Here is a 72,089-nt window from a genome sequence, read left to right as displayed (position 1 = left end):
TGGCTAGACAATGTAGAAATAGAGCAAATCAAAACTACAAATTAGTTCTCGGTCAATGCACAAATTGCAAGAAATATGGTCATAACTCAGAAGATTGCAGAATGAATGTTAAATATCATACATGTGGAAATTTTGGACATTTGGCTAATCAATGAAGGTCAAGGAATGACACCAGATATGTTAAAGCAATTCAAAAGAACAATGTTACATGTTATACATGCAACAAAATAAATCATATTTCTAAGTAGTGCAGAAACAAGACTACATGGGTTAGCAATGATAAAGCAAATGAGAAAGGAAAGTAGAAGGTAGATGAAATACAAAAAGATCACACACCAAGAGATAGGTTAGAAAATTTGAAGAACCAAGTGGAGATGCAACTACACTAGTAACTAGACCATTAACTCCACTGGTAGAACAGAGCATTCCTGCACCAACAGGAAATTCAACTGGTAACTGAGACATACGCCTTAGGGGTTGGTAAATTCATTGCAAATCTTTCATATTCCCTGGAAGAGATCTGGAGAGTGGTATTGATCATTGATGAAGGTTTATCCGGCATAAAACTTTGAAACTAACATCTAGTAGGGCGCACCGCTAAGCATTTATGACAGTGATGAATTAGGGTTTACTCATTGATAAAAAGGGAAAATGGAATCATTTTCACTCACCCAGCACTCAAGAAAACTAGAGAGAAGCAAAGGAAAATCATAGGTGATCAAGAGCGAGCAACAGCATTCCAAATAATTTCCAATAGTTATCTGAGAAGTAATCAAAATCTTTCAACTAGCGATCATTATCCAGGTATTTCTTTGAAATGGCATCCAGATCATCATCTTCTCCTACTTTCATCATGAATCCCACTATTGTTGAGGTTAAGGATAGGCTTAGACCTGGTTTCAAGGAAGTTCCCCAAATTTTTATGAAGGAAGACTCTACTGGCGCATTTTCAAGGGTTCCTGATGGCGTGGTTTATGTGGAAGATGTGAAGGCTTATATTCACTACACCTTGGAGGATTTAGGCACGAAGGAAATCAAGGGATTGTATCAATCTGAGATACTAGGCAACTCCTGAACAATCAAGGTGGAATATCAAATCATTGAAGACCTAGGGTTAACCAGAATCCTGTATATACCAAAATTCAAGGATGAAGTGATCAGCTATGTTCTGAGCAATGTCCATAATAAATTCATCTTGCTGGATCGGCCCCACATGATCACCAAACAAGCAATTCAGGTGGTCACCGACTTACCCAAAGTTGGACAAGAACCAGGAAAGAAGATCTCCAACACTGCGGTTGAGAAGCTCACCGGGGCAACCCACGATGGAAGATCAATGAGGGTCAACAACATCAAAGATACAAATGTGAAATTTTCTAGCATGATCATCGGCTACAAGGTAACTCAATCAAGTCAATTGAACTCTATTGCCAGTTCCTATATCCATGTTGCATATCAAATGATAAAGAATAATGAAAATTATGACTTGTGTGAATGGTTAAGGAGTGAATTAATGTTAAATCTTGGCAACATCAAAGGTGTTAAGAAAGAAACATTTCAATTTGGCAATATTATTGTCTTCTTAATGTTGTACTTCATGAATGAGATACTGGGTTTGGGAAAGAAACGTTGGGCTCATGACATACTGGTAGGTATGCAGATCAAAGATGCAATCACCGGTCTTGGAAGTAACAAGGATGAGAAGCTTTGGGGCTACTTTAAAACTTTTCAAGAGAACATGAGATTGAGGGAGAGAATCTCCAAACACATTGTGGAGAAATACTCCACTGATATTTGCTTCATGGTAAAAATAGATGAGACACTGATGGAAGAAGTGGAACCTACAACAATATGGGTCACTGAATTGGGGTATGAAGTAGATGACAACATCTTGAAGCTATAAGCTAAAATGTTGATTGATGCTCCTTTGGATGATAAGGCTGAACACCTTGGCACTGTAGAGGAGAAGTCTCTTGAGGTTAAAATTGGTTTCAACAAGAAAGGAGGGAAAAGAAGATAGATAAAATGTTTGTATTTGTTCAAAATTTAATTCACAAGATAGATATAGAACTAGGTTATGGATCTAAACCGGTAGATCAACCGGTAGTGGCTAGTGCTCCTAAGGTAAAGAGACCTAAGACTTTCATTTCTTCTATCACTTCTGACTCTGGTCTAGAGGATAATCAACCTCTTGCATTCAGAAGGGTACAGAGGAAGAAATATGACAAGCCTCTGGTATAAGAGAAGAAGGTGGAACCAAGGAGGAATCTAGTAAGAAAGGTAACAACTGCATCCACACCTCTGGCAAAGAAGAGGCAGCCTGCTCCATCCACTCTTGCAACCCCCAGCAAGAAGAAAAAGAGTGTGATAGATGAAGCAATTGAATCTAGTAATGTTACCATCATCCCCCCAATGACTTGTACAGAATTGATAGATGAGGCAACTAAAGATGGAATTTTGAAGAATGTGTCAAATTTTTATGAAAAATTAGAGGATAATGAGCAAAATGAAATGGAAGAATTAATTTTGTTACATATAGACATATGTAAGAAGGCTTTGGTAGAGATTTTGAAGGAAATTCCTTTATCATTGTATAATAATTTAGATGCAAGGAGACTAGATGCAATCAGGAGGGACAAAGAGATTAAAAAAGTTGAACTTTTGAGTATGTGTGGTTCTATAAATAATGAAGAAATAAAAAGATGTATAGAAGTTGCAAATAGAACAATCTTTAGCAGCGAACCCCGACAAATAAGCTTAATGATGGGTAGAGTCAATGAGATAATAAATGAGACTAGAGATGGTTGGGCTAAATTATTCCAAAAGAATCTTGATTTTCTCACTTCTCAAGAAGAATTTTCTAAGGCAACAACTCCCACCATTCTAGACAGATCCAAAGGGAAAAGAATTTTGGGAAGTTCAGATCAAATTTTGAGTGAACCGACAATTAAACCTAAAACTGATGAGAGTGTATAGACTAAATCGGCAGAGACTACATTTGTACAATTTGAGCAAGGTAAAATAGATAATGAACAGGATACTGATAAGATTGTGGATAATACTCCACCGACAGTAACAGATACTACACCAAGTGGCAAAGCCATCAGTGCAAAAGAGGATGAGAAAAGGGATACACCGAGAGTGGATCAGGAAAATGAGACTGATAAGACACATAGTACCATACCGGCATTTGATTCCCCAGCAAAACTTTTGGCAATCGATACTTCTCAAGTTGAGAAGAAATCAATTACAGAGATGAGTCCCACAAAGCTAATGATGATGGCTACTCAAAAGCTAATGAAGGAACGATCTGCAGACAAAGGAATAATAGATCAATCAATAATAGTTTTGCATAGATTGATTCCTGATTGTATGATTAAAAATGAAGCAAGCCCTTCTGGAAAGCTTAAGGCATTGACAGAGAACATATCTAAAAACTTTCAATCATTACAGCAGATTTATGACAAGAAAGCACTTGAAAGATTTTCTCTGGCCAAGAAAGTCGCTTTTGACCAAATTATTGAGACTAAGAAGAGGAAGGTTGAAGAGAAACATATACTTATTGAAAACTCTTTGAAACAGTGTACTAACATCTACAAGGTCTATTGTAATATAGAAATTCTTACAGAAAATGTAGATAAGAGGATAAAGGAGTTACATGAACATATTGCTAATATTGCTAATTCTTTTGATGGACTAACTTCACTTACAATATCCATTGATGGACAAATTTTGACTTTGGAGAACCAATTTTTTTATTTTGAAAAGGAAAGAGACAAGATTATTCGGAGAGCAAGGAGTCTCAGAGGTTTGGTGAGTCCAAGATTGGATTCACTTGGTGTACATAAGAGGGGATGTATGGATATGCTTGTGAATCCCACATCGATAGAAGTCACTGAGAAAGAAACAATTACACATTTAATGATTGGACTTGTACCAATATCTGAAACATTCAAAACTGGCTGGGATACCTATGTACAGTTGCTAGAGAAAGCTTACCCGAAAATCTTGAAATTGGTCAAGCTCCAGTAAAGTAATCTGTAATTATTCTTTCAATTCTTTCACCGGTCTTTAGCATTGATGCAGCCAAAGGGGGAGTATATGTATGTAAAAAATATATAATCCTAGGGGGGGGTATCAGACAAAGTATATTGCAGATAGAGTCAATCAGCTTAGGGGGGGCATGTTTCAGTTGAACCGGCAGGGAATCCATTTTTCACATGAGTGTTGCCATCAATGCCAAAGGGGGAGATTGTTGGCAATTGACACTCATTGGATTCATATGTTGTCGTTGATGGAAACGAGATTCTATAGAAGGCTTATACTAACAGATATCAACATTTGAAGGATTACACTAGCAGATATCAGCATTGGAGTAATCAAGGTCATCACCGACACTGGCACCGACATCCAACACTTCAGTGAAGCCGACATCAGTCTGGGACCTGAAAGGTTTTATTTGTAAAATCATTTTGTAATTATTGTATAGGACCAACATTGAATATCTTTTGTATTGTAAGCCGACATAAGGCATATTGTTTGTAAAGGGTATATAAGTCAGTCTGTTAGGTCATTTTGATATATGACAAGGTAGAAGAACTGTGTAATGCAAAGGATATGTATGTAGGTCATTTGTATGTGAATGTTATATCATGCAATGATCAGTAGATGGTTTGTAAAGCATTCTTAGAGGAAAGGAGATACCGGTAGAAGGGTTCAGGGTTTATGAACCGATACAGAGTAGAGCTATAACCAGAACTCTTTTTGGCATTGCAGATGCATTTTGTGAGTTCACCATTACTATTTTATCTCAGTAGAAGCTTGTAGTCAGCGAGACTCTTTTGTGTTGAGCAGTGTGCTCTAGGCAGTGTGCCTTCCTGCATGTGCAGGCCTCCATGCTATGTAATATCTTTCATATGACTAGTGAATTGATATTGTGGGTCACATATCCCACCGTGGTTTTTCCTCTTTGAGGTTTTCCACGTATAAAATTATGTGTGTTATGGTGTTCATTCATGTGGCTAGTTTATTTACTTCATGTTATATGTTTCTTCATTTACCAGTTTATATGTATATGTTATAATAAGGTAAAATCTTATATTATCGGCAGAACACTGATTCACCCCCCCCCCCCCTCTCAGTGTTCTTGGATTCCAACAAGAATAACTACTGAACAAAAAAGAAATGGCAGGAAGGGCCTCATGACCCTAGCCTATAAACCCGCACCATGCCCATCGTTGCCATTCTTCATTCTTATTCAAGAGTCAAAATATTTTAGTGTTTTCTTGGAGATGAGTTTTGTCCCACTCATGAGAGGACATTATTTGCTAATTAAATAAATTAAAGATTATTTAATTATGAGAACTTAGTAAAAAATGATTTAATTAAATATTAAAGATTATTTAGTTAAAGTAAATAATCCAAATCAATTAAATAATTAAATTATTTAATTAATTTTAGAAGGGAAATTATTAAAGATTAATTAATTATGGAATTAGAGGATAATAAAACTATGAATTTTGAAATAGAATAATAATGTTAATTTAGAAGGATAAAGTCAAATTAATTAAATAATTGAAATTATTTAATTAATAAAGAGGAGTAGTTAGTAAAGTTAGTGTACACAAGCATGAGACAATATTACAATTCCAGAGCAATGCAACGTAGAATCCAAAACATTGAACAACATAGGCAACTGTAAAACCAACCAAAATACCGGACCTCATAACTCGATCAAATCATCACATGGACCTGTTCAAATGGGAATGAACCATCTACAGACAACATACCAAAAACCCTTTAATCCGTAACGGCTCATCTACAACACATTGGCCAAACCAACTCATGCAACACTGGAACACACAGAGGAATATGTTGACAACCACTGACATTCTTTTTATAAGCAAATATAAAATCATAACTATTTTTTTCTAAAATACTTCCAAACCATATAATATTTATGTAAAATAATATAAGTAAACTTACATTTTATATAAATAAATATTAAGGGATAATAATTTTTAATTTAAAATTATTATAAATTCATGACATTTGACAAAATAAATAAACATATAGTCTAAACAAAAATTTAAGTATTGCAAGTTTGGATAGAGACAAAAAACCTTGGGTATCAATCCTAAGTATTGCAACTCTAATCCTAAGTGGATTTGAACTCTAATGCATGGATTTGAATTGGCTAGAAAAATAATAAATTGTTCACCTTGGTCTTTGATATTTGATTAGCTTGTATAGACACCTAATATTCTCCTAGTATACCCTTGTCCAAATTGACCTAATATTTACATCATCTAGTCCAATACCTTTCACCTAATGTCTTCAACCTAATTAAATATCATGTAATTACACCATCTAGTCAATTCTCCTTCACCTAATGTCTTGCACCTAATTAAATAGCACTTTTTTCATCTCATATGATTAAGTAAATATATTATTTAATTACACCTATTTTCCACCTTACATGGCTAAAATAATTAAATTATTTTTTAATTGTGACTATAATCTATCCACCAATTAAATAATCATATTATTTAATTACACCATCTATGTTGGATATTGTTGAGAAGTTTGTTGGAATGATGTGTTAAGTATTCTCGTTGATGTCAACATATTCCTCTGTGTGTTCCAGTGTTGCATGAGTTGGTTTGGCCAATGTGTTGCAGATGAGCCATTATGGATTAAAGGGTTTTTGATATGTTGTTTATAGATGGTTCATTCCCATTTGAACAGGTCCACATGATGATTTGATCGAGTTATGAGGTCTGGTATTTTGGTTGGTTTTACAGTTGCCTATGTTGTTCAATGTTTTGGATTCTACGTTGCATTGCTCCAGAATTGTAATATCTTGGTTTGTGGATTTGGCAGAGTATTCGAGACATTCATATGTGTCCTCAATTCAAATGGTTCATGATTTGGATTTTTGTAAGTAAATCTTTTAGTTTGATAGGCAGTGTAGTTGATGTCATCTTCCAACTCAACGACAAGTGTTTTAACATCACTCAGAGTTGCAACTCTTTGTCTATGAATCAAGAAACCTATCTCTGAGGGCATAGAATTTATAAAAAAATATTTCTAATTATCATCTGAGGGTTTCTAATTTGCGATAATTTTATGAATAATTTTATCGAATTTAGCCACGAAATCCCTCATAGATTTTAGAATTTCTTTCTTTAACTGGGCTAATTGAGCCAAAAGAGAGTGCTCATCCTCTGCCACCTTGAACCTAGCTTCAAACCTTGTTTTCAAATCCTGCCAATTTGTTATCACACTGTTTGGCAAGTGATAAAACCAATCTGCAGTTGATCCAGTTAATGTTTGTACAAACAATCTTACTGCAACATCTTCATGTTGAATAGCTATTATACCACAAGCCACATTAAATGCATTCAAGTGTTCATCAACTGTGATCTTCCCATCACCACCAAATTTTGGCAAGTGATCTCTCACTCCTTTGGGTAAAGCATTCATATTTAAACCCAAATTCAATGAACCTACTATGGCCCCCCAAGGATTATTTGTTGTCATTGGAAGAATGATATGAGGGTTGTTGGGTTGATTACACTAGGTAAGGAAAAACCATGCAAGGTTAGGGCTTGACAAACTGAGGATACACGGAGTGAAGGAGATGGAGAAGGAGGTCTACTTCTTGCTCGTCTCTTTGGTGAAAAGGATGGCTGAAAATTTAAGTTTTGCAATTCTTGAAAAACAGAGTCAACTCCTTCACACCTTTGAGACCTAGTATATCTTCTTAGCTCCAGCCTGTCTACAATACAAAATTTTAATGGAACCAAAAATATTCTTAAAGATTGGCAATACAATTCTTTGTATCCTGTAACTAGGAATTAATCTTATTATTTGACTCCCCAACAGAGTCGCCAAAAATCTATTGGTTAACAGATTTGCCTTCTCTTTATTTTTGTTTATCTTTTAAAAAAAAAAAATTATGACTCGTGTATACCCTTCATGAAAAATCAAATGTACCAACAGTTGGGTGAACCAAGTTTTGGTTTACCCTCTGCATAAGAGTGTAGCTCCTCGTAAGATATTCAATAATTTTTTATGCAGATCATTCAAGAAACAATCACACTTTTCACCAAAAAGCGAGAAAGGCTTTTACATTCATTTGTCAACACAAAAGAATGTAGAAAAATATTTATAAATAAGTGTGAAGCTCACAGACTTCACCTCTGCAAGCATTCATTCAATATAGAATTTACTTCACCCAAAATACTCAAATTTATAAAAATGTTGATCGATATTCACTCATGCCTCACAGGACAAGGGGGATCAGAACCATCTAAACAACAATGAAGTACTTATTTAGACAAAGAGAATCAATGAATCTACAGACTAAGAAAAAGCCGATAATGAAGAAAGCATATTCAATGCATAAGTATGTGTCCCAATAGAGATTGATAATCCTTTAAAAACACAGATTTGAAGATCAAACCCAAAATATTATTTCATTCAAACACCAGAAAATATCTATACTGAAAATCCAAAGAAAAACTTAGTTTGTTCCTTTTTCTACAATCAAATTTGTTTGGACCCTTTAAAAGACTTTCCGAACCATATATATAGCCAATAGGCTATGATAGTTTGTTACAAATAAAACCAGAGTTAAAATGATTAACTCTATCCCAAAGTTAAAAGAGGTTTTGTTTCTTAAAACTAAAAAGCAACAACTAAACTAGAAACAGGGCATGAGTCGCGAGCAATGAAGGAACGATCAAGCTCCAATAGATGGGGTGGCTTCAACCTGTCTGTCTTGTGATGTGGGAGTACTTTAAATGCTCCACCATTCTAGGTGAGTCGATGAGAAGTTTAAAATGAGTTGATAGTGGGGAAGGCCTATATGCAAGATTTGTTGCTTCCATACTTCTTTCTTCTTGCCTACTTGTAGGACCTTACCCTTATGCATCTCCAAATGATCAAAGCAAACAACCAACATAGATTCGATTCTTGCAACCTTTGAGAAGTCCTCAATTGTCAAGGACTTTCCTTCCTAAATCTATTAGATTTGATCTTTGAAAACTTGGATCATTTGTGATGAATCCTCAAGTGTTTTCTTATCTTCCCTTAAAAGCTGAAGATCTATGCATTTCAGGTCTTTTTGCATAGTGTCGGTCAATTCCTTCAATTCTTTTAGAAGTTTGAGAAATTCCTTATGTCCTTGTTGATTGATTGAGTTTCTCCACTTAATGTTTTCTTTGCAAACAAAGAGTATGTTATCATCAAGGCCATGCACTATCATCTCAGTGAGGAAATTTATCACACCGTATCTTTGTGTATCTCTCATCTGCCTCAACACGGCTAGCCATTTACTTTTCTCTTTCTCCCAGGCAGACATCTCTGTTTCTAACTCTTTCCCAATAGATTTTGCATTCTCAAACACTTTGACCAAATCAAAAATATAACTTGTTCCCTGTTGTGCAATTGATTCAAGCCATTCGCTAAAGACATCTGTAATCATTCGGCTCCTTTGAACCTGATCAAGTAACTTCTAATTCAAAGGCGATTTTGGATCCAATGATAAATAAACTTGGGAAAGAGGTTGGGGATTTGGATTATGGACAACGTTGATATATTGAGCCATTTGTATTATAATCTGCTTCATCTCATTTTTATCTTTCTCATCCTTCCAAGTCCTTATGAGAATCCTTTTAGTTGAAGATTCCAAGTGTTTAACACCAGCAGCCCGAGAAGTTGTCCCTAGATCAATTTTTTCAATAATAATCTTTCTTAGTCATGTTCTCAATCTCCTTATCTGTCGGGGGTCTAGCTACTTCTACAACCTAGTGTCCTATTTGCTCATCCACATCAATCATGGTTTATATTTTGAGTCTTTTGGAATTTGAAGTCCTTCCCAGGTATTTACTAACCATGTCCCCCATTGGGATGGAAATAGGAATTACATTCTTTTTTTTTGTAAGTGTAGCACTCAGCCATTTATGAGTAGTGCATGTTTCCTTTGAAAATGGTGATTGTTGATTAACAGTGACAAGAACCATGGTATTCTCAGAATCCTCGGGTTGTAGGATCTCTTTTCCTCCTTCAGTGACATTTGTGAGGGGTTGATCTTGCATCTGGGTATCCATTGCTTCTTGAGTCTCCTCTTTAGAATCTAAGTCCACTACCAGCAAACTTTCCAAGGTTTTCTAGTTACTTTTCCTACTATGTTATCTACTAACATGGGTAGAAGTTGAACCCATAAAAGAATCTCCCAGGCTTGCATTTTTGGCTTTCTTCATTCTCTATTTCCTTTCACCTGCAATATCAACAACAACATTAGAAGAAGGAAAAAAATGTTTGGGAAGCTGCACGAACCCGACCAACTTTCTTATCCTTAGGTGCAGGAGTAGGCTTTTGTTTGAAACAATGATCCTTCAACTATTTCTTTGTTCTTCTGATTAAATTAAAGGTTCTAGACTGAATGTTATCATCCCCTTTCCTACTCCAATCAATTTATGGGATAGGATATCCCTGTATCTTCTCATCAAACTCAAGGTCAACCACTTCTTCATCTCCATATTCTTGTACCCTGGAAACATTCATTGATAAGCCCATTGTGATGATTTGTTGAATAGTGAACCTAGACCATAGCCTTCTTCGAACTTTGAACTCATCTGCACAATTCTCCCAATAATCCTCCAGTTGAGGTTCATGTCGGAAATATCTATCAACTTCTAAATTCTCTCTAGCAAATCCCCGACTATCAAATTTGTATCTAGCAACATACAGTTGCAACTTGAACCTTTTTAACTCAAGTTCAAGGTTCAATGCATCTGAAATAGATGCACAACTATAGTGACCAAGCTCCATGAGAAATACCACCCCGAACTTCCCTCCACTCTTTTTGTCAATGTATGCTAGTTGACGATAAACTTCAATTAAAATATAACTATCCAACACAAACCGGGGTAACCTGAAAGGTTCACCTTGAAAACCACCAACTAAAATATAATTGAATAGAGGGAATTGAATAAAATAACTACCATAAATGTTGATGAATTCCATGGCCTCCGTTGTCAACCTCTTATTTGTGTTTCCCTGCAACTCACAAACCAATCTCCCTGCAAAAACGCCATTCCATCTCATAAAATTCTCTACATACCTTTGTTCCTGCAGGTGAGGATAATACTCATACACCTTTATACCATCAACCTAGGGTTCATTACTCAATCTATTCCAATCTCGGGTACATGCAAGCATATAAAACAAATATGATGACATGAAGAAACCACTCATTCTAGCAAACATGTTTAGACTTTCGTGCAATCTTTCTGCAATCACCTTCCCCCAATCTAGGTAGGCACTTCCATTCAGCATGACTTGGATATAGAAGTACATCCAGTCTTCCCAGTAGAAGGCATGGGCATTCCCTTTTAGCCTATTCAATAGAATGACAATGTCCCACACCTCTCCTATGAAGTGTTCTCTAGTAAGCGACCTTGGTAACCTGGACCTGCCTTTTTGAACCTTTAGTAACCAATTCCTGGCAATCACACTTTTATAAGTGTTCTTCTTCTCAAAGAAGAATGAGTAGGATGTGTCAATAGTACAGTCCTCATATGGCTCTTTATGGGGTATACCCATGGCTGCCATCATGATCTCTCTGTCAATTTTCAATAGCACTTCACCATTGACATTCCTGATACATCTATGCTCTACATCATACCTATTCATACATTCCAGCACTAGCTCCGGGCATGGCACAACAATGGGAAATGCGGCAGCCTCAATCAAACCACTCTTCACTATCCTTTCCATCATTGAATTTTGAACTGGGTTTTTGGCTCTCTCAAGAAAACCAAAGAGATCCACTAGAGCTAATGAGGTATCTCCTATCTCTAGGAGTGAACTAACCAAGCAAGAAGTGCGGCCTAGTTTTGGCAGTGTGGGCCTCATTATGGCTACTCTCATTTTAAACAAACAATTACAGGAATGCAATGAATTTTGTACACAACAAAGGAGAATGAACGACAACTAGTTTTCAGAATAATAAAATACAACATAAGAGAGAATGACTGAAACTAACCTGGTCTCAATAGCAAATTCTTGGAAAGCTTCTGCGTGTAGACATGATACCTTCAAATTTTCCCGCTTGCATTACTACTAAGGAAAATTCTAGAAACAATTGCTCATTTCTGCAACAAAGATAGACAAAATCATACTCAAGACTTAGCTGGCTGTACTAATTAAGTAAGTTCATGTGAGCTATTTCCTAATTTGATGTATAGCCGACATGTATTTAATTTCGGATCACTTTATCACATGACTCATGAATTATCATGATTATTTGTCATAATTTTAGAAACTAACATTTTTGAATTCCCCAGAATATTCTCTTTTCCCACCGCCACATTTACTTTATGATTCATGTATCAATTTTGCATAGAAATTTTTGGTCTTTAAGAATTCAAACTTTGAACCTTGAACCAAGAACCAAGAGATTCAAAGGTTCAAGTTCAAAGGTGAGAAACAACATAGAACAACACAAAACACCAACTACATGACAAGACAGATAACAATTAATGAGCAAAGATGAAACTGATGCAAGACTAACTTTGAACCTTGAACCTTGAACCAAAAAAGGTTCAACAGTTCAAGTTCAACACAAATTACAACAAAGTGCTCACCTTATCATAAAACAAAGTTGCAAAGAAAAAAAAATTTCTTTAAAGTGCAATTTGAACTTTGAACTTTGAACTTTTAAAAGGTTCAAAGACTCGGGTTCAAAGAAAGAAAATATTAATAAATACTAAGAGGGGGGGTGAATTAGTATACCTAAAAACTTAACCAAACTCTTAAACAATTTTCCAGCAGACCGGTGTAGTAGCTTAAACAATAAACATGTTAAAACATAAATAAGCCAAATACCAAATAAAGCATTCACCCATAAAAGAACAATCACCATAACACAAGATATTTTGATGTGGAAACCCAAATGGGAAAAACCATGGTGAGTAAAACTCACAAGTCAACTATCTGCAGAATAGTAACCAGACCGTTTAAGGTCTTACAATGTTCTTCACCAAAACAAATCCTGTTAGGAATCCAGATCTCTATTAGGAGATAAGTCTTGTTAAAGACTACCCTCTTAAGGGATTTCAACTCCACAACTGTTAACCACCTTGTTAGAGGATTTACAATAGGCTTGGCTAGGCCTACCTGGTTAAGGGTTTTAGACTTGTCGAAGATATTAGTAATCAACAAGTGAATGATCTAGATAGTAGCATAGAATGCTTGATTAGATCCCTGATAACTCCTTGTTAATGCATTCAAGCATTACTTCAGTCTTCTATTCTTTGCACTCTCAATCTCAGTCACGAGATACCTTTCCTCTCAAATAACTCACACATATAAACTTTTGTTCTTCTTCTAAAACCCTAGACATGATGTCCTTAAATAGGAACTTGATTTCATGTCGGTCCAATAGGATTAGATTACAATTTCCTAGGTACACTGCATCTAGACACATTTGGTAACACAGCACAGAAACACCACTAAAGTGTTGGTGGATGATAACTCATCACACATTACATGTATACCAATTAATAGGTGAAGACTGGAAAACTTGATCATAGTCGATTTGATCAAAAGATTAACTACCGCTCGAGGTCTTCGTTCCACTTGAGGTCTTCATACCACTTGACTAATAAGCTTCTTCTTTAAAACACCAATAGTATTCAATCAAATAAAGACTATTCATACAATACCGGTTGAGAATAATACATTCATCAAATAAGTGTGTGCCCATCAATGACAATCACAACTAAACATCATCAAAATACCAAAAAACTCCCCCTTTGGCATTGATGGCAACACATAGGAAAATTTTTGACATCTAAGTGTTTTAACACACAAAAAAAATGTCATAAGAAGAATTAATCCCCCTAAGCATATACACTACTCCCTTTACAAGTATGTGCACAAATACTCGTCAAAATTTGAAGATAGATACACTACTCCCCCTTTGCCAACAATGACAAAGCAAATACAAAATATTACCAGTTTGCATAACATAAAAACAGAGTATGTGTTTATGACAACAAAGAATAAAATTTCTCAAAAAGAGATTTAAAGTTTTGCAGAAATTCCTTCATATCTGAGGACCATGACTCAAGAAGTGAGGCAGCAATTTTACTCTCGGTCTTCATTTGGAAGGCAAGTTCTTCCATTGCATCTATGATGCTTAGCTCTTATGTCACAGTGATAACTTCTAGGTTCAGAAAGCATTTCTGGGGTACCTACAATTTAGGCAATAGGAGCAATTGAAGCTCCTACAAATCTCGAGTCCGATTATAGATTTCTGAGTCAAGCTTGGCAATTTGATGTTGATAATGATGAACAGAGTGTCCATAGATTGTGAATAGATCATAGGGTAGTTTGAAGTCGCTGATGTATTTCTGCAACTCGATTTGTAATAATGTCTTCTGCTTCAAAGCATCTTCATAGAATAGGTGAGGTTGACAGATTTTACTCAAGAGTAGGTGACCTTCACCCATAGCTAACCTTATATCATCTTTCTGTTTAACCATTTTTTCCCGGTCGTCATTCATGTGTTGTATTAAGGTAACTACGAGTGTCTTTTCATGGCTTTTCTTTGCAGTGGCCTGGGAAAAATCTTCCAAACATTGTACCTGGTCATCGACTACTATGCAGAGTAGTTTGAGCTTAGCCAGCGAGGATTCGGTACTGGGTGTTGGCATTATGTGAACCGGTATAAGGACATAATGATATTGTAAGTTGTCATTGATGTCAATATGTGATATGTGAGAAGAGAGAATTGGCATATGTGTGAACTGGTATATATATATATGCCAAAGTGAAGCAGTATATTTGTTCAAGATGAACCGACATGTAGTTATGGGAACCGGCACATGGAAGCATTGTATGGCTACCAGTTGGTAGGTAGTTTCCACTTCAGGATTTTTGGTTGGAGTACCTCAAGCCTATGTGACTCAATCAGTGATCTTTGTGTGATGAGTTAGCAGTATAATGAAGAATAGATCATGTTGCCATGTAAGCTCTGTGCACGTGAAGAATCTTGCATGAAGAAGACTATTCCTATCTACCTCGAGAATGTGCGAAGTATGTCAATCGATGATAACGCGTGATGGGTTATCAGGCGCCATGAAATCGGTGGATAATGGACAATGGAGAATGCCTTGAGATTGATTCAAGATTGTTGCATTTAATGTAGTATGATTCAACGGTCAGGATTGAACTACTTGAATTTCTTAACCCCTTAACAGGGTAGCCTTAATTGGCTTGATACGAATCCCTTAATAGGGTAGCTTTAACCGGCTTGACTCAAATCCCTTAATAGGGTAACTCGAAGTTAATGAGTTCTGGGAAGCTATAGAGCTCTGGAGATCCTTTAGCTATTGAGTTCTTGAAATCCTCTAACAAGGTAACCCCAATGAGGTTTAACCCTTAACCAGGTATTGTAGCCATCCCTTAACCGGGTGATCCCTAATAGGATCGGTTCCTAGCAGAACCTATTGTAATGTCTTTAACTAGACAAGGCTCCTAACAGAGAGGACTCCCAAAGAGTTCAAAAGCAGATTGTGGGTATTCATCCCCACCGTGGTTTTTCCCAGTTGGGTTTCCATGTGAAAAATATGTGTGTCATGTGTGATGCTTTCATCTTGTGATGCTTTGTTATTACCTGTTGAGCATATGATGGTTCTGTGTTTTATGTCTGTCTATAAAACATATTGAACTAACTGTTGTGAAGATCAGATGATAGTTTACCTGTTCATGCATGAGGGTGTAATGGTACTATAGTATTGAGCTAAGAGAAAAGCTTAGTAAGTGACCAGTTTATGATTGTTTTAGTTATTCTGGGTCTTACCGGTTGTACTTTGTTTCAACTAGTATCACTGCTTACCAGTCATTTGGAGTATTTGTTGTCAAACCAATTTTGGACTGTATTTTTGTTTGTACTGATTCAACCCCCCTCTCAGTACCGGTTTTGTACTATTGGTTCATCATTGAGTTATCAATTGGTATCAGAGCACTCTAGGTCCTTTGTGTTGTCATCTTAACCGCTTGAGGTAAAGATCCCAGTCAAATGATGAAGAGGGAAGGTCCAAAGTTTAATAGGGAAAATTTGGGTATATGGAAAGATAGGATGAAGATATTCATCAGAAGCATGGGTGCTCAACACCGGAGTTATGTTGAGAATGTCTATGTTGTCCCTACCAGTACTCTCACCGATGACCAAAAGAGAGAGATATAAGAAAATGGGCAAGTCATGGAAGCCCTCATTAGTAGTCTATCCGACATTGAGTTTATTGATGTTCAGGACAAGGTAAATCCCAAAGAGGTATGGGATGCTCTTGAAAATATCTATGGTGGTGATGAACATGTGAAACAGGCTAAGGAAAAAAGCCTGAGAGGGAAGTTTGAAGATATGCGAATGGTTGAAGGTGAGACCATTTAGCAGTATGGAATAAGAATCAAAATAGTTGTCAGAGAAATCAAGAGTGCAGGTGGTAAAATAGAAGATTCCACTGTGGTAAGAAAAGTCCTAAGATCCCTATTGTCGGTCTATGCAATAAGGGTTGCTTCTATTTAGGAGCTAAGATCAATAGACAAGTCTAAAGTATCCTTGGACTCCATCATAGCCAAGTTAACAGCCTATGAGCTAAATAGTTTTGATGGCAGTGTTCAAAAGACTGAGTCAGCATTTAAAGCCTCTACTATACCATCCAGAAAAGGAAAAGAGGCTAGCACTAGTGGGGAACCTAGTCAGAGCAGAGAAATGAATGATGAGGAGATTTTGATGGCATTTGAAGCTCTCCTTGCCAGGAAACTTCCTAAAGGAACTGGTAAATACAAAGGTAAGCTACCTTTGAAATGCTTTTCTTGTAACCGGATAGGACATATTGCTATAAACTGTCCTAATGGCGATAACAAGGACAAACCAGAAAGGTTCAGGAAATTCAAAGGAGGAAACCGGAGAAACTATTTTGTGGCAGTTAATGAAGGTGTCACAGATGAGGAATCAGAAGATGAAGAGAATGAAGACATTGTGTTTGTTGCTGTAAAGGAAGATGTGGCAAACAAGAAGGCTCTTGTCTCCTGGTTTGATAATTCCAATGAGTGGATCATTGATAGTGGTTGTTCTCACCATATGACAGGTGACTAAAGCAAGTTTCTATCCTTGGAGGAGTATGATAGTGGTGTGGTTCACTTTGGAAATGATGCACCATGCATGGTCAAAGGCAGAGGGTCCATCTCTCTGAATGGAAAGAGCAGTGCTGACAATGTGTACTGGGTTGATGGTCTCAGACACAACCTTCTAAGTATTGCCCAGCTAAATGACAGTGGCCTCACTCTGGAATTCAAGAATGGAGTTTGCAGAATCAAAGGAAAAGATGGTAAATTGGTGGCCACCGACATGCAGACCAAAGGTAACCTATTTCATCTGAATGCAAATATAAGTACATGTCTTATGGCTAAGCTTGATGATAGCTAGATATGGCATAGGAGACTCTGCCATGTAAACTTTGATAACATTGTGAAGGCTAGTAAGATCAAAGCAGTTAAAGGGTTGTCAGTGCTAAGCAAACCAGATAATACCTTGTGCAGAGAGTGTCAAATGGGGAAAATTTCTTCCTCAACCTTTAAAGGTAAATCTTTCACTGCTGACAACTTGCTTGATCTTGTGCATACTAATTTGTGTGGACCTATGAAAACCAGAAGTGTGCAGGGTGATAGGTACTTCATGATTCTCATTGATGACTACTCAAGAATGATGTGGGTCACATTCTTGAAAGACAAGTCTGAAGCCTTTGTGAAATTCAAGGCTTTTAGAGCATTAGTGGAGAAGGAAAGTGGTAAAAGAATCAAGTGTCTCAGAACCGATCAAGGAGGGGAATTCACTTCCAGTGAATTCAACAAGTACTATGAAGAATTTGGCATGAAAAGGCAATTGTCTGCCCCCTGGACTCCATAGTAGAATGGCCTAGCAGAGAGGAATAACCGGACTGTGGTTGAAGTAGCTAGAACCATGTTGATTCAAGGAAAGGTTGCTCACAACTTTTGGAGAGAAGTGGTGAGCAATGCAGTCTACACTATGAACCGGGTACTCATCAAGAAAGGTAAGGACAAAACTCCTTATGAGTATTGGACCGGTAAGACACCTATGGGTAGCTACTTTAGGGTATTTGGTAGCAAATGTTACATCAAGAGGAGTGAACATTGGGGAAAATTTGAAGCTAAATGTGATGAGGGAATATTCCTAAGATATTCCACCAAGAGTAAAGCTTTAAAGTTTTACAACAATAGGACTCAGAGAATTATGGAAAGTATCAATGTAAGAGTTGATGAATCCTCTGAGAAAACTGAGGAAACCGGTAGTGAGAAAACTGTGAATGAACCGGTTGCAACCTTCTGGGAACTAGTTGTCAGTCAACCAAGTACCAGTAATAGTGTTCCTGAACCGGTGAATGTTGATACTGATGAAGATGAGGATGAGGAGGAAAAGCAAGAAGAACCAGTCAAGACCATTCCTCGGTATGTCAAGCTAAATCATGATCCTAAGCAGATCATAGGAGATAAGGATGTAGGAATCCTTACAAGAAGAAAGATCAGAGAAAACTCATGTATGATCTTTGAATTTAAGCCTAAATCATTCAAAGAGGCTCATAAAGATGAAGACTGGATCAAGGCAATGGAAGAGGAACTTGACCAGATAGAGAAAAATGGTACATGGTCCTTGGTACCCAGACCGGAGCATAAAAATGTCATTGGCACCAAATGGGTGTTCATAAACAAGCTAAATGAGGATGGCACAGTGATTAGGAATAAAGCCAAATTGGTGTGCAAAGGATATGCTCAGGAAGAAAGAGAAGACTATGGAGAAACCTTTGCTCCTATAGCCAGATTGGAAGGAGTTTGTATGCTTCTTGCATATGCAGCTTTTTAAAGGTTCAAAGTATATCAAATGGATGTAAAATCTGCATTCCTAAATGGTGTACTTGAAGAGGAGGTATATATAGAACAACCAGATGGGTTTTCCCTATCTGAAGATAGTGATATGGTGTGCAGGCTACATAAAGCCTTATATGGTCTAAAGCAAGCACCTAGGGCATGGTATGAGCGCCTACATTCCCATCTTGTGAAGATTGGATTTGAGAGAACAAGTGAAGATAGCAATATCTACTTGAAGTCTGAAGGAGATTAGATCTTGATTTGTGAAGTTTTTGTTGATGACATTATCTTTGGTGGAGATGACAAGACGAGTCATGAGTTTGTTGATGAGATGAAGAAAGAGTTTGAGATGTCACTCATAGGGGAGATTAAGTTCTTCATTGGACTGCAGATCCAGCAGATGAAAGATGGAATCTTTATCACTCAGTCCAAATATGTCAAAGAGGTGTTGAAGACTTTTGGCATGGAAGATAGCAAACCGGTTGGTACACTGATGGTGACCGGTTGCAAATTGACAAAAGAGGATGATTCCACACTGGTTGATGAGAAGGAATATCGATCAATGATTGGTAAGTTACATTATGTAGTGCATAGCAGACCGGATATTGCACATGTAGTTGGCATTACTGCAAGGTTCCAGAAAAGTCCAAGAGAATCCCACTTGATTGCAGTCAAGCGGATTCTTAGGTATCTGAAGGGAATAGTTGACTATGGATTGTGGTACCCATACAGCAATGATTTCAATCTGAAAGTGTTCACAAATGTTGATTGGGTAGGTAATGTGGATGACCGGAAAAGCACAGCCGGTGGCACTTTCTTTCTCGATGGTAGACTGGTCTCATGGATGAGTAAGAAGAAGAGTTGTATCTCTCAGTCTACAGCGGAAGCAAAGTATGTTGCAGCTTTCATGAACTGCACTCAGACAATTTGGATGAAGCATGTACTGGAAGGCTTCAAAATCCCTGTATCTGAACCGGTAAGTATATTCTGTTGTAACACAAGTGCTATCAATATTTCAAAGAATCTGGTTTTACATTCTAGAACCAAGCATTTTGAGCTTAAGTATCATTTCTTGAGGGAAAAGGTTTAGAATAAAGAGATTGCACTGGAACATGTTTCCAGTAAGGAGCATTTAGTAGATATATTCACCAAGCCTCTTCCAAAGACTACATTTGTGTATTTAAGAGGTGAATTGGGGGTACTGCCCCTTCAGGAGGTGAACTAAAAGTATTTGTTCCACATCAGTCAGGTATTGTATAGTCAATTTTTTGTTGATTGATGTGTTGAAGGATGCTACTCCTTGGGGGAAGCAGCATAATGGAATAGGGATGCTTGTGCCTCCACTTTGGCATTGTTGTCAAAGGGGGAGAAGGAGTGAAGCAAAAAAGATATCTGTAGCAAATGGGGGAGAAGATGTGAAGCGGAGAGATATCTTTGTATATTGCCACCAATGCCAAAGGGGGAGATTGTTGGCATTATGTGAACCGGTATAAGGACATAATCATATTGTAAGTTGTCATTGATGTCAATATGTGATATGTGAGAAGAGAGAATCGGCATATGTGTGAACTGGTATATATATATGCCAAAGTGAAGCGGTATATTTGTTCAAGATGAACTGGCATGTCAAGATGAACCGACATGTAGTTATGGGAACTGGCACATGGAAGCATTGTATGGCTACTAGTTGGTAGGTAGTTTCCACTTCAGGATTTCCGGTTGGAGTACCTCAAGCCTGTGTGACTCAATCGGTGATCTTTGTGTGATGAGTTAGCAGTATAACGAAGAACAGATCGTGTTGCCACGTAAGCTCTGTGCGCGTGAAGAATCTTGCATGAAATAGACTATTCCTATCTACCTCGGGAATGTGCGAAGTTTGTCAATCAGTGATAACGTGTGATGGGTTATCAACCGCCATGAAATCAGTGGATAATGGATGGTGGAGAATGCCTTGAGATCGATTAAAGATTGTTGCATTTAATGTAGTATGATTCAACTGTCAGGATTGAACCGCTTGAATTGCTTAACCTAACAGGTTTAGGGTTTAGGGTTTTTGCTACCAACCTATCTATTTCCTATAAGGTCGATGTTGTGTTTCTTTCTAAGGTTGTTGGCAAAAGTTGTGAGTGTGTATCCAAGGGAAGTGATACGCAATTCTTTCCAGACCAAAGGAGAGAAGAGATACCTGCAAAGTGAATGTGCAGAAGGTGAAGAGGAGCCAAAACGGATCTGCATTAGCATTGAGTGTTGTTACCAAATCATTGTAATTCCTATTGATCTTTAACCACTTCAACAGTTGTGAAAATCCCTTAACAGGGTAGCCTTAATTGGCTTGATACAAATCCCTTAACAGGGTAGCTTTAACTAGCTTGACTCAAATCGCATAACAGGGTAACTCGAAGTTAATGAGTTCTGGGAAGCTATAGAGCTCTATAGATCCTTTAGCTATTGAGTTCTTGAAATCCTCTAACAAGGTAACCCCAACTGGGTTTAACCCTTAACCGAGTATTGTAGCCATCCCTTAACCGGGTGATCCCTAACAGGATCGGTTCCTAGCAGAACCTATTGTAATGTCTTTAACTAGACAAGGCTCCTAACAAAGCGGACTCCCAAAGAGTTCAAAAGAAGATTGTGGGTATTCATCCCCACCGTGGTTTTTCCCAGTTGGGTTTTCACGTGAAAAATATGTGTGTCATGTGTGATGCTTTCATCTTGTGATGCTTTGCTATTACCTATTGAGCATATGATGGTTCTATGTTTTATGCCTATCTATAAAACATATTGAACTAACTATTGTTAAGATCAGATGATAGTTTACCTGTTCATGCATGAGGGTGTAATGGTACTATAGTATTGAGCTAAGAGAAAAGCTTAGTAAGTGACCGGTTTATGATTGTTTTAGTTATTTTGGGTCTTACCGGTTGTACTATGTTTCAACTAGTATCACTGCTTACCAGTCATTTGGAGTATTTGTTGTCAAACCGGTTTTGGACTGTATTTTTGTTTGTACTGATTCACCCCCCCTCTCAGTACCAGTTTGGTACTATTGGTTCATCATTGAGTTATCACTGGGGAGATTAGTACCAGGGATTAGATTGGAGAGGGTGTCAACGACAAACTAAATGACATCATGTTCTTTCTTTTTCCTTAGTTCTTCCAATATTTCCTGCGCTAAGTGAATGCTTCGTAGTAGCTCAATTTCATCAGCTGATTGGGTCAGACAGGCAAGAGGAAAATCAGTGGAACTGGTGGAATCAACCTGCTTGGCTTGATCTCTAGTTGCCTTAGGAATCTATTCTCCTTCTTTGGCTTTGACCTCTGCTTGTCTTCACTTCTCCTCTTCATCTCTTTCGTGGGCTAGCTTGACAGCCTTCTCCTCTTGTTTCTTTCTCTCTTCTTCTCTTTATTTCTCCTCTTCCTTCTTCTACTCTATTTCTTTCCTCTTTTCTTCTTCTTCCTTTTTCTTTTTCTTGTCTTCTTCCTTTCTCTTCTTCTCCTCTTCCTCCTTTTTCTTCTTTTCCTCTTCTTCCATTTTCTTCTTTTCCTATCGTGCTTTCTCCGCTTGTTCTTTCTCTTGTTTTTCTTTTTTTGCTTTCTCCTTTTCAAGTTTCTCATTTTCCGCTTTCTCTTCCTTTTCTTTCTCTAATCTTTCTTTTTCATCTTGCTCCTTATCTAGAGTGATATCTTCTATTTCTAGCGCATCAACATCAATGGGGTCATTTTGTTTTGCTATTCTTTCACCCATACTGTCAAAGACTACATCAAGTTTGGTTGTGGATAGATCAGGCTCTTGTTCAGCCAGCCGATTAGCTTCTTGTACTCTTTACATGTCAACAACACTTTTCACCTTCAAATGGGTGTCTTTTCCACTTCAGAAAATTTGCCTTCGAGTAGCAGAAGTCTTCTTTTTTGCATGAAGAAAATGCCTTTGTTCTTATCAATGAGTTCAAACAATTCTAAATTAGAGACATTTGGAAAATATTGAGCAAAAATTTTCTCCCTGATGTCTTGCTCCTTGTCAATAGCAATGCACCATTTGTTGTCCAAAGAATCATACACAGATTTAGATGTAATAGATTTAATCTCAGAAGGTGATCGATCATTTATGCATAAATATTTAATGAGTTCTTGTTCAACCTCCTCCTTTTCATTATCATTGAAATCATCAAAATAATCCTTTAAATCGTTAAGGAATTTTCTTCTAATATTCTTTATGGTCCTTTGACAATGTGTCATAGGCTTGTAAGAAGAAATATCTAAGTTTACCGGAGCAGAGATTGTAGGTACATTACCGATTGACTTCACTTTCTTGGTAGATTGCCTTGTCTTCTTTACTTCTATCTCTAATTCAGAGTCTTCTGGATCTGGTGAGTGATTCCTGGTTTTCCATGTTCATTTGAACACCTTTGCAGAATAGCCTCTGGTTTCTTTTTAGCAGGTGACCTTTTGGTCACTTTGGGTTTAGCAGCAGATGTAACCGGTGCTGATGCCGATGGTGTTGCTTTACCTTTTATCTCCTTCGATTCCTCACTAGATTTTATTCTCTCTAAATAAGTACCAGTCCTCTTCTTTTTGGGTTCCAGTGGTGAGGCTAGTAGGGTTGAGGCGTATCCTATCAATATATCATTTACCACCTCATAGGCCATAGGCCCAACTACATCTTTTCTTGGTTCAACTACTTCCATTATGCATTCATCTATTTTGATGGTGAAACAGATGTCATCTTCATATTCTTTAACTAAATCACCAGATATTCTCATTCTCTAGATCATTTTTAGTTTGAATTCACCAAAATACTTGTTCAAAGTCTCTAGATATGCAGTTCCTACTGCTTGCAGACTCTCCTTTATTTGTCTGGTAACCGGTAGATCAGTTGACCATTCAACATCACCGACTCCAGGAAAGTATCTTTGAAAGTAGAAAAATAAACCAATTAGTAATTGACCAAACTTGAACCTTCGAGATTTATCTGATTTGATCAACTTTGGGTTCTCTAAGAGTTGATTCTTCATACAGGTACATAGATCACATTCTGCATTCTGTTTTATCATTCTGTAAGCGGCATGCACTACAGTTGAAGGAATGGAATTCATTCTGCTAGCATAAAATATTCTGTACCCAAATACCATACATGCATATTTCACCAAATCATCTCTAATGGTATTGATAGTCATTGCTCGTTGATCACTTACTGAACTAGTGAGCTCCGTTACTTTCATTTTAGGGATTTTTCGAAGAACGGGCACTTCTCCACTATTGCAGAATCTGGTCACGACATGAATTGCCTCCGGTGTAATGTCATGTGTTCGTTCAAGGTACATTTGGTCACCATGAACCCTACTGAGGATGATCTTGATGTGTTCCTCGATAAATTCTTCGAGAAATTAAACTACATTGTGCAATTTCTTCTTCTCTATTATGCTATATTCGGGTTTAATCTTTTTATCACCTCCACAGGACAGACTCAACTGGGAGTGAATTACTAGGGACCCTAGGTCTTCCAATTTACAATCAATATATCCTGTAACATCACCTTGGACAATGACTCGGGCAGGAACTTGGGATAGGGCATTATATCTCATCTTAAGAAGCTCAGGTGTGTCCTCAGGTTCAGTAGAACTAGAGGGGACATTAGATGCAGATGCCATTTCAAACTGATTCCAAATGATAAGAATGTTTCAAAGAGAAATACCTTTATTCTCTGAGCTTTAGGGTTTGCTGATGACAAGCAAAACACACTTCTCCGGACGCTTGATTACCACTTTGACTTTCACACTGATAGTATGAAACGGTTGCAAGATTTGTGCAAGATTTCTTTCTGAATTCTTTCGAATGCGAGATGAATTGCTCTGGTTGCACTACTCAGCTTAAGTGAAGTTTTTCGGTAGCTAGGTAAGTAGAAATGATGACAAAAGTCACTTTTAAACTCGCTCCCACCTACCATAATAAATGCATCACTATTAGGGTTCAAACCCTAATTTTACTTTTTACCACTTCAATTCTTCTGTCAATTGATAGGTAACAGCTATCGATTAAAGTGCCTTACCGATATGCTCCAGGGGTTTCTAAATATTTATATCGATATGTTCCCCCTAAGATTTTTGAAGCTCAGTTTACTAATTCAGGGATTTCCACACTTGGTGCGGAAACTAGTTCATCATGTGGCTTCACTTCAGATTTCTTTTTCCAAGTTTTGTCCATATCTGCTTGAACGGTTTCAATATCAATCTTCCCTTCAGTGTTGATTGGTATGTTTCCCAATGGATTCTTTCTCAGTCTACATGCTCTCGTGGTGTGTCCCAGTTTGTTGTAGCGATAGCATACCATTCCAGGTGTTCTCCATGGTCCAGTGTTCACATTTTCATTCTTCCTTCTACATGTTGCAGCAGTGTGACCGCTACCACGATAGATTAGACAAGTTGCTCTCCAACTGGTTGCCGCTTCACAACAATTTGACTGGTGGTCGTGGGTTCTATACTAGTTTGGGTTCCGGTTTATAAGAGGTTTAGGGGCGGCTCCATTGGATCTTGGTGGATTATTTCTAGAGTTGTTGATAACTGGCCTGCACTCAAAAGCTCTATGCCCAAACTTGTTGCATGTATAACAATGACCATTAAATCTACCAGGTCTAGCCACATTATTTTGAAAATAAGGAAAATTATTGTAAGGCTTCCTCCTACATACATTGGCAGTATGTCCTTCCTTAAGACAGTTAAAGCAAACAGGTTTAAACTTTTGCTTACCTTTACTTCCGCTATCGTCCTTAGGTGTTGATTGTTTCTTCAGTGCATCATTCTTGGTTCCAGAGGTCTCACCTTCCCCGTATCCAGAGAAACCAAGTCCAGTGGTATTCTTTGATGGTTTTACTAATTCCAATTTTTGTTCTAACTTGACAGCACTCCGGTTGAACTTAGCAAGTATTTCTTCGGTCTCAGCAAGTTCCTTGGAAAGGGCATCATTGTTCTTCACCAAGGTTTCATTTTAAGAGAAAGTTGCATTCAGTTTAGCTTGCATTTCTTCTTTCTCTTTTTTACCCTCCTATAGATAAGCGGTAATGGTACCAACTTCTTGCTTTAATTTAAAGATTTCATGCTCCTTGTCTTTTACCAAATCTTCAACTTTTCTCCTATTTTCCAGTTCCTGACTCATCCTGATAGTCAGTCCTTCTAACTCCCTCCTTAGGCTAGTTTTGGATTCATTTAGTTTCTCCACTTCTCCAACTAGGGCATCCATGTCTGCTTCATCAGAGGAGCTATTTTCGGTAAGTTCCATCAACTGCTCAGCAAGCTCTCTTCTCTTGACTAAAGAGGCTTTAAACTTGATCTTGAGTTCATCATAGGCTTTCTCAGATTCAGCCAAATGGTGAGTGAGTTCCCTCATATTGTATTCTCCCATATCTCCTTTCAGCTGGTTAGACTTATGGAAAGGTTAGATTTGATACCAATTGATGAATACTAAGAGGGGGGGTGAATTAGTATGCCTAAAAACTTAACCAAACTCTTAAACAATTTTCCAGCAGACTGGTGTAGTAGCTTAGACAATAAACTGGTTAAAACATAAATAAGAAAAATAGCAAATAAAGCATTCACCCATAAAAGCACAATCACCATAACACAAGATATTTTGATGTGGAAACCCAAATGGGAAAAACCACGGTGAGTAGAACTCACAAGTCAACTATCTGCAGAATAGTAACCAGACCGGTTAAGGTCTTACAATGTTCTTCACCATAATAGATCCTGTTAGGAATCTAGATCTCTGTTAGGAGATAAGTCCTATTAAAGACTACCCTGTTAAAGGATTTCAAATCCACAACTATGAACCACCTTGTTAGAGGATTTACAATAGGCTTGGCTAGGCCTACTCGGTTAACGGTTTCAGACTTGTCGAAGATATTAGTAATCAACAAGTGAATGATCTAGATAGTAGCACAATATGCTTGATTAGATCCCTAATAACTCCCTGTTAATGCATTCAAGCATTACTTCAGTCTTCTATGCTTTGCACTCTCAATCTCAGTCACGAGATACCTTTCCTCTCAGAATACTCACACATATCAACTTTTGTTCTTCTTCTAAAACCCTAGACATGATATCCTTAAATAGGAACTTGATTTCATGTCGGCCCAATAGGATCAGATTACAATTTCCTAGGTACAGTGCATCTAGACACATTTGGTAACACGACACATAAACACTGCTAAAGTGTCGTTGGTGATAACTCATCACACATTACATGTATACTGGTTAATTACATATACCAATCACCGGTTAATAGGTGAAGACTGGAAAACTTGATCATATTCGATCTAATCAAAAGATTAACTGACGCTCAGGGTCTCCATTCCACTTGAGGTCTTTATACCACTTGACCGATAAGCTTCTTCTTTAAAACACCGATAGTCTTCAATCAAATAAAGACTATTCATACAACTACCGGTTGAGAATAACACATTCATCAAATAAGTGTGTGTCCATCAATGACAAACATAACTAAACATCATCAAAATACCAACAAATATATGACTGAAAGGGAAAAGAAACACCAAAAGGCAATCTCCGCATTTGAAATTTTAATGAAAATTGGGGCGAACTAACACCTAGACCTAAGGATAAAAAAGTAATTGGAACTAAATGGGTATTTCATAATAAGTTGGATGAAAAAGGTGAAGTTGTTAGGAATTAAGAAAGACTTGTTTGTAAGGGTTATTCTCAAATGGAAGGAATTGATTTAGAGGAGACTTTTGCTCCGGTAGCTATAATCGAAGCTGTTAGATTATTTCTTGCTTATGTTTCTTACAAAGATTTCAAAGCTTATCAGATGGATGTTAAGTCGGCCTTTCTTAATGGTGAGTTGGATGAGGAAGTCTACATTGAGCAACCGGATGGTTTTCAGTTGACATATCAAAAAGATATGGTTTGCAGATTGAAAAAAGCATTGTATGGATTGAAGCAAGCCCGAAGAGCTTGGTATGCCAGATTGGATAGGTATTTGATGAAGCTTGAATTTAATAAAGGTATTGCTGATAATAATCTATACTTCAAGATTGATAATGATAACATCTTGATTGTTGAATTTTTTGTTGATGATATTATTTTTGGTGGAAATGATGGTTTATACAGGAAGTTTGCTGATGATATGCAGAATGAGTTTGCAATGTCTATGATTGGTGAGATGAAATTCTTTTTGGGACTGTAAATTACTTAGTTGGATAAAGGTGTTTTTATATCATAGTCTAAGTATGTGAAGGAATTGTTGAAGAAGTTTGGTTTAGATGATGCAAAGCCAATTGGTACACCTATGGTGACCGAATGTAAGTTGACTAAGGATGGTGATTCTCCAAAATCAAATCAAATTAGATATAGATCTATGATTCTTGGTTTGATGTATTTGACTCAAAATAGACCAGATATTATGAATGTTGTGTGTTTTGTTGCTAGATTTCAAGTTGGTCCTAAGGAATCTCATGTTGTTGTGAAAAGAATTTTCAAATATTTGAAAGGGATAGTTGGTTTTGGTTTTGGTTTGTGGTATCCTAAAGATGATGACTTTACTTTGAGTGCTTTTACTGATGCTAATTGGGCAGGTGATGTGGATGACAGAAAGAGTACTAGTGGTGGTGCATTTTTCTTGGGTAAGAGATTGGTTTCATGGATGAGTAAGAAACAAAATGCAACTTCTTTATCTACTGCAAAAGTTGAATACATTGTTGCACTACTAGCAATTGTACTCGGGTGGTATGGATGAAACACATGTTGAAGGATATCAGAGTTGGTTTTGATGAGCCTACTACTATATATTATAATAATTCAAGTGCTATCAACATTTCTAAGAATCTGGTGTTGCTTTCAAAAACCAAGCATATATCAATCAAGTTTCATTTCTTGAGAGAGAAGGTGAATGAGAAGGAAGTCAAATTAGAGTATGTATCTACAAAGGAACAAATTGAAGATATCTTCACGAAGCCTTTGCCCAAGGATACGTTTGAGTATCTTAGAGAGAAGCTAGGGGTGATTGCCCCTCCTGATGAGAACTAAGATGCATGGAGTTTCATCACTCTGGTGGATTTCACAGAGATATCTTGTGATCCAGAATGATGAGTGAGGCTGCTACTCAGGGGGAGTAGTCAGTGTTGTGGTTCAGTTGTTCAGATTTGGTTGTTTGTCAAAGGGAGAGAGATTATATGGTTAAGGGGAGAAGAGCATATATATGTGTCTTTTGCATTGATGTCAAAGGGGAAGAAGAGCATGTGAAAAACTTCTATATCTTGTGCATGATCTCAGGGGGAGATTGTTGAGAGTTATGGGAGATTGTTGGATGCTAATTTATTTCTTTGCATTGATTGTTTTTCACATTCATATGTTGCCATCAATGCCAAAGGGGGAGATTGTTGGATATTGCTAAGAAGTTTGCTAGAATGATGTGTTAAATGTTGTCATTGATGTCAACATATTCCTCTATGTCCCAGTGTTGTATGAGTTGGTTTGGCCAGTGTGTTGCAAATGAGTTGTTGCAGATTAAAGGGTTTTTGACATGTTGTCTGTAGATGGTTCATTCCCATTTGCAGAGGTCTGCATGATGAATTGATCAAGTTATGAGATCTGGTATTGTGGTTGGTTTTATAGTTGCCTGTGTTGTTCAGTGTTTTGGATTCTGCTCCGCATTGCTCCAGAAGTGTAATATCTTAGTTTGCGTATTTGGCAGAGTATTTGGGACTTTCAAATGCATCCTCAATTCAGATGGTTCATGATTTGGAGGTCTGCAAGTAAATTTTTTAGTTTGACAATTAGTATAGTTGATGTTCTTGAGGTTCGATATAATGATGTTGAAGATTTTAGTATGTGGTGATGTTGCGGTTATTGTTGTGGTAATTTACGTTGTTTGTGGATGTTTCGAGATCGTCTTATATCTGTGTTGATGGTCTGGACTGATCATTGTGCGTGTCATTAATCATTTCCTGATCCAGTGGTGCTCTTCGTGTTATGCGACATTCGTGATGGTTGTAGTGAGCTCTAGGAAGTGTACCAAATGCATGTGCATTCCCCATTGTAATATTTCATTTACTCCTAACAGGGTATTATCTCATTGTGGGTAGGTTCCCACCATGGTTTTTCCCTTAATCGGGTTTTCCACATCAAAAATCTTGGTGTTATGTGTGTTATTGATGTGGTATTGATTTGTGCTTTCATTGTTAATTATTAGATTTGAATTTGAGTTTGATTTAAGATTTATGAGCAAACTATTTCACTCACCCCCCCCGTCCCCCCCTCCCCCCTCTCAGTTTGTTGCATCGTTGCCAACAATCTAATCAAATCTCATTTACCTAATGCCTTGTACCTAATTACACCTATATTATTTAATTATTCTTTTTTTCATCTCATATAATTAAATAAATTTATTATTTAATTACACTCGTTTTTCACCTCACATGACCAAAATAATTAAATTACTATTTAGTTATGGTTAAATTCAGTCCACTAATTAAATAATCTTATTATTTAATTACATCATCTAGTCAAATCTCCTTCACCTAATGTCTTGCATCCAATTAATCTCTTTTCCATCTTGTATAATTAAATAAATTTATTATTTAATTGTACCTATTTTCCACCTCAAATGGTTAAAATAATTAAATTATTATTTAATCATGGCTATATTCTATCCACCAACTTTCAAGAATAAATGGGGTCCTACGTACACTTGTCCCCCACCTCCCTCATCGTTGCAGCAAGTTATTGTTTTTTATAAGTGCATCTTAGCCCTTCACATTCAAACAACCTCCATCACAACCATCCCTTCTTTCATCTATCTTATTGAAGCCATTTCATTCTTCCTCCACCATTGATCTTCCTATTGGCATTGGATTGCCATTGATGTCAACATATTGTCTTGCTAACAGACAAAGTTGAGTGTCTTAGAGATGAAATGTAACTTGACATAGATGATGTAGTCTAAGTTGACAGAGTTGATGCCTATTCAAGACCAGCGTATGTGTTTATGTCAAACAGTCTGAGAGAAGATTGAACACATCATGGAGTTTGCATTTGGACAGAGAAGTCAAAGAAGCTCTTGGACTACAACGTAGATCTGTGCACATTATAGAGAATTTTTCTTGAGATGCCAAGAAGACAAAGGACAGAGAATCAATCAATGCAATCGGGCAGAAAAGATAGACTTGGTGCAAAATAGACAAACTTGTGCGTTAAATGGTTTTAACCATTTATCCTACAATAGTAGTATGGTGGTCGTTTTTAGTCTTTTTATGGACCTACGTGTGTTGTTCAAGTAAGCAATAGCTCACATGCTTTTTGCTTCTCAACTTAGAGCACAACTCAAGCAGGATACGTCAATGAGACGCTATGCCATCAAAGAGAGTTGATTTGGGTCTTACCAATTTGGCAATGTCTCTTCAATAAAGTGTTGTGGCAGCTCGTTGAGGTGACATGTGAATGTATCTTCGATCAAGAGTATGGATCTTGTAGAGGTGACATGCGAATGTCTCTTCGATCAAGAGTATGGAGTGGGTGTCGAGGTGACATGAGTAGGTCTCACCGATTGGTCAATGAAGCAGTGAAGTGCTTCCTCATCAAGGAGACGTAGGGATATCAAAGTGAGTCTAGAGAAGTCTATTTGGTTCTAGAAGTGAAGACCTCATTGAAGTGACATTATATATCGACGAGACATATCCTTTATCTCATTGATCATCTGAGGGAATATGCATGCAGGAGACTTGTGGATTACTTTCGACATGACTTGGTGAAGGTTTCACCAACCAAACAAGCCAGTGAAAAACCATGGTAGTGTGCATCCTCATCAAGGAGACATGTGGGTGTCAATAAGACTCAAACTGACTCTCACCGAAGTTGTATGTCATTTCAATAGTCCTAAAGGATTGTTGACTTGGCTGACCTACATACGTGCTAAACATGAAGGCTTCTTGTTGAAGGAAGTTTCTCTTCTATCAGTTTGAGCATTTGGTGAGGAGGCTCTCTACTGTACAAAGAGACTTTTTAATATATCTATATCGCTTGGCCTTCCCCACGAGATGCAGAATTGAATTAATGTCTACATGACACAATTGTAGGTGAAGCTACCAGAAATAGTAGTTGGATGTCTAATCTAATCTAAACACAAAGATGGAAATGGTGCATTTAATGTTAGTAGCCAACAGTTTGCAAGGCATGTGGAAGACCAATTCTTTGTGTGGCTTGAAAAGAAAAACAACTGGCAATGGCAAGAGATTTTTGAGTAAGTGTGGAGATCATCTAAATGATAAATGTACTATGGTGAAGTGGAGTGTGTGGGTGCATAAGAGAACGGTGAGTGTGTACAGGATAGAGTGTATGAACACAGAAGAAAATACACATAGAATAATTAGGTGTGAGGACCGTTGAAGACAAAGACATAGATAACAGGATAGAGTATAATTGTAGATAGTGAGTGAATGAAGATGCAGAGGACATAAAAGAATATAAGATGAAAAGAAGGCATAGACCTTTTAAAGACAAAAGGGAAAGAACTGCAGATAGAGAGCACAACTAAAGGCAAGACAGAGAGTTTGTTGTGAGTAGCAGAGGCAGAGATCAAAGGTCTAGAGCTCAGCAAAGGGTTACAAAATCTCATTTGTAACAAGGTACTTTAATTGTAACTGAAATGCCTATTCATTGTATATCATCTGAGTGGGTGCTCATATTAGAGGTAGGTGCTCCTTTGGGTTGGTTCCCATAAAACAAGGGGTTAGTACTCCTTTGGGTTGGTACTCATAAAGTTGTAGTCAAGACATATTTCATTGTTAGGCTGGGTTAGAGCAGTATACTCTAGTAGCTTTTCTCACTGAGGTTTTACCCACATTGGGTTTTCCTCGTACATTTGGTGTCATGTGTGTGCTTGTCTTGTGCATGTGTGTTTAACATTTCTTTGCGTTGATATTTTTTATTTCAGTAAATTGTGTCTGGTTATTTAGAAAGTTAAATTTTTATATCCACTAATTCTCCACACACCCCGCGTCCCCCGCCCCTTCCCCCCTCCTCTTAGTGGACTATCTGTGTTCCTTCACTTCCCATCACATCTCCACCATTCATTGCCTCTCCCAAAAATCTATAAATTGAAGTGTTGTTCGATCCATTTCATCCATTCATCGTTGTTAGCTATATGTTATCAAAATACATACCTTTTGTGCATGATCATCCACATTTCAAACTATTATTGGAGCAAATCAAATCTACAATAGAGTTCATTGGTAATGTTGTTTTGATTACTTGTGCTATTGCTTTATGTTGAATTCCTTTGTATGTTCTATGTGAGGTTTATTTTGGCTTAATTAGAAATTTTTATTTGCATGTATTTCCAATTTACATTTTTAAACTAAGAGCTTATAACTTGACTATAATGTTTATGAACATCTTACAAAGATCTATTAGATTGTTCGGGGGTAGGTATGCAGTGTTGACCTTCAAAAGTTGTAAATTCACAAAGACACAAATAAGACTTTAGAATTTCATTTTATTTTACGTTGAGAATTGGAATTTCATTAAAAGAGCATAGGAATTTATTAGAGGAGGGGTTCATAGAGAGTCTTTTTAATGAATTCTTTCATCTCTTCGGCGGCGTTAAGAAAGCCGTCTATATTCCTGTAAAACAATTGCATTACTCTGGCCGTGTTGAAAAGAAGCGTTCTGTAACTCTTGGGAATGTCGGCACGCATTAAAAAGTGATAGTTCAATTTAGTAAGGGCGTCCTCATTCACTCCGTGCAGATAATTTAGGGCTTCTTCTTCCGTGCATCCTGGATGATCATTTATGTAACATTGCAAGCATGAAGCCAATTCCCCGCGATCTCTTTCCTCCTGATCCAATAAATACAAATACACGACTTCTCTCTTCAGTACCTTCATACCTAATACTCAAAACGCAAACCTGCAACAACAAAAAAAAAGGGGGGGTAAACATGGAGTGGAAGGCCCACCTGGAAAGTTCTGACGTCGTTAATGAGACGCCCTGTGAGACTGACCAGATTGAGAAACTCTGCCCGGAAGTCGAATTTCTCGAGAAGGTGATCAGGAAGAACGTCTCCCGTAGAAAATATTGGTGTCAGGGTCGTTACTCCCAGTGCTATCGACTCCACCGCGTTCTCCCAGTATTCATCTAATGATGGCGAATAACGCCTTTCCATCCACTCTGTTTCTCTTGTGTATCTCAAGAACAGATCCAACCACTGACCCACATTTCAATGTTACTTCACATCATCTCACCCGATTTCAAACACAACCAGTGAATTAACACCAAAAGACAAATGCAAACAAGTTACCTTTTGGCGCAGGTAAGGAAGCACATCACGTCCTTGGACCTCCCGCGTTCGTTCAGATATATCGATCAAAGTGTTGTAGAGGCCCATGAAAACTATTCTCATGTCCTCTGGTAGATGCTCGATTTGCAGTGGATCCCATCTGCAGCCAGCCCAAAAGATAATATTGTTAATATGAATTCATTAATCGGATAAAGTGAGATGGGGATTAAACGCAGCGACCTTTCAAAAGCTTCGTTGAAGAGCTTGGCCTGTTCCAGAGTTGCATAGGTGTCATATAAGTCGTCTGTGATAACAGCCATGATTCCGGCTTTTGCATAAGCGAGTCTACAATCGATGTATTGTGGTTCAAGCATCACTGCTGCAGCAGTCCAGTATATTGCCACTTCTCTGTGACGAGTAAATTCCAGCTGCGGGAAATTGCAAGCCTTGTACCATCTTTCACAACACAATAAATCTCATCTCAATATCTTTCATCTAAGGTCTTCGCAAAAACACAAATTAAATTAAATTTTTTTGCTCTGTCTTCATAACAGGGACTGCTTTTTCTCAAAATAAATGCAGACCCTTTTTAACTGCTCCATAGTTTACCTCTTAATATGTTGTATTTCGGATCTGTGGATAGCCTGAACGCGGTTGAAGTCGAGTTTCGCTAATTCTAGATACTTGCTGTTGCTCGCATTTGGCATTCTGCATGAGTACACTCAGCTTGGATTAGCGATCTCAAATACAAAGAAATGTGATCAGACTATACAAATATAAAACCTTTATAGTCAGAAACTGTATCTTACTGATATAATGTCTTCCCCAGCCAAGAGTCATCGGGATTAAACACTTCTATGTGATTTCTAGTCATCAGCCTAGGCATATTTCTATTCCATCGAGCAAACAAAGCATATTCAACCTGGATAAAGGAGGAAGCAAAATCGCCAGTCATTACAATTCTTATCAAGTTCAGCAGTAATATTTCAGGAAAGGAAGCGATTCGCAGTACCTCTTGGCGAAGGTTGTCCTTGATAGCCGTCGCCTGAGAAAAGTTGTTGCTTTGCAGGGATTTGGCCAAGTAATCTTTGGCAAATGCACCTATTTCTCTCATTACATTTTCTCCCGGAAAGTTAACCTGTGAGCATCTATACAGGCTCAGCATTTCGATTACTCCTGCTCCGTTTTCATTATCAGACAGCTTACAGAGTTCTTCAGCTTCGCCTTTAATGTTTTGTAGAACGTCTGCCATTTAAAGTTAATAGAGATTAAGACCGACCTAGTACTGGAAGTTAAAAACTCGATTAAATTTGCATCGAGTACCCATCTAAATCATTTGCATACAAACACATGTATACCTGAAGATACGGTGTAGCCGAACATCCTGAGAAGCCTGAAGCCCGTGGCTGTGACATCAATATCTGGAACCAGGCTTTCCCTTCCAAATCCAATGCCTCTTTCGCCCCAGTACCTAGTATACAAATGAGAAGATGTAAAAACAATATAAAAAATGTTGGATTTTTAGAAGAAAAATCACAAACAGAGAAGATGCTATTACTCACTGGAACACATAATCCAAGGCTTGTTTGATCTCTGTTTGGAAATGGCGTTCAAGCCCCAGACGTTCAACACTATCTACGGCTCTCAAACGCTCTGCTATATCCATTGGATACATGCAGGGGACTGCCATTCCAACAACTTAGTTTTAGAAGTCGATACTCTTTTCAATAATACTTTAATAGTTAAGGCGCGAGTACTAAAGACAACAATTACCATGGTCTTCAAACTTTGTCACAAGGCCCGCCAGGAATTGTAGGCATTTCTTATCTCTGGTGTGCATAAATGCACAAGCTGTAGATGCTGGCGAGCCTGAGAAAGACCCATCCTTGGATTGCAATTTCAGGATGTCTTTCCAATCGACTACTTCTTGTATGCCTTCCAGACACTGCAACATTGCTGTGGGATGGGTGTGGAGCTCTTCAACAGATGCTCTAATTCACGCAATCTTAAACAATCAGTTACATCTTTTAGTTTATAAGTGTGCATTAAAACAAGACATATCACAGATAGTTGGAGCAAAGAATGGGGTAGAATTTTACTTTTTCAATTTGGAGTCCCTCTTTTCGTTTATTTGCTCGATGATAGACAACTCGTAAGGAAGATCCAAACCCAAATGTTTGGCTTCTTTCAGCAGTGCAGGAAAAACCATCTCGAATCCATGATGGCCGAATGCTACTGCTTCTTTAATCATTTCTTCTGTATTTCTCCTTAAGAAAACAAGACCTGCCATGGCCCAGAAATTAAGCTCTTCATCTATTTAAGGGTAAAACTCTTTTTATTTTTGAATGGTAATTTAATGTGCTGGATAGGCGTTGCCCAAATGGAAAGGAGAGAAAAGAAAAATTGAAATTACCTCTGTGCACTTGATTGTTTCCAACGCCCCAGGAGGTGAGAGTAACAAGGCAGGCAAGAGTATTGAGGAATCTATCACATGCTAAAAAGCGACGATCCTCTCCCCAGGAACCGTCGGGTAACTGATTGTGAAGAATCCAGTCCAGCAATTGGGGAAATTGGGGTTCGGCGGAGCCATCAATGATAGGCAATCTCGCTACCCACGCAGTATCGTATGCAGACGGATTAATTTCCCCATCTTCCACTGAATTAAACACCTCTTTTATCTCCGCAACCAATCCCTCTATTCGCTTATCCATCTCATCCAAGGCCAAGGGTGCCTGAAACAATTAACAGTCAATTAGATTTTGTGATCTCCCAATTTTGTTACATCTAACTAAAGGTCGCCAAATGTACTGTCAAATGTCGATCCGTCTAAATTGGGAAGGGGAACCTACATAAATTTATATTTCATACCTCCTCCAGTGTTACGTTAGAATGAACATAATCTGGTTTCCTGGCATTAGGATAGATTTTAGGCTCCAGATGCGCTGTCGCTGCAGCTGCAATAATGATGGCCCTGAATTATTATTTATCGCCCGAATAGTTTATAAGTTTGAACTCAAAAAAACAAACAGAGGATGGGTGTTTTCTGGTCGGCGTTACCGTGTAGAATTTTCGCATTCTCACCAACAACAACAGCAGACGGCATGTTGTGGCAATCTGCAGACAATTGAAAAAACCAATGCTTACTAATCAAGTTTTCATTACAAGTAGTTTGAGTTAGAAGAAGAGAGGCGAACAGTTAAAAAATACCTAAGCGCGAGTAATTTGTAAAAGGCAGAAGGGCAGTGTTGGAAAGGCGTTGTGTGGAGTTGGAAATGAAATTGAGGCGCGGACAGATTCTGTGAGTGTGGGCCATCGCCATTTTACAAATTACAAGACTTGGGAGTCGACTGGATGAGGATGAGGATGAGGATGAAGAGGCCTTAATATTATCAAGGAATACATGCCCCGCCAAAATCCCAATTAGATTCCCAACGACAAATATGCCCTGGTCAACATTTTCGCTTGAAGTCGGTCAGTGGCCATTCTTTTTTTCAGCTTATGTACTTGTATTTAATTGTATTCATATATTGCCATCAAACATCGTCCATATATCACTCTCTATAAGGAGGGTGGTCCGAACACTTAAATTTTTATCTTCACATAAAAGTTAAAACTAAGACAATCCTAAAGTACACTACAATTTACCCATTGAAGATGTTTTATTGGAAGATGAATGTTTTGTGTAATTATTCAGCATTAAAGACAATGCTTGTGTGAAGCCTTGGGTGGGACACCATGTTCTTAAACTATTGATTGTAATGGGATATGTGATAACCAATTATGCCTTACATAATTCTTAATCATTTTATTTTTGAATTCTTAAGTACTTGGATCTTGTTAATATTAGCTTATTAATACTAGCAGTTGCATGTTTTTTTGTGTGTGCAATAGGCTAGCAATCTTCAAGATGATTATTGTATTAATAAGATAATAACAATCGAGAAATGTTAAAAGCTTTTACATATGTAAGCTCTATAATGAACATGAAATAGATAAATCTAGTTGAAATTTGATAAAATATATTACATTTATCTAGGAAAGTTTCTTTCATAAATACAATAAATAATTGTATCTAGTCATGGATATTTTTAAGAATTGTTACAAGTAGCATTTTGTCTCTAAGAGGAACTTTAGGTGCTCATAGTTTCTTTTTTGATCCATCTTAAAGAAGTTATGAGTCTGCTTAAGTGGCAAAGGCTAGATTTCATGCACTGAACAAAGATAGACGATTTAAAATGAGTGAAGGCAAAAAAGTAAAATAAAGAGCATAATAGAATGTGTTAGACTGCAAAGGATAATTAAATTAAATGAAATACCCGAGTAGATGTGTGGAATGATTGTAAGGTATTTATTTTGGTTTGAAAGCTTTATCAAAGTATGTTGGGCTGAAAAAATTAGGGCATGAATTAAGACAAAGAATTGAAAATAAATGACTTCAATAAGGGGAAGAAAGAGCAGAATTCAATATGTTTGTATGTAGAAAGTATACATAGTGAAATGAATGAAAATGATGCACTAAAAGTGAAAGTAAAGGTTTAGAGATTTGCCTTTCTTTTTCTGGGATCTTGTGGCAGTGTTGGATTTGTGGAATTGGATTTCAACATTTTGAAGGTGTATGTGGCACACAATGTATCTTCTTTGGGATTGATTAAAACATCCTTTGATATAATACCAACTGTCGTGTGTTGCCATTCATGGAGACTAAATGCTAAATTAAAATATATCTTAGAAATGACTATGTAAAAGGAGTAATACATATAAGAATAACTTGTTTTTAGCAGACCATAAAAATCATTTTTTTTATAAAGAACTTAGAAAGTAGTAACAAATAAGATTTACCAACTGAATGGGTAGATTGATATTAACGGTTTTTGGTTCTCTTTTGTGAAAGAGAAGCCCGTAACATGAGATGAATCATAATAATTTCAATGAAATAGAACACTGAAAAACAAAAGAGGAATTTGCATGGTGAAGGAATAAAATTAACATTCATTATACATCAAATCAATCAATGGAAAGGTACAGGGGCATACCACACTGTCCATCTTTCATGTAATTTGGTAGACATTTTGATTGTTAGTTGTAATAGGTGGAAAATTAGGGTTTTCACCATTAGATGTATGAAAACCGTTAATTTGCCATTACATTCAAAAGAGGGATGAATTTAAAGATTAGTCATAAATCAATCATGATAAGGCCAAAAATACTAATTGGATTCAAGGGAATGATGTTGATTTGCCCTCTTTTATGAGTTGAAATGTTGAAATTAGGTAAAAGTGTTGAAAATGAAGGTAAAAATGCAGAAACAATGAGCTACAGTCATCAAATTGAGGCGCACACTTGGATATGAGCAGTATATGTAGATTCGCACCTGATCCTCGAAAAAGCTCCAAAAATGTTGGGACCAGAGCGCTTGTCGTTCTAGTCCTCCTAATTTTTCACACACCAAAAAGAGTTGATTCGTCCCTCCAAATAATGCCTATTTTGAAGATCGCAACTCCATACATGTTTCCTACACACCAAAAGAAAGGGAAATAGGTTGGCAATATGGGCTTACCTAATTCAAACCCCGATTAAGGAATTAACCTTGATTGAAATATTATAAATACTGAAATAAATAATGAAAAGATATACCTCAAATTTGGAATGATTGATAATGATGCTTTGTTTCTTGAATGTAATCACATATGTTGTATGAAATGACATGAACATGACAAAACCCTATTCACACACACATGCTTGCAAATGGATGATGTAATTATGCTCCACAATTAATGAATGAAGAATGTAGCCTTGAAGACCTCTAAAAATGCTTGATGATGAATGTTTGAATGCTTGATGATTATAATTTTGCTCGTCTCTTATGATGTGTTGGGACTCATTAAATTTGAGTCAAGTTTTGAGGCCCATTTCAAAATTTTGCTTTCGCATTTTCAGAAAGGCACCTAATCTCATTCAGGTGGCCTAGTTAGAGATGGGGTAAAATGAAGCCAGTTGATTTTCAAGGGGTAAGGCTTTGTAAACTTGTCCTACACCTTTCATTTGGCCTATGCAGTGATGTGCAACTTTCAAATTTCAATTTGGATCAATTTATCAGGTACCCATTTCAAGGGGTGAGTTGAAAGTGCATTTTAGGCACATATGCAGATTTACTAAGTAGCCTACTTTGGGTGTTTATATCTTTTTCCCTATTGATTGTCATGATGAAATTCAAAATAGATTGAATTCTATGCATAAAAGTGAGTCAGCATGCAAAATTTCAAGTCTTCATGAATCCATTTTCTCAGTTTACCAAGCTCGATCTATTTGCAGTTTGTATGTTTTGACAAGTCCCTGTTTCAGCTGCTAATCGGAGCTCTATTTTGCATAAGTGTAAAAGTTGCCTCAGTGAGTGTCATGTCAGAATGTTTGTTCCGGGCTATTGTTGGTATAAATGACAAGCTATTTTTCCAGTTTCAAGCTCCTGCCAATCCGTTTGATCGGTTTTCAAAAGGGTTTCTTAGGCCATCTGTTTCAATGATCCATACTTTCATTGCTATATCAGTTAATGTAGCTTTTTTCATGAGCGTACCATTTGCACCCAATCATCCTTTTGGTAGAACTGAGTATTCAAATATTTGATATGTACTTCAAGGTACCTATGTCTCAGATTTGAGGGTCTATGGAGGTCGTTTGATATTTTTAAGAAAGGCATCATGAGTTGCCTGCGCATTGACTTCATCAAGTCCGCAATGCCGACAAAGCCAGTTGGTCATTTTTGACAATTAATATCTCTTCACTCAGGATTCGTCTTGAAAAACCATTTGGTAGAGTTCATGCTTGTATATCAGAGTACATGCCTATCAGATGGCGAGGTCCAAAAAGGTGTTTTGACCAGTTTGAAAATTATGTCTTCGCAATTAAATACAAAAATGTGGCGCAGGCGCCTGAAAGTCGCAAAACTCAGTTTAATGATCCGAAAATGGTGTCGATCGATTCTAGAGGTATGTTTAAGGTGCCTGAGGCATTTCAAAGGTCAGTTGCATGAAAACAATTTTTTTTTTAGCCGGACCCACTTTGGGGCCCGACCTGGATAAATGCCTATGCACTAATTTTACTGGCAACTTGGCCCTTTGAGCAATTCCAGAATGATATTGAAATCCATAGTTGGAGTAGAGTACTTGCAAGTTTTCTAGGAGAGAGTAATGAAAGAATGAGAATGCACTTGAGGCTAGAGCTATTAAATAAATTTGATGAGGAACACCAGGTTGGAGCATAGCACCAGCGATGCATATGGAACTTTCTTTCCACCATTTGCGGATAAAAATCAGAGCAGGAAAATGTTGGAAAGACATTTTAAACCCCAAGCAAGTGTATTAGTCAGCATAAAGCTAGTTCCTTCTCCCTGGTATATGGCATGGAGTTTGAGAGGAGACAATGAAACTTAAAGCTAATGCAAGGGCATTAAAGCTTTCAGCAGAAGGCAACATGGTGGTTGAAAAGACCGTAGAAATCAAATGCAAATTGGAAAATGCATAATGCCAATCTTCCCTTACCTGGTAAAAAAAATTGCAAAACGATTTCCCCTCCTCTCCATGTGAAACCTTGTTAAAGGCACAGAGAATTCCAGATTTGCAACGTGCCTGGAAGGGGGCATTTATAATCTTTAAAGCAAATTGCAATTGGCATGTGAAATGTCAGTCAGAATCCTCCCTCCATGTGTGATCAGCTCCAAATGAATTAAATGCAAATAGCAGGTGTATTGGCAGCAGTCTTCCCTTCACGTGCCAGTAAATTGAAGTGGCATAAAATCAGAAAACTTCTTAGCAAATGCCATTGGCAGTTTCAAAAACTTCTTTCCTCCCTGCTGTGCGTGGATGTTGGGAGGCATTAAGTTTCAGAATGAAATTGGCAGTGGTAAAGCCAATGTTCTCCCCATGTGTGGTGTTGAAAGGGGGTTTTAAAATCTTGAAGCTCAGCTCCTCCCCTGCGCAATGGAGAAAGGCAAGTGAAAACAGTTGAAATCTTTATGCAAACCAATTGCCATGATGCCAATGTCCTCTTTGCAGATGTATATCATTGGAGAAGTGAAGAAGGCGTTTAGTCTGAAGTTAAAAAACTTTCAAAGCAAAGGCATTGCCAGTTTGGGCATGAAAATCTTCAAAAATACATAGTCCCAGGCGAATTGCTTTATCCCACATTCGCTGGGAAATGGGAGTTTCTAATATTTAAAAGAAATAACACACCCATCTATAATGTCAAAGCCTAAAGAGGCTTTTGACGGATGGTGTCGGTTAGGCGACCAAGGCAGACCCCACGCATGCGGGCATGCTTCTCGAGGTTGTTAGGTCCAACAATGAAAGCTAATGTACTGAGAGGGGAGGGGTGAATCAGTACTTCAAAACTTTTCTTTAAAAACAATCTTATTGATAAACATAAACTGTATATAGTTGATCTCATAATACATAAAGCCAAAACACAATTATAGAAATTACATCCATACACATTTCACTCCATAACACAAAGATTTTGGTTACGCAGAAACTCTTGGTTAGAGAGAAAAACTGCGGTGGGGATGGCACCAACAACTTCACTACTGCAATAATAAAGGTTGCTTGGTTAGAGCTACATGTTTAGCTATTTCTGATAGCTTACCCTGTTAGGAGTATCAAGATCTTTAGATCTACCTTGCTAAAGGATTTTACAAACACTTTTACAAAATGTTGCACCTGGTTAAAGGCTTTACAATTTATAGACCTTGTTAGAGTCTTTTACCCTGTTAAAGGTTTCTAACACAACTCAAAATAATTCAATCAAAATCTTTTACAAAATATCTGCAACTTTACATCTGAAATGTTATAGCAGACTCTATGTGCTCAATATGAAATTACCATGCTCATAGCATACCTCGGTAATTGATAGATCAACTCGATGACCTCTTCTGTATTCTCTGTCCCTTAAACTATTTTCTAAAAACCTTCTCGGTGACCTTTGAATACCTCTGTTCAATCATCACATCTTATCTTATCATAAGATTTTATCTTCAACTCACCATCTCTTTTCTCTTCTTGTTCTTAGATACTCAAATCACTCTTTATATAGATCTCTTAAGGCGGTGATCTTGTTCATACATCGATTATGCAAACATGTTTTATCGAATGAATAAACATAGAAATTATTTCATTGGATAAACTTCCTCAAAATCATACAAAATCTATAAGTGCAATTCCCTATGAAATAATGGTTCCCTGTTCTCGAATCTTGTAACACGTTTCCACATATGTGTCCAGGTTCATTGAATTTGGTAACACGTTTCCACTCGGTTCAGATTAACTCGGTGTACCTTCTTTGTTACTTGGTGGACATAGGAAAGTTACTTGGTAGATAGCTCGGTATATATCATCTCGGTGACTAGCCTTTCTTTTGTAACCGACACCCTTAGTGCTTACCGACTGAATCTTTCTGTAGTATTAACCGACTAGGGTATATAGGATGACTTTGAACATAAAACTAATGACAACTTAGTAAATTAACAGAGGTGACCAAGGAGGCTGAGTGGCGACTAGGTGGACCCCACGTAGGCACGGATCTCGAGGTGAGTTTTGCAGAGAACGGATGGGTTAAAGATCGTGCAGTTTCAGAGAAGATTAACGGTGCATGTGGATTTGCAAAGGGAAGATGCTCGAAGAATACCCTTCGTGAAATAGCGAAAAGCATGTGCGAAAAACGAAGGCTAAAGATCGAGCATGTTCAGCGAGATCCAATGGTGCGCGTGGATTCGTGAAGGAAAGATGCATGTTCATTACCCATTGCGAAGCAACGAAAGATGATGTGGCAGATAGGTGGCATACAGGTGGCAATGACATGGTGCTGAGGTGGCTGACAAGTGGCAGTGACGTGGTAGACAAGGGGCAGATTGATGAGGTGTCATCTGAGGTAGCGCCCAATGGACCCTATCAGCCAATCGGAGGCTACCATGTGGTAGGGCATCAGGAGCCAAAAATTGGTAAAAATCAAAGTTAAATATATAGTTGAAAACTATATAAAAAATGAAAAATTTAAATGATGGATGCATAAAAATGATTAATTCACCCAGAGGTCCATTTTTGCCCAAAATAGAAAGTATCATATATCACCGGAAAGCTCTTAGGATGAGGAATGCAGTTATGGAGTAGTTTCAACAGATATGGGATATTTCGAGAGCAGTTTCCATGGGAAGGAAGGAGATATTTTTGCAGTTAAGGAAAAAGAAGACACTTGGCAAATTCTGATGAGATCTGATTTTTTTCCCTCCTCTTCTTATTCCCAATTCTTCTCAATTGTAAGGGTTCCAATTTTTGAGAAATTCTCTAAGGGAGATTTCCAGGAGGGGTTCCAGTCTGGTGCATTTTAATTTTATGGGTTGTAATTGTTGATGTTCTCATTCTTTCTGTCATGGAATAGATACGTTTAGCTGCAAATTCTTAGTTGCAGGCCATATATATGCAAGGCATATATACATTTCCATTGGATTGTCTTCAGGCATTTTTTCAATTTCAATAAATTCAGTCTTCAAGGGATTTTGAATTTATCTTCTCCAAGGGAGAGTGTAATTCCTGTTCTTAGGCATCCTTTACATAAAGGATTTAAATTCAATGAGCAGAAATTGTGAATTCTGAATTAATGTTTGGATTTGTATGATCTCTTGATTTGAAGTTCAGAATGTATTAATGCCAGACATTAATATAGGGATATCTTTTCAGTGAATTTGATCTGCAACTTGGATTTTGTTTGTGGCCATTTGTATTGACTCTATGCCCAGATGAAGGCACTGATCTATTACATTTGGAAGTTATTTGCACAAGAAATTTAAAATCAAATTAGAATATCTTTTGTTTTTCTGTTCTATGGTGGTGTCCATCCATCTCATGTTACAAAACATTGTTGAGTTGTAAGTGTAGATCTAGCCCATCTGCAGTACCCTCCTTGTTTTTTGAACCTTTTATGAGATATCTTTGCTTTTATTGATGCTATAATATGTGAGTAAATGAGTTTGATTCAATGCATCAAAGGGTGTCCCCCCTAGGTCTAGCAGAACCTAAAGTGTAGGAGGATCATTAGGATCCTATGTTATGTTGTCCAAGGCCTGAAGTATTTCATTGATTGAGATTGGCTTTCTCATAGATTGATTTGCAGGTGATCTTAGGTTAATCAGTTTTGGTGAACAACATGATGTTCGTATATCCTATGTATGCAAATGAGAGGGGAAAACCTTCTCATATACTTTCCCATCGAAAAATGTATTAATTTTTCAACATAGGCCCACACACAGAGAGATTTCCTACTCATTTTTTAAGATGCGAAAGGGGGCCAAGACAGGGCCCAATTAAGGGGGACTAGAGCATGGCACTCTGGTCCCAATGAGGACCCAAAGTGCCATGCTCTGGTCCTACCCTATTTTGGGGTGAGGACAAGGGGCCATGCAATGAATAAGTGAAGACGAGGCCAAATTTGCATGGTATAAGCATAATCGGGCCTTAATTAGGCATTGGGAGATGCACACTAAGGTAAGGGCCCAAAATGTGGACTAAATTATAAGGGAGTACAATGTAGGTAGCTACATTAGTCAATATTTGCAACTTTGTCTTCTTTAACCATTTCCTTGTCTTTGTGAAGCCAACACTAATTTGTGAGAACCGCCATAGGATTTCAAGTAAATACCATTTCAAATCATTGAAATTCGTTAAGAATATATGACAAAAGGAAATCATATTAAAGAGTCTTCCCTATTTTACTGTAGGATAGCAAACATGTAAAATGAACAAATTTTTGTAAGAATACAGTAAGATAGGGAAACCTGCATGGTAGTGGCAAATAATACCTTCAACAATCTTTTCTTTCTCCAAACAAATATGGAGATAATGCAAAGTTGTGTTATATTTTCTCAAATCCATCTTGTAATTCCCTTTGTGGAAAATTACAAACACAAAATCAAAGTTCAACCATTATGGCAAATTGACAAAGAGCAAGATACATTGAACAAGACTTAATGTTTGCAACATAAATTTTTGGGGGTACTTGGTATACCTATGCTATATAAGGAATGGGGAAATCAAGAAAAATACAACTAATCTCATGCTAACTTAAGTAAAAAAAGAAATATATTGATAGTTTCAAAGATTCAAAATTAATACTACTGACAATGTGAATCATGAAAATAGCTTTTGGAACAAATCATTTCTTCTGCAGTCTAGTATTCATGTCTTGCAAGCCAATGAGATGCATAAACTGCATAGTTGAAAGCAACAAGGTAAAATATTAACAAAATTGTATGTGATATTTTTGATAAAAGAAGAAAATTGAGGGTCTCAATTTAATGACTTTGAATGTAGAGGGATGGTAAATGAAAAACCTGAGAAAATTTGTGGTTTGATTGGAAGATCTTTGTTTTGGGGTAGAACGCCCATCAAACCTAGATTAAGACAAACAAATGAAAATAAGTGACTACAATAAGCAAACTAAAGCTCATAATTTAATCTACATAGTTGGAGAGCAAGACTAAATAGGATACTTGAGAAAATATCTTCTTTGATTGTAAGGTGTTTGTTTTGGTGTCAAAGCTCTATCAAAGCATCTATAGAGGGAAAAACAAAGATATTTCAATCAAACCTAGATTAAGACAAACAGATAAAAATAAGTGACTACAATAAGAAAACTAAAGCTCATAATTTAATCTACATAGTTGGAGAGAAAGACTAAATAGGATACTTGAGAAAATGTCTCCTTTGATTGTAAGGTGTTTGTTTTGGTGCGAAAGCTCTATCAAAGCATCTATAGAGGAAGAAAGTAATATATAATTTGTTCTTTTTGTGGAGATCAGTCAAAGGCGATGAAAATTTAAAAGTTAATTTTAGTGACAATAGATAATATTAATAATACCATAGCTGGAGTTGATTGTCTGACAATGAGAAGAGAGATCCAGATGAACTAAGAAACATTAGAGTTAGTATTAGAAATCCTTAATGATATCAAGTAATAAGATAGTTTAAACAAGCGATGAATATTAAATGAAATACTTGAGAAAATTTGTGGTTTGATTGTGAGGTCTTTGTTTTGGTTTAGAAGGTCCATCAAAGCATCCTGAGCTAAAAGAATCATAACCTTAATTAAGGAAAACAATTGAAAGTAAGAAACTACAATAAGGAAACTAAAGAACATGATTTAATGTGTATGCTTGGAGAGTAACATTATATAAGATACCTAAGAGAAATGTCTACTCTGATAGTAAGGTCTTTGTGTCACTTTGAAATCTCCATCAAAGCATCTATAAAGGAAGCCTAATATACAATCCATTCATTTTGAAGAGATTATTAAAAGGTCATATAAATTTAAGTGTGCATTTTACTAACAATAGATTATATTTGGTCACCTTGCAAGGTTGACAATACCATTGAGAGTATGAAGGATTGTCACGGTTGTCTTGTTGTTGCTGTGTAACTGGGTTGATTGAGGAATATTAGACTTACAAATAGAGACGCTCAATTAAATGAAGCAATAAGAAAGTTTAAACAAGCAAGTGGAGAAAGATAAGTCTTACCAAAATAGTAGGTTGCAAATGGAAAGGCTAGTGAATGTTTCTGCATAATTGGGAAAGTAACATCATATTTTCTATCAGAGATGATAAATCAAAATCAGAAACAACAAACTTAAGATAAGGAAGGAGTGTAAGATAAAAAGAAGTCTACCTACAATAATTAAAAATATTCTCATATAAATGTAAGGAAATGGAATCTATTATCACTATAAATAGCTTATTGGTACTTACATCTAGCTAAGAACTGCCCCCTTCCAAAGCTATGCCTAGCTTGTAAGTTGAATCTCATTGGATTGAAATGAAATAGAAAACTAAATTTTAATGTGACTCTTGTTGAGAATTACTACATTTTAGACTTATGCTACCTATTGTCTGATGTCAAAACACTAGCATTTCTATCTAACATATGATGTAGAATCAAATCAAGGAACAATAAACTTTACATAAGGAAGTAGAAAAGGATAGATATACGTCCAAAAAAAATGATAAAAAATATTTGTAGAGGAATGTAGGCAAATGAGATTTATTTTTAAAATAAATACCCAGTTCCAACTTATGTTGTTGAGAACTGCTACCTTTGGCACATATGGTTGTGTTGAAACTTGAATTGCATTGGAATGAAATCAAATAGAAAATTGACTTCTGAAGCATTAGAGTTTTGATTAAGTAAAAACGGGTATTTGAAAGGTACCCGAACCTTGTACAAGCCAGGAGATCAGAAGAACATGAAAGAAACGTGCCTGATCACTTCAAAAGATAGAAATATCCCACCCGAACAAAAAGGGGATCAACATACATAACATAAAAAACCAAAAATAGATAGCTAAAGGACATCACAACGACAACAAAAAGACAGGACCTAGAACCCCTACAGAAATAGAGACAGAGACCTAAATAATTTTCATGATATCCTCGGCATGGACAACCATTTGTCTCATGTTGCTCGCCGAGGTCTTTAATTCCTCTAGCTCACGACCTTTGATGTCGCCCTTGGTCCTTGTATTGGCTTTGGTTCTCTTTTCATGACCCTTCTTGTCCGGTTGATCCTTGTCACCATCCTTCTTTGCATTGTTCTCAAATCTATTGATCGAGATATTCATGTTATCCACCGAAGCTTTGAGGATTTGAAAATCTTGTTTTGCAATCTTCTTAACATTGAGTTCCATTCTATCAATTCTGTATCCAGATTGTTCATTTTATTTTCCATTCCTTTAATCTCCTTGTTATCTTCCATCTCTTTGACCTTTTTTTCCGCAGCTATGATTTTACCCACCATACTTTGAATTGCTTCCACATTGTTAAGTACAACAACCAGTTCCTTAACATGTTTTGCCAGGGGTTTATCACCAATCATTACTCTTGTAATAGCCATCATATTAGTCTTCAAATTGTTAATATCCTTCACCATGGTTCCGATGGTATCACAGAAAGCTTTTATAGTATCATGATCATCGATACCACTTTTATCCCCTTTATCCTCCTTTTGCAGACTTATGGTGTTCAAACCCTCAATGTTTCCCATCACCGAGTTTTCCTCCCCCTCTTTATCCTGACCCTCATCCTTCTTGTTCTCCTCAACTTCCTCCTCAGGATCTACTAGAACATGGTTGATGTCTTTATTATTTCCCTTTTTAGTGTTCTTCCTCTGAATCTAATTTCCAATTGCCTTCCCTTTCTTTTTTTTAATAATTTTTTTCTCAAAGGATTCAGTTCCAAACTCTGAAATGTCTGAATCCACCACAATCCTTTTCCTCTTAGCCTTATTCCTCCCCTTTTTACTAGTCTCTTCCGAATCTCCCTCAGTCTCCAAATCAAAGTTGAATCCACTGGCTTCACTATCCACAGTCTCATCTCTTGCAATTTTGCCTTTGATAGGCTTTTCAATGCATTTCCCCTTAAGAATTTTATAAACTAGAACCATAAGCCCTTGGTGGAGGGCATGGTCACCTTTGGGATCTTTCTGATCCTCCTTGATAGTATGGTTCATTGAACAGGCTAGGTAATAAGGCAAGCTCACCTTTTCCCCATGGTGGAAATCATTTAGTAGGACAAAGTGATGACCATAGGCTCTAGTAAACCTACCATCCAAAGTAATGTAGGTGATAGAAGCAAATAAAAAAAACCTCCATGGCCTGCATAACCTCTTTGGGGAATGGTAGGAATTGTCGATTTTCACCATCTTTCTCCTCTCATCATCCGTGACTGGGAACTTGTCCACTGCTTTATCACATATGCTGTGATCCCTATAAAAATTCATGCCCTCGGTAATCATCCCCGTAGCCTCAGCAATGACCTCCTCATCAACATTCATCATCTGGGACCCGACCAAGATTTTGCCATTTTTCCAGTTCTTGATGAAATAGTTCGTGACTGTGGGATCTTTCCCACTTAGCCTCTCCATGAACACATGCAGACCCCCTGCTAAAGGATATCCCACACTTCGTTGTTCTTTCTCTAGTCTGAGCAAGAGGTGGATTCAAATCTTTTCTTATTACCTCCCATTTTTTCTGCACTTTCCTTAAAATCCCTTCTCTTGGCTTCAAAACCTCTTCTCTGGTTTCTGTGGATGCCCTATAAAAATGCCCAGAATCTGTGCCAGACAATTATGAGAAGACGCCTATATAAATGCTCATTACCTCTGTAATAACCCTGCATTGATAATAGTGGAAGATGCATTAGAAACTATGATTAAAAGTACCACGTTGCCTAGCCTGGCTGCGGTCCAGATTAAGCAGGGATTTCATTTCACTTGCGATCTCACTCTCTCCATAACTAGTAATGATGTCTTCCAATTGGCACATCAGGTTGGCAGGCCAATTAGCACAGGAGTTGGCTTCCCTATACACATGTGTAAAAACACACATTTCAAATTCCTCACTAATTTTCTTAGTCATTTTAATAGCATTGCTAATTGACCAAGAAGGCAGGAATTTCATATTTAAACAGCTGATTATGTTCAATGAATCTCCTTCACACCAAACTCTAGTGCATTTGGCTTCCTTAGCAAGGATCATCCCATGGTAAGCTGCCATAGCTTCAACTACATGGTTTGTCTGATTTCCTATGGGGATGCTTTTTATGATTTTGCATGTTCCCCATTCATCCCTAAAGACCACTCCACATCCTGTGACACCTAGATTACCCTTTGAAGCACCGTCAAAGTTAATTTTCATCCACTCGTTGGGCGGGCTGACCCATATCACACCCTCTCTAGGATTGATCTAAAAGTTCTCTCGACCCTTTAATCTCCACTTATTGTAGATAAATTGATCATCCTTGTCTTGAGGATTATCAATGCCCCCTATGATATTCATATTTTCCACTATATTTCTTTTTATTTTCTCAAACACAATTTTAGCCTTAGAAACCTTCTCTCTGAAAACTCTGTCATTTCTCTCTTTCCATATACCCCAACACATATGAGGTAAGGCAAGTTTCCACAATAAAATAGTAGACTTATTCCTTGAAGGATGATGCCAAGAGTTGAAAACCTCCTGAATCGACTCTGGGAAGCCCCAACTGATTTTGAAGTGGTCCAGACATCTTCCCCAAACATCAGCAGAGAAAGGGAAATGAAAGAGCATATGATCAGTGGTCTCCTCATTCTGCTTACATAGAGTACAAACACTAGGCATACTCATACCTCTTTTTATGATATTCTCAATTGTTAGAATTTTATCTTGAAGGGTTGTCCAGAAAAAAATGTTAATCTTAGGGGTGAGGCCTTTCACCCAGGCCTTAGCCCAGCATGGGCTTTCCATGTTAGAGTACTGATGATAATAAAGGGAAGCCACAGTGAAAGTACCACTAGCTGTGAGTTTCCAAATTAATTGGTCTTCCTCTTCAACCCTTACCATAGAGTTCATAACTTTGTTCAGACTTCCCAAGGACTGATCCACCTAAGATAAATCCTTCCACTATCCATCTTCCCAGTAATCACCCACCATAGATCCAAATATTTCCTTGCACTGGTTCTGAAATCTACTCCACTCAGGATTTTTAGTCAAAGGGGACTCCAACAACCATGAATCCTCCCAGAATTGGATAAGATTCCCTTTCCCCAGTTTCCATTTTGCACCTCTAGCAATTAAGTCTCTTGTTCTAGAAACATTTTTCCAAATGTTGGAGCCAATTGGAATGTTTTTTGCTTTAAGGAAGCTTTGAAGAGTTGGAAATTGTCTTTTATAGTTGTTGTCCCATATCAGTTTCCATTCTTCCTGATTTTTATACCCTCTCCAAATTTGCTTGGCCATAAGGAACTCATTTATGTCTCTTATTCTTCTAAGACCCAGTCTGCCCTTTCTTATTGGCTTGCATACCTTTCCCCAGGCAATCAAATTCATTCTCTTCTTCTCCTCAACCCTTGTCCATAAAAAAATTCTCTGAATGTTTTCAATAGCCTCCACATACTTGGTAGGAATTCTAAAGAGACTAATGGCATAAAGAGGGATACTTTGAAGAGTGGATTTCAGCAACTAGACCTTACCAGCTTGGCTAAGAAGAGAACCCTTCGAGCCAGTTAGCTTCTTGTGGAATTTATCCACCAAAGCTCCCCAAAAAGTGTTAGGTGGATCATGGCATAATGGTGCAGGAGCACCCTTCTAAGGGCTACCACAATTTTCTTTTGATTGTGTTCTTGCTTCTTTATGAAGCCATTGTATATACAATAAGAGCCATGTGCTCATTGGTTCTAGTTAGGGTCCTAGTTTGGTCTTAGGGTCATAAGTCAAGATTGAGGTTTTATTGAAAATAGAGGGTATGTGTGCCTTTGAGGTGTTTAGGGGTCCTTCTTAGCATGGTGGTGTCCTTAGGTTAGCCCAATGTGGGTCTAGGAGTCAAGAAAAACAACATTGAGAAAGTTGCTCAAAAGTTGCAAAAGTTGCATGACAACTTTTAAAAGTTGTCAAGCAACTTTTCCACCATGAGGTCAAAATATTTAATGTAGTGTGGACAACCCTAATATGGGCACATAGACCAAGGCAAAGGTGCTATAAGTAATTGCAAACCCTAAGTTAATGGGTTGGATGTCAAATATTGTACGGCCCAAGCAAAGTGACTTGACTGTGACTGCAATTTTGTTGCCAGTCGGCACAAATGGAGTAAAGAAAGATCACTAATGGATTGATTTGTGAGAAAAACTACATGGAGTGTCTTCTATGGTGTAAATAATTTCATTTTAAGAATATAGATTAGGTTTTTGTTTGGCAAGTGTGGTGTGTTTGTAAATCTTGTGTAAATTGCTTCTCACTGTCCAGTTTTGGACTGGTTTGAATAAATGGGTTCATAACTCCATTCCCCATTGTGGAATCACCATGAAACCATAGGGAATGAGAGTAAAGACCCTATACTATAATTCAATGCAAGCAAGGCCCTTGAAAATGCAATGAGTCCATTTAAAGACCCACTCCTAGGCAAGACTAGACAGTGCCCGGCCAGGAAGGGTTAAGTAGCAGAGGTCTTGGAGAGCAAGGAAGGTTAGAGGAGGAGGCACCCTTTGGAAGAGTTGTAGAGGGGTGAGTGAAGCACCATTGGTGTGAAGGAGAAGATTCCACCAATCCAGACAAGGTGGCAAGAGCACCAAACCTACACTATGACCTTAGCAGGCCTAAAAACCCTTAAAAACCTTAAAATTCACCTAGGGCAGTGTACAAACACTTGGAGGCCTAAAACCTGGAAAATCCTTGAGTCCTTGCCAAATGAATAGAAGGTATTTTAGGAGGTTTCACAAGCAAATGCATCATTTGCAAGAGGGAGCCCTAAAGGACCGGATAGGAGGCCTAATTGGTCACAATCCTTGTAGCCCTATTTTGTAGGCAAAAGACAAAATTGTGAAATCGGTAAGGAGTTGAAAGCTTGAAACCTCTTGGGGGCACATGAATGGGTGTAAAAACCATGTATTAGACCTGACCTACTCTTGCTAAGACCTAGGAAGGTGTGGAGCAAGCCAAACCCTTATTAGCCTAAGTAAGGGTTCTTGAATCTCGTGAGTAGGTGAGACCTTGGGAGTAGTTTTTCAACTTGTTGGTGGGTGGATTGGGCAAGGTCAGGGGATTCCACAAGTATGGGAAGTCCTAGAGACCCTAGGGTGTGGTTAGAACACCTAGTGATCCAAGGAAAGGATCCAAGAGCATAGACTAGGCTAGTCTATCCCAAACCCCATCCCATTAGATTGGTATCAGAGCAAGTAAAAGGTTTGGTGGACCGTGTATGTCTCTGTATTCTGGTGAATTAGTAGGGGAAAGCACAATGGTCACTAATGCAGAGCTGGCTAGGGAGGTAGAAGAGAAGAAGGAGAAGAATAGACTCCTTGAAGAAGCTATGAGCGAGATAAGGGATAAGCTGCAGGAAGTGGTGGATCAGAGGACACAAGGACCTTGGGGTGAAGACACCAAGGATAAAGGCAAGAAAACTATAGACATAGATGACATTATACCTAAACCAAATCCCTTGTTCAATGGAGAACCTTTTGTAAAGGCTATTAAAGCCTTGAACACCAAAGCTTTTGAAGGATTGCCACATTTCAGTAGAAGGATGGACATTGACACTGTCATGGAATGGATTGAGGGCATGGAAAACCACTTTGAGTGTGAGGGAGTGATAGAGGCTCAAAAGGTCAAGGTTGCCAAATCAAGATTAAGGGGAGCAGCTTTAACATGGTGGAAGTATCTGCAGGAAGAGAGAGTTAGCATGGGGAAGCTACCTATTGCCAATTGGAAGGCCATCGTGAGTAAGATCAAGGAGAACTACTTACCAGAGGATTATGAAGTCCAACTTCATAAGAAGAGACAAGGATTGAAGCAAAAAGACCTTGATGTGACCTCCTACACCGAAGAATTTCAAAAGCTTTGCCTTAGATCCAAAGTCCAAGAAGATGAATCTATTAAGGTGGCCAGGTATCTAAGCGGCCTAAAGTGGAACATTCAAGAGGATATAAGCCTATGGACTCCTACTACTATTAAAAAATGTCATCAGCTTGCTACCAAGATCGAAGAGAGGAACAAAAGGAAAGGAGACTCCAATAACAGGGGTAGAGGCAGAGGTAGAGAACAAATGAATCACCGAGGTGGTTACCAAAGCAAGGAAAATGAGTAGAGGAGCCAAGGAGAAGCCAAGTTGACTGAACATGGCAGTGAAACCAATCTTATAGGGGGCCATTCTAGAGGAAGAGGGGCACAAGGTGGTCCAAGTAGGGGTAGAGGTACCGGTAGGGGTAATTCCTACTTTGCAACTATGAAATGTTACAACTATGGACAATTGGGACACCCAACATATAGATGCCCTGACAAGCCTACATCATCAAACAATGGAAAGAGGGTTGCTTATGCACATGAAGACCCTTCAAGCAGCAAGACACCTGAGGTGGACCATATTGAATCTAAGATTGGAGAAAATCTAATGTTCAATAGGGTCTTGATAAGACAGCCAGTTAAGAATGAACCTAAGCATAGGAGAGCATTGTTTAGGGTGAGATGCAAGATCCTTGGTAAAGTTTGCAAGGTGATAGTTGATTCAGGGTCAACTGATAACATAGTATCATAGGAGGCAACCAAGAAGTTGAAACTCACAAGGATACCCCACACTAACCCATATAAGGTGACATGGTTGAATCATGAGCAGAGTGTGCTAGTCAATGAATAGACTTGGGTAGAGTTTTATATTGGAGGATACAAGGATAAGATCCTTTGTGATGTGTTACCCATGGATGCCTGTCATCTATTGCTAGGTAGACCCTGACAATTTGATAGGAAGGTGATCTATGATGGAGAGGAGAACTCCATTTCCTTTAAGAAGGATAGCAAGACCTTCAAGATTCAGTCTTTGACAGAAAATGAAGAGGGAACTTCAAGAACACCTAGTGTCTTATTGGCTACTGGTAAAGAGTTCTTACACTTGCTACATGAGGAGGAGATAGTGAAGTGTGCCATCTTTGTGAAGCCAAAGGAGGAAGAAGACAAGTTGCAGGCAGAAGTACCCAAGGAGGTGAAGCAAATGTTGCAAGAGTATAAGGACATAGTGAGTGATGGAGCACCTACAACACTCCCACCAAGAAGGTCTATAAGCCTGTGTGGGAGAAAAAGTGACACTAAGCAAACATGCCCTAATCTCACTTTCAACCACACACTTGTGGAATACGAAAGAGCCTAGAGGTATCACACAATTGGCTACTTCTTTTTTTGTGGAAGAGAGAGCCACGGGCTACCTATTAGGATTTCTATTCCTTTGTTGTAATTGAAAGATGAAATGATGCAAGTTCAATCCCTAACCCCAAAGTGCGAGTATGAACTAATAACAAGATTACAGAATTGAACTTAAATGATGGAAAGTTGTAAACACAAGGACAAGACAAGAATGTAAATGTGTACCTGGTGTTAAAATTTGAGTGGAAATGTTCGGGACGGGGGCGCGGGTGCCACTGTCCTGATTCTGCACCTGAAACTGCTGTTTTGCAACCTAGAAAGCTGTCAGAAAGTGCTGAAAACTTGCTGTCTGATAGAAGGACCAGGGCGCCCAGCGCCCCTGTCCCAGGGACTAGGGCGCCCCATGCCCCTGTCCTAGCTTTCTGGGCTGGAATTTGGTGTGAAGTTCTGTCTCGGTCTGCTTCTTTCGGATCTGCAACTTGCGGCGTCGTCTGAATTCTGAAACCTGCACTTATATCTGAAAAGGTGTGGTGGGTGGCTATATAGGGTTTTGCCTTAGTCAAACCCCCGCTTTGGTGATTTCCACCTCCACGAATAGCCAAGTTGTATTGTAAAAGTAATGTGTGTGCAGACCTTGTGTGTGTGCAAGATCTAAAATGCAAGTAAGCAAACTAGAGCAACCTAGAAAGTAAACCCTAATTGCTTGTAAATGATAATGTAAATGATCTAAACCAAGATGCAAAGTGATCTAAAGCATGAATAAATGATATATTGAAGCTTATGCAAAGACATGAAAACAACATGAAATCATACCCAACCCCCAAGGGAGGGGTACAAGCCAATCTTCAGTCGGTAATCTCCTATTGTTCTTCAATGTCTTCCAAGCCCTAAATGGTTGAATGGAATTGATAAATGCTTGATAGAGGGATGTTGAATGTTGTTGAAGTCTTCAAAGATCTGCTCTTTCGCTGCATATGAGGTTCCTCCAAAACAAAATTCGGATCCCTTCAAATGAAGAAAGAGAGCTCTTATGTATGAAACCCTAGGTCCTAATTTCGACTTTTGGCCGACCTAGAGATTGAATATCCCGCCAATTTCTTGGGGTTAAGCTTTATTTTATGATTGGATCGTGCTCCTAAAATTTCGGGAAAAATGTCCGGGACCATGTGCACGCCGAGCGCCATGGTCCTGATAACTTTTAACCAAATTTTCAGGGCCGTCGGATATGATGATTTTAGAGAGAATCCCGAAGTTACAGGTGATTTCAAGATGTTTTGACCCCCGAAATCAAGCCCCCAAGTTCAAAATAGGACCTAATTAGGGTTTTTGATTAAATGATGTATAGGAGGAATAAAATGAAAAGGGCACACTTTAATGAAAGGGCCCAACTTTATGATGTGGGAGATGATAAAATAGAACCTTAGACCTAATTAATTTGATTAATTAAGTGCTAAAGGGGAAATGCAATGCAAAATGCGAAATGACCAAGGCGGGTGCTAAACTAGCTGTGAAATTGTACCACCCTAGCAAGTGCGTACAATTTACGATGCTACATTTAGCCCCCACTTTAGCGGTCATATGAACACTACGTGCATATGCAAGCTAAAGTACAGAAAAGTAAACATTATTTGAAAAAGGATATATCCATAAGTCTATCGAACGAAGCCCCCAGCGGTATCTGCAGTACACAGTTAGGAACCGTACCCTACAAAATCACATGTTAGATCACAAAATCACCTAATGCTTACTAAGGAAGGTGATGAAAATTTGAGGGTAGCTATATGCCCCCCCCTGTTTCGGCTTGCTAATTTTAGTGAGTTGAAACAGGGTATCATGTTTACCACTTCGAATTGTTAAAGAATATTGATGACAAATGCTCACAAGAAGATTTGAGATGAGATCAAAAACTAATGGAGAATCATTTGGTAAGAAAGAGGACTAAATCTCAATTCCAATACAACAAAGAGTGCGAGGATTTGAGAATTCTCTAACACAAGATGAAGGATGTAAATGGAAACAAAATGCAAAGAGAAGAAAAGAAAGGAAAAAAGCATGAATACACACATTGGTGATCCATGAGAAGAATAGTGAGAGAGAAAACATGGACTTCTCGCCCCTAGATCTTGTCTAGGTGATCCATGGGACAAAGGACATGGAAAACTAGCCCCTAGAGTCTGTCTAGGTGATCCATGTAAGGGAGGAGAGTGAGAAAGTCTAGCCTTATGCCGCTAGTTCCACTCAACCTCGTGCATGTGTGTGTAAGGGAGGTTAGAAGCACCTCATAGGAGTCTATGCCCGAGTATGCTACAACCTGTATATGTATAGTACAAAAGCGTGACATCTCGCTCTAAGAGTCTGTGCTCTGGTTCCGAGAATAATCACCTTGCATAAAAGAAAAATGGAGACATCTCGCTCTAAGAGTCTGTGCTCTGGTTCTGAGAATGACCCATTGCTCAAAAAGTGTAATGTTTATGTCATAAGAAAAGTAGAACAAGGATACCTACCTTCATCACAAAGGAAGATACCCCAAAAATGCAACAATGTCATAGATCCAAGCAAGAGAGTTTTGCTCTCTTTAAACAAGGATAAGATAGTTGAAAAGGGATATCTTGTAGTATGTGTAAAGGAGATCCTTAGAGGAGAAGAAATCCTTGTACAAAAGACACCTATCCCCGAGAGGAATTGTCTTAGACAAATATAACATCTTCTAGAATAAGACAAGGAAGAGAATAAGAATGCAATACTTCCTTCTTTTGCGAGGTGAAAGTGATTTCTTAATGAAGGATGACGCTCTTTTTAACCCAATTAGGAGAGTGAATTCATTATGGATGTATTTTACCAAGTGCAAAAGAGGTTGTAGTCAAGGACTTACACCTCTTGTAAGAGAGAATCCTTGAACAAACAACAACAAATGCTCACAAGGCATAACATCAAGTAATAAAGTCCACACCATCCACAAAATAGGAAAAAGTGGATCCTTAGATAACAATAAGGAAAGATCATTGCCTCCCAAGGATAAGGACAATGAGAAGGACTTACACAATCTTCTAGGGAGAGATTTGGACATAAGCAAAAGAGGAGATGTATGAAATCACTCTTGTCCCCATAGGAACAAGAAAATTAGGCTATTATGTTGCTTCAAAAAATATGATTGCACTTGAAATTGTACCATCATGAATGACAATGAGCCCCCCAGTAAATGAGCTACCAATGTCACATAATGATGAGCAACATAATAGCCATTAATGTTATTTAAAGACATGATAGACTAAATGAGGTATTTGAATATGACATGCTAAATGCTCAACTATAAGTGAGATCAAAAACATGTATAAAATGACAAAAATTGAAGAAGAAAAGTCACAAGAAATCTTAGAAGAGGGATGAGTGTAATCTATTAGAGCCTTATCCCTAGAGGAAAGGATTTTATGATGAATAGGAGATAAAGATTCATAAGTGGGTTTAGAAATCTGAGGGGAGTCATAAAGAGATTTGTTCATCGCCAAGATTTCCTTATGAGGGGAATGAGAGTTGATAGAAGTAGAAGATGATTTAGTTGAAGTGAGATCATCATCACTACTAAATATAGCATTCACATTGAGAGATGGTCTTTTAGATGCTTTGGTATGTTTGCAGGGATTATAGCCGAGTCCAAAGGCATAATTGTGAAAATTAGTCTCTAGAGGAACTTTTATCCCTTGTTCATGAGCGCCACAACCATTTCCATGATACCCATGCTTAGCAAAAATGCGAAAGCCACGACCATAATGATTAGCCATTTCAGGAAGAGAAGGTGGTTTTTCATAAGACAAAGAATCAAACTCTTCATAATCAGAGGTGTGAGGAGAAGAAGTTTGAGAAGCGGCCACAAAATTATTGCTCATAGGTTCAAGTAAGATTGATTGATTTTTAGTTTCTTCGCTCTTTTTAACTTTAAACTCTCTAGGAGGAACCCTATACTCACCTACAAAGGTGGGATTAAAGTCAAGAGATCCCCAATCGTCTTCTGTGAGAACCTTCTCAGGATCAAAAGCCTTTTCATGCATATATTCAAGTCAAGAAGGATCTTCTTCAGGAGCTTCAGACTCATCCAAAGAATTTTGATTATCAGAGGGTAAGGATTCATCCATAGGTATCTTGTTCAAAGAGTCATTACTAGAAGAGGAAGGCTTAGATGTTTGCAAACAAGCTTGGAGATTAGTGTCACCTATCAAGGTATATGTCTTATTGTTGTAAATGAATTTAACTTGTCTATGCAATGTAGAGGGGACAGCTTGCATACTGTGAATCCAAGGCCTCCCTAATAACAAGTTGTATGTTAGATTTCCTGACATAACATGGATAGGAGTAGGTAAAGTAACAGGTCCCACTGTGATGGGTAAGGTGATAATACCTAATGAAGACTTAGCCACATTATCAAAGCCTTGAATGGGACGAGAGTCAGGCTCAATAAGGGATGTATCCACATTCATCTTATGCAATAGATTAATGCTACACACATTAAGGCCGGAACCATTATCTATCAGTGTTCGTCTTATAGCAGTGTCATTTATGATAACCACAATCATCAAGGGATCATATTGATGTTGAATTTCGCTAGTAGGCAACTCATCTTGAGTAAACACAATTTGAGCTTTAGGATTCATCACAGAGTTAACCAAAGACACTATATTACTAGATGTATTAGGTGGAGGAACATTCAAATCTTTCAAGGCATCTTGTAACATTCCATGATGAGCGGAAGAAGTTTGGATCAAATCCCAAAGGGATATTTTAGCAGGGGTAGCTTTAAGTTGTTCTATGAGATCATATTCCTTACCAAGAACTTGTGAAATACGTGGAGCTTGGGGAAGAATAGGTTGGGAAGGAGGAAGTGAAGTTGGGATAACTGGAGGAGGATTAGGTTGCGTATTGTTTCTTGTGTTATAGGTATGGGCAACCGCATGATAACTCTCTCTAGTCAGTTGCTTAGCATACCCATAAGGGCTCTTAGTAGAATAACCTCCTTGCACAGTAATAATAGGTTTCTTAGGAGTGCAAAAAGAATCATTATTATAACCACCTTGAACCACTAAGATAGGCTTATTTAAAGGTTGAGAATTTTGAGAAGGACAAGCACCTTGGACAGTGAAGAGAGGTTTGTTAGGTGTCTCATTCACATGTATCAAATTGATTGAGGATGGTTTAGAGGAATGAACAAAAGTGTTGGAAGAATTATTGATAGTCTTCTCTTGCACTAAAATCTTATCACATATTAGATCAATTTTAGGGGAGAGACAAGGGATAAGCATTGATGTTCTAGTAGGAAGAGTAATACTAGGAAAGGTCATATCATCCTCTATCATCAAAGGATCTACATGGGTAATAAACTCTCTAGGAGAAGGATCAACATTACCCTCTAAAGTCTCACTTTTGAGAGGGAGATCTTTGAAAGAGATGTTAACCATCTTGCTTTGAACTAGGGTATCCTTATGAGTAGAACCAAGTTGAGGAGAGGGAGAATAATTGAGATTCAAGGAAGGTGAGAAACTATCAAGGGAGTTTTTAATCTTGATTTCATCCCCTTTGGCTAGGGTTCTCTCATGGGATAGAGAATAATCTACACCTTCTTCTAATGGTTCATCCCAAATAGTGAAGTCGTTGAAAGGAATGTTTGAAGTATTGTCAATTTTGGGAGAGGAGATAACATTGTTTATTAATTCCTCATCCTTAGGAGGGAGAGCATCAATAGATGTGTTAAACTCATCCTCTTTCCTCAAAATATGTTCAATAGGGGAGAGAGAATTAAGGAAATTGCTTATTATTTCATCTTCTTTCTCTAAGGGATGCTTATGGGTAAGACCAACTTTAGGAGAAGGGTAAGCATTTACCATTAATTCATCATCTCTAGTGGGAATTTTGTTGGAAAAGGAAAGGCCATCACTAGGAAATGTAGGGATAATGACATCTTCTTGCACAAAAGGATCCTCATGAAGGGAGTGTTTTTTAGGAGACACAAAGGCATCAAGGGCATCATTCAACAGAGCATGATCATATCTATTAAAAGGTTTATCTTCAAAAGGAGATATCTCTTCATAGAGGGGATCATTGAAAACAACCATGTTACTAGATTTAGTGGAAGAGCTGATAGGAATGTACCCTTGAGAGGAATCATTCGACTTATCTTTCTCATCACAACGAAATGGCATAGTAACAATGTTTATGAGTTTTTGGTAAAATGAAGGTTTGGTATATTTTGGTTTCAAAAATTCCTCTAAAGCTTCATCTAACTCATAATCATCACAAATATGAACATCTTGCAAATAAAAATCTGACATTTTGAAATTGCATAAAATTTAAACACACAATGCAAAGAAAAACACTTTTTTTTTTCTTTTTTCTTTTTAATGAAAATGAAATGAAAACACACTAAATCTAGATCTAGATCTAACAAATGCAATGCAAGAGGAAGCAATGATAGATTCACGACGGGTTCACCAAAATGTGTGGGAGAAAAAGTGACACTAAGCAAACATGCCCTAATCTCACTTTCAACCACACACTTGTGGAATACGAAAGAGCCTAGAGGTATCACACAATTGGCTACTTCTTTTTTTGTGGAAGAGAGAGCCACGGGCTACCTATTAGGATTTCTATTCCTTTGTTGTAATTGAAAGATGAAATGATGCAAGTTCAATCCCTAACCCCAAAGTGCGAGTATGAATTAATAACAAGATTACAGAATTGAACTTAAATGATGGAAAGTTGTAAACACAAGGACAAGACAAGAATGTAAATGCGTACCTGGTGTTAAAATTTGAGTGGAAATGTTCGGGACGGGGGCGTGGGCGCCACTGTCCTGATTCTACACATGAAACTGTTGTTTTGCAACCTAGAAAGCTGTCAGAAAGTGCTGAAAACTTGCTGTCTGACAAAAGGACTAGGGCGCCCAGCGCCCCTGTCCTAGCAGGACTAGGGTGCCCCACGCCCCTGTCCTAGCTTTCTAGGCTGGAATTTGGTGTGAAGTTCTATCTCGGTCTGCTTCTTTCGGATCTGCAACTTGCGGCGTCGTCTAAATTCTGAAACCTACACTTATATCTGAAAAGGTGTGGTGGGCGGCTATATAGGGTTTTGCCTTAGTCAAACCCCCGCTTTGGTGATTTCCACCTCCATGAATAGCCAAGTTGTATTGTAAAAGTAATGTGTGTGCAAACCTTGTGTGTGTGCAAGATCTAAAATGCAAGTAAGCAAACTAGAGTAACCTAGAAAGTAAACCCTAATTGCTTGTAAATGATAATGTAAATGCTCTAAACCAAGATGCAAAGTGATCTAAAGCATGAATAAATGATATATTGAAGCTTATGCAAAGACATGAAAACAACATGAAATCATACCCAACCCCCAAGGGAGGGGTACAAGCCAATCTTCAGTCGGTAATCTCCTATTGTTCTTCAATGTCTTCCAAGCCCTAAATGGATGAATGGAATTGATAAATGCTTGATAGAGGGATGTTGAATGTTGTTGAAGTCTTCAAAGATCTGCTCTTTCGCTGCATATGAGGTTCCTCCAAAACAAAATTCGGATCCCTTCAAATGAAGAAAGAGAGCTCTTATGTATGAAACCCTAGGTCCTAATTTTGACTTTTGGCCAACCTAGAGATTGAATATCCCGCCAATTTCTTGGGGTTAAGCTTTATTTTATGATTGGATTGTGCTCCTAAAATTTCGGGAAAAATGTCCGGGACCATGTGCACACCGAGCGCCATGGTCCCAACAACTTTTCACCAAATTTTCAGGGCCGTTGGATATGATGATTTTAGAGAGAATCCCAAAGTTACAGGTGATTTCGAGATGTTTTGACCCCCGAAATCAAGCCCCCAAGTTCAAAATAGGACCTAATTAGGGTTTTTGATTAAATGATGTATAGGAGGAATAAAATGAAAAGGGCACACTTTAATGAAAGGGCCCAACTTTATGATGTGGGAGATGATAAAATAGAACCTTAGACCTAATTAATTTGATTAATTAAGTGCTAAAGGGGAAATGCAATGCAAAATGTGAAATGACCAAGGCGGGTGCTAAACTAGGTGTGAAATTGTACCACCCTAGCAAGTGCGTACAATTTACGACGCTACAAAGCCATCAAATAGATTTTGTTCCCGGTGCATCCCTACCTAACAAAGCTGCATATAAGCTCACACCTAACCAAAACAAGGAGGTAGCAAGGCAAGTGCAGGAGTTATTGGAACAAGGACTAATTAAGAAGAGCATCAGCCCATGTGCAGTCCCAGTAGTGCTAGCATCAAAGAAGGGAGGCAAGTGGAGACTTTACACTAATTCAAGGGCAATCAATAGGATCACCATAAGGTATAGGTTTCCTATTCCTATAATAGAGGATTTGATGAACTGTTTAGGAGGTGCTATGTATTCTACCAAGTTGGACCTTAAAAGTGGTTATCACCAAATTAGAATTAAGGAGGGAGATGAGTGGAAGACTGCTTTCAAGACCACATAAGGATTGTATGAATGGCTTGTGATGCCATTTGGACTCACCAATTCCCTAAGCACCTTCATGAGGTTGATGAATGAGGTGTTAAAGGACTACACAAGCAGGTTTGTGGTGGTGTACCTAGATGACATTCTCATCTATAGCAGAACCAAAGAGGAGCACCTTGAGCATTTGAGGTTAGTCTTAGAGAGGTTGCATGAGGAGAAGTTATCCATCAACCTACAGAAGTGTGACTTCTTGAAGCAAGAGCTAGTCTACTTAGGATTTGTGGTGTCTAAGGGAACCTTGAAGATGGATCCAAGCAAAGTGGAGGCAATCTTGAATTGGCCTGCACCTAGAACAGGGACTGAAGTTAGGAGTTTCCATGGTTTAGCCCAATTCTATAGGAAGTTTGTGAGGAAATTCAGTGGCATATGTGCACCTGTCCTTGACACCATAAAAGGAGGCCTTAAAACTAAGTTTAAATGGACTGAGCAGGCTGATAAAGCATTTCAATTATTGAAGCAAGAAGTAGCCACAAAACCTATCCTTCTCCTACCTACTTTTGATAAGCTATTCACATTGGAGTGTGATGCAAGTGGAATTGCAGTAGGGGGTGTATTGAGTCAAGAGGGAAGACCTGTGGCATTTTTCAGTGAGAAGCTCAATGAAGCAAAGAAGAAGTACTTAGCCTATGACCTAGAGTTGTATGCATTAGTGCAGTCTCTTAAAAAATGGAGGCATTACTTACTTCCAAAGGAATTTGTGGTGGTCACAGACAACCAGGCTTTGAGTTATATTAACACTCAAGAGAAGCTTAGCAATAGACATCTGAAATGGATGGAATACCTCCAATCCTTTACCTTCACCATCAAGCATAAGAAGGGGCAACTCAACAAGGTGGCAGATGCTTTAAGCAAGAAGTTGTTGACAGTTTAAGAACTACAGTTGCAGAGCATAGGAATAGAAGGTTTCAAGGACCTCTATGAAGGAGATGAAGACTTCTCATCAGCTTACAAGGTTTGCAAGGAGTTTGAGAACCATTTCCATGGTGAGTATGTAGATTACACTCTCCAAAATGGTCTCTTGTTCAAAGGTAATCAGTTGTGTGTGCCTAGAGGATCCATGAGGGAAAACCTCATCCAAGAGAAACACAATGGTAGTTTAAGTGGACACTTTAGGATCAACAAAACCTTGGATCTAGTACAGAGGTACTACTATTGGCTAAAGTGGCCAAGAGATGTGAAGAGGTATGTGGAGCAATGCGGTGTATGCCAAAGAGCAAAAGGAGGATCAAGCAATGCTGGTCTCTATCAACCATTACCGGTCCCAACTAGGCCTTGGGAGTGTATAAGCATGGACTTTGTAGTAGGACTCCCAAAGACCAAGATAGGTATGGACAACATCTATGTGGTAGTAGATAGATTTTTCAAGATGAGCCATTTCATTCCATGTAAAACTACACATGATGCTAGCTATGTTGCACATCTCTTCTTTAAGGAGATTGTTAGGATTCATGGACTCCCTTTAAGCATTGTTTCAGATAGGGACAACAAGTTCATGGGCCATTTTTGGCAAACATTATGGAGGAGACTAGGAACTAACTTATCATTTAGTTCAGCTTACCATCCACAAACTGATGGTCAGGCTGAAGTCATCAATAGGGTGTTAGGCAACTTGTTGAGGTGTCTAACTAAGGAATATGGATAGACATGGGACCTAATCATTCCTCAAGTAGAGTATGCATATAATGACAGTGTAAATAGGACCACTGGTAGAAGTCCTTTTGAGGTTGTCTATGGTAGACATCCAAGAGGAGTGTGTGAAATCAAGGAACTTGGTTCCATGGAGATGAAGAGTGGCCAAGCAGAGGACTTCACTCAAACCATCAAGGAAGTCCAAGAGAAAGTCAAGAAATCCATCCTTGAATCCACTCAAAAAGTGAAGGCCAAAATGGATGAGAAGAGGAGAGAGGTTCAGTTCAAGGTGGGTGACTTTGTGATGGTCCATTTGAGCAAAGCTAGAATGCAAAGTGGCAAGCCTACTAAACTACAAATGAAGAGGGTAGGACCTTGTAGAATTCTAGAAAAATATGGTGAGAATTCCTATAAGGTTGAAATTCCTTCAGACTTAGCCATTTCACCAGTCTTCAATGTTGCTGATCTGATCATGTACAAGGGAGCGATAGTAGGGCAGACTAAGAACCAAGCCAAGGTACTACAAGACTTGGATGTGAATACCTTACCCAAAGTGAAGCAGCCTATAGCAAAAGAGATCTTGGAGTCAAGGGTGAAGAAGTCTACTAGACACCGAGTCTACATGGAGCACTTAGTGTAGTGGGTAGATCAACCTGTGTCTGAAGCTACTTGGGTGGAGGAGAGCAAGTTCAAGAAGCTTGGCATTGATCCGGCTCTTCTCACTCCCCTAATTCCTTAGCTTGTTGCAGAGGGGGAGTATGGTGTAGGAGCACCCTTCTAAGGGCTCCCACCATTTTCTTTTGATTGTTTTCTTGCTTCTTTATGAAGCCATTGTATATACAATAAGAGCCATGTGCTCATTGGTCCTAGTTAGGGTCCTAGTTTGGTCTTATGGTCATAAGTCAAGATTGAGGTTTTCTTGAAAATAGAGGGTATGTGTGCCTTTGAGGTGTTTAGGGGTCCTTCTTAGCATGGTGGTGTCCTTAGGTTAGTCCAATGTGGGTCTAGGAGTCAAGAAAAACAACATTGAGAAAGTTGCTCAAAAGTTGCAAAAGTTGCATGACAACTTTTAAAAGTTGTCAAGCAACTTTTCCACCATGAGGTCAAAATCTTTAATGTAGCATGGACAACCCTAATATGGGAACATAGACCAAGGAAAAGGTGCTATAATTAATTTCAAACCCTAAGTTAATGGGTTGGATGTCAAATATTGTATGGCCCAAGCAAAGTGACCTGACTGTGACTGCAATTTTGTTGCCAGTCGGCACAAATGGAGTAGAGAAAGATCACTAATGGATTGATTTGCAAGAAAAACTATGTGGAGTGTCTTCTATGGTGTAAATAATTTCATTTTGAGCATATATATTAGGTTTTTGATTGGAAAGTGTGGTGTGTTTGTAAATCTTGTGTAAATTGCTTCTCACTGTCCAGTTTTGGACTGGTTTGAATAAATTGGTTCATAACTCCTTTCCCCATTGTTGAATCACCATGAAACCATGGGGAATGAGAGTATAGACCCTGTACTATAATTCAATGCAAGAAAGGCCCTTGAAAATGCAAGGAGGCCATTTAAATACCCACTCCTAGGCGAGACTGGACAGTGCCCGGCTAGGAAGGGTTAAGTTGCAGAGGTCTTGGAGAGCAAGGAAGGTCAGAGGAGGAGGAACCCTTTGGAGGAGTTGTAGAGGGGTGAGTGAAGCACCAATGGTGTGAAGGAGAAGCTTCCACCAATCTAGACAAGGTGGCAAGAGCACCAAACCTACACTGTGACCCTGGCAGGCCTAAAAACCCTCTTAAAAACCCTTAAAAACCTTAAAATTCACCTATGGTAGTGTACAAACACTTGGAGGCCTAAAACCTAGAAAATCCTTGAGTCCTTGCCAAATGAATAGCAGGTATTTTGGGAGGTTTTACAAACAAATGCATCATTTGCAAGAGGGATCCCTAAAGGACTAGATAGGAGGCCTAATTGGTCACAATCCTTGTAGCCCTATTTTGTAGGCAAAAGACAAAATTGTGAAATCGGTAAGGGGTTGAAAGCTTGAAACCTCTTGGGGGCACATGAATGGGTGGAAAAACCATGTATTATACTTGACCTATCCTTGCTAAAACCTAGGAAGGTGTGGAGCAAGCCAAACCCTTATTAGCCTAAGTAAGGGTTCTTGAATCTCATGAGTAGGTGAGACCTTGGGAGTAGTTTTTCAACTTGTTGGTGGGTGGATTGGGCAAGGTCAGGGGATTCCACAAGCAGGGGAAGTCCTAGAGACCCTAGGGTGTGGTTAGAACACCCGGTGACCCAAGGAAAGGATCCAAGAGCATAGACTAGGCTAGTCTATCCCAAACCCCATCCCATCACATAAGGGAAACCCCAAGTAGGAAGCAGGAAGACTCCCTAATTGACAACCCAGGATATTACTTCTTTTAATCCTCCTTCTCTCCAGGGTGTTGATAAAATAAAATAAACTTTTAGACCAATTAATAAGTTGTCCAGTAGCTGAACCATAAATGTCCAGAGCATTCTTTAAACTTCTAGAGTCCTGCACTGTAGCTTTCCCCATTATTATAGAATCATCAACAAACTATTGATGGCAACAGATTTGATCCACTGAAGATGGATTCAAACCACAAAACTCCCCTTTCTGAACCAACTTCCCAATATATCTCCCCAGACACTCCGCCATTATAATAAAGATAACTGAGGAGAGGGGATCTCCCTACCTGAGTCCTCTAGAGGCTTTAAAGAAAGGGGAAGGAGATCAATTCATTAAAATAGAGAAAGAAGTCAAGGAAACTAATTGTCTGATAAGATTAATACTTCTAGAGCAGAAGCCAAAATAAGAGAGTACATCCATCATAAAATCCCAATCCACTCTATCATAGGCTTTAGATAGGTCAAGCTTCAAAAAAAAGCCTTCTTAGGTCAAGCATTAGAGTTACTATTAGAGATCCTAAATGAAATCAAATAATGAGAAAGTTTAAACAAGCAAGTGATGAATTTTAAATGAAATACTTGAGAAAATTTTTGGTTTGATTGTGAGGTCTTTGTTTTGGTTTAGAAGGTCCATCAAAGCATCCTAAGCTAAAAGAATCATAACCTTAAGTAATAAAAACAAATGAAAATAAAAAATTGCAATAAGAAAACTAAAGATCATAATTTAATGTGTATGCTTGGAGAGGAACATTATATAAGATACCTAAGAGAAATGTATGCTTTAATTGTAAGGTCTTTGTGTCGCTTTGAAAGCTCCATCAAAGCATCTATAAAGGAAGCCTAATATATAATTTGTTCATTTTGAAGAGATTAGTAGAAGGCCATATAAATTTAAGAGTTCATTTTACTAACAATAGATTATATTTGGTCACCTTCTAGGGTTGACAATACAATTGACAACATGAAGGATTTTCACAGTTGTCTTGTTGTTGTTGTGTAAATGAATTGACTGGGAATATTATACCTACAATTAGAGATGCCTAATGAAATGAAGCAATAAGAAAGTTTAAAAAAGAAAGTGGAGAAAGATAAGTCTTATCAAAATAGTAGAAAACATTGTCATATTTGCATGTTAATTGTTTGTCCAATATATTGGCAGTTTTGGCCCTCCAAAATTATTGATACGTTGAACATGGAAAGGCCAGTGAATGTTTTTGGATAATAGGGAAAGTAACATCATATTTTCTATTAGAGATGATAAATCAAAATCAGTATAAACAAACTTAAGATAAGGAAGTGGTGTAAGATAAAAAGAAGTCTAAGTAAATAATTTAAAATATTCTCATATAAATGTAAGGAAATGGAATTTATTATCACTATAAATACCTGATTGGTACTTACATAGTTGAGAACAACTACCTTTCAAAGCTAGGTTTGGCTTGTAATTTGAATCTCATTGGATTGAAATAAAATAGAAAACTGACTTTTAATGTGACTCTTGTTGATAATTACTATGTTTTAGACTTATGCTACCTATTGTCTAATGTCAAAACACTAACATTTCTGTTTAACATATGATGTAGAATCAAATCAAGGAACAATAAACTTTACATAGGAAGTAGAGAAGGATAGATATTAGTCCAATCAAAACTATAAAAAATATTTATAGAAGAATATAGACAAATGAGATTTATTATCAAATTAAATACCCGATTCCAGCTTACGTTGCTGAGAATTGGCAAGCTAACGACTTTGTACCAAATTGTAATTACCTTGTTGTTGGATATGCTTAATTTAACTTAAACTACATCAAAAATAGAACATTGTCAAGAGAGGAGTATTAACAAGTTGAATAGAATAGAAAAAAACCTAAACATAATATATAGACAAAATAGTTAAATTTAACCTAAATGTTTGTGAAGGTTGGAAGGATGGCAAGGTTAGAATGGTCTGAGAAGCATATAATAGTGAATGGAACCAGCTATGAATTGGAATTGTCATAGCTGGTATGGACTAGACGACACAAAGGTGAGCTATGCAATCTGGGAATGAACATTTTAATTTTGATTTCCACTTGTTTGGGTGGAGAGTAACTATAAGCGAGATTTTTTTTTCTTTCTAATGGTAGTATAAGCATTGTTTTGCATTTTTGAATACCTTTCATAAGATAATGGTGGTTCAATTCGTAAACCTTCAATTGACTTTACCCTTGAAATACCTGTAAATGTAAGTCCATGCCTTTCATTTCTCTCTATGTTTGTTGTAGCTTTGTTTAATGTTAGGCCTTGATATTTGTGCATTGTGATTGCCTAGGCCATTATCAATGGAAGTTATGTACGATTGCCTCATGTTATAGGAGTAATGGGAATTTATTTTATATTATCAATATCCCATGGAGGCCCATTGTAATTTTTAAATTGCACTATGACGTACTTTGGTAGATCTAGTGGTTTGGAATTTTTTCATAGGCAATTGCTTTGATTTGGCCTATAGAGCCATTTATAAGACCAACATGGATCCATATATTAGTTGTTAACATTACTTGTTGATTTATGCATAAAATCACTTCTAATGGTAGTTGTTCATCATTGTCATATTCAACATTTTCTTGTTGTCCATTTGACCAACACTAATAGCAATGGGTAGGTTTAATTATTTAAGCATTTTTCTATTATGTTGTCTTGCTAAATCATTAGTTGCATATAAATGGATTGATGTGTCAAACTCCTTTTTTTGTTCAATAGTTAATCTTGTGTTTGTTTGATTCATATGGATTTCCCAATCATCTTGGAAGGGCTAAGCATTTCTTATGTTTTGAAGGATAGCTCAAATTTTTCGCTACGAATTAGATCCACCTTGTTGCCAGAAAATGGTGTCCAATGTTACCACTGTTGTGAAAGTTTTGCATAAACTCAATGCCCTAGAGTGCGATGTATATATAGGCTTGTCTTACAAGGGGTTGTTGGCCAAGGTCACAACAAGAATAATAAACACACCAGAAAAAATTTCTTGTTGTTTGTTAGGGAATGCTTGTTGCAAATGGTTGTTTATTTTTAGGAGTAGTTTCGGACCTAAGACGGTCATTTCATCTATTAGAATGTATTTCAAATGTTTGAATTGTTCTTGGAATGTCATCAAAGATTGTCTTGTAAAGGATGTATTTATTTTATAAGAATTCAAATGATTGTATGGATTGTTGTTGGTTGTATATTATAGGCAGTGACACCCGTGGGTGCAAGAACAATCAATGAGTTTGTGTTGGCACGCAGTTGTAGATGTGTTTATGTTTTTCCTGATGCAATTTATTAGGAATGATTTGCCAGTGCCCCTTGGCCCTTGGACAATCATCCGTAAAGATGTTGTTTGAGACAGGTTTGTGTGATGCTGAAGAATAATATCTAGCAAAAGTTGTTGTTTGGGCCCTAGTTGGAAAGGTGCTTTGTTTATAGTTGATGAGTGGTAGATAATTCCTTGGAACCACACTTTGCTTGCAGGTATGAATTGCAGAGAAGTGCTATGTAGTTCTTCTTGAATAGTGATTTTGCTCCATGAGTAGT

The 72,089-nt window shown here is 37.8% G+C and overlaps 1 protein-coding gene across 1 annotated transcript; it reads right to left on the bottom strand.

Annotated features, from left to right (window-relative positions):
• Positions 1-33,445: 33,445 nt before the first annotated feature.
• On the bottom strand, positions 33,446-37,613 carry LOC131062005 (bifunctional levopimaradiene synthase, chloroplastic). Its single transcript, XM_057995847.2, has 15 exons — positions 37,456-37,613; positions 37,306-37,362; positions 37,117-37,202; positions 36,662-36,980; positions 36,348-36,531; positions 36,022-36,239; positions 35,811-35,931; positions 35,607-35,719; positions 35,261-35,493; positions 35,058-35,170; positions 34,858-34,956; positions 34,489-34,704; positions 34,270-34,408; positions 33,928-34,176; positions 33,446-33,808 (listed from the first exon to the last, which is right to left on the bottom strand). The coding sequence occupies exons 1-15, from the start codon at positions 37,565-37,567 to the stop codon at positions 33,515-33,517; spliced, it is 2,553 nt and encodes an 850-aa protein (XP_057851830.2). The 5' UTR covers positions 37,568-37,613; the 3' UTR covers positions 33,446-33,514.
• Positions 37,614-72,089: the final 34,476 nt, after the last annotated feature.

This window comes from Cryptomeria japonica, chromosome 2 (genome assembly GCF_030272615.1).
Source record: "Cryptomeria japonica chromosome 2, Sugi_1.0, whole genome shotgun sequence".
NCBI classification, from domain to species: domain Eukaryota; kingdom Viridiplantae; phylum Streptophyta; class Pinopsida; order Cupressales; family Cupressaceae; genus Cryptomeria; species Cryptomeria japonica.
This window is presented reverse-complemented; position numbering and strand designations above follow the sequence as displayed.

Excerpts from the sequence above, each read along its gene's own strand:
- LOC131062005 (XM_057995847.2), bottom strand. The coding sequence starts at position 37,567 with ATGGCGATGGCCCACACTCACAGAATCTGTCCGCGCCTCAATTTCATT. Across the intron at positions 35,720-35,810 it reads GCCTTGGATTATGTGTTCCA|GTACTGGGGCGAAAGAGGCA; the intron begins GTGAGTAATAGC and ends TTTGTATACTAG. Across the intron at positions 34,957-35,057 it reads CTGGGGAAGACATTATATCA|AATGCCAAATGCGAGCAACA; the intron begins GTAAGATACAGT and ends GTACTCATGCAG.